A 68,050-nucleotide genomic window follows, 5' to 3' on the forward strand; every position below is an offset into this window, starting at 1 on the left:
GCGTTCTAAACAAAAGGAGCTCAAAACTTTCTGGTGCAAAAGAGGCTCTCAGGTTTGTGCTGGATGGCTGCTTACAAACAGCAGTGCATCAGGCACTCCTGTTTTTCCTTCTAGCATTTCTAGCCTTTGAGTCCCTCTGTTAACAACAGATGGGGTCCCATGGAAGCCATCATCTGCAGGTCTGTGTCCCATTGTCAGCTCTGCCCATCCCCGGCTGCCCCTTCTGCACGTGAGGAGTTCATCTGCACAGCATTCCCCCATTATAGACAGGCTGCTTCACTTCATCGTGCAACCGCACGGACACACAGCCAGAGAGAAAGAGGTACGCAAAAACGGGAAGGGAAAGGGAAAGGGAAAGGAAGGGGAAAAAAAGGCAAAGCGAAATTCAACCCGCGCCCGTGGCCGCGCGGCCGCTCTCAGCCAGGCCGGGAAAGGAGCGCGGCCTCCCGGCGCGGCGCTGCGGGTCGGGGCTCCTCCAGAAGGCGGTGAGCGCCCTCTGCTGGCAGCGCTGCTCTCTGCAGCCCGCAGCGGTGTCGGAGCTGCGCCTTCCTTCGGCAGCGAGAAAGTCCCGACTGTCGGAGCCCTACCAAGAACTGAGATAAAAGCTGATCCGACCGCCCCGAGGTGCTTGCGGGCACCTCTGTCCTGCCCGTGCCTGCCTGTGAGCGTGCACCCTCGCACCTTCCAGAGTGCACGGCCGTGATTCGGCCTCACGGGATGCAATGAAAAAACTCACACGTAGAAGGTTACGGCAGGCTGACAGCAGGAGAGGCTGTGCGGTTCCTCTGAGAGCAGCCCAGATGGATCTGGGGGCACGGCTCTCTCTTGGGGTGCCGCAGGCTCTCAGGCAGCCGATCTCGGCTATTGTAGAGTCCTGCAGGCTGTGCCCCCTGCCCTGTTGCAAGCAGGGCCTGCAGCCACCACATGCTGGGCAGCGGCTGAGAGGGATGCCTGTGAGCAGCAGAAGCCTCTCCTGTCTGGAGAAAGCATACTCTGCCTCCTGACTTGAGCCTGCAGCAGCACAAGTCAACATCCTAGAGACACCAGATGCCTTCTGAACACCTTCACAAATGTGTCAGCAGCACATCCTGACAGGCACAGGAGGGTCACAGTGTGCATGAGGTGACCATATGGAAAACCCAATTCATTTAGTGGCCATGGAGAAAAGAAACCATTCTCACTGAGTGAGGCAGAGAGACTCAGCAAACGTGGTGTGACCAGGCAGGAGAGTGAGCCATGCCTCTTTGTCCTGAGCTCTGTAAGTGGCGAGGACACCAAATCAAAGGATGTGTAATTCACAAATTGTAGAATTGTTTGAGTTGAAAAGGTTAAATGCTGTCTAGCCCAACTGTCCTGCAATGAACAGGGACACCCACAGCTACATCAGGTGCTGAGAGCCCCACACAGCCAGACTGTGGGCGCCTCCAAGGACGGGGCTTTCATTGCCTCTCTGGGCAACCTGTGCCAATGCCTCACCATCTTTATTGTAAAAAAATTCTTCCTTATGTTCAATTTAAATTAACTCAAAACTCCACTGCTCAGCTATAGCTTAGGCAATTACAGGATATTTTTGATAGAAATTAGTAGTTCTCATCCCAAAGCAGCTTCTCTCACCAGGTAAGCAACAAAGGTGCTCTGAAAAGGTGGCCTTGACCATGGAACTGGAACTAACACTGGAGAAACGTCAGCCTGATGGGGAGGAGACTTCAGCTGAACAACGGTGAGTTCCTCTGAGCACGGGGCATTTCCCTCACAGCACCTTCTCCAGTCTCACGCGGGCTCCAGGTGCATCAGAGTGTGTGCAAAGAGGGGAATTCTGCACTGCTCCCATCGCATTTCATGACCCGGATAAAAGACAGTTTTCTGATGTTTGAGGCAGGGATGGGCAGAGTGCGGGTCTGACATGCAGGGAATGTGGGAGGTGTCCCACTGGCCGTACCGCTGCGATCGGTTCACTGCTCCACACGCCAAGTGCGCGACCAGCCCATCTCAGCGGGGAGCCTCTGCGTCTGCGTGCAGGCGGGCGGTTATGTTTGGGCCTGGAGCTGGGGGCCCTCTAGCGTTGTGAATCCTCCAGCGTGCCAGAAGAGCTTGTAAAACAGATCCCCCTCTTCAGAATTCCTGCTCCTGGTAACTTCTAATACCGTACTGCTGTTCTTTATGCTTTGCACTTATAACTTATGAAGGTGATGTGACCCTGAGCGAATCATAAGGTAATTACGGTCATGACACAAAATGCTTCAAGACGTTTCTGTTAGATGATGCAAAAGCCCGAAAGGCCTCTGCCTGACCACCCCCGCAGCGTGTGGGGTGCCCTACACCCAGCCCAGCCAACCCGAACAGCAGACACCCGGACAGTGCTGTGCTCTGGGGACAGCCTTGCCGGCGCTGAGCGCTGTGTGGGGCTGAGCTGCCCCCGGGGCACCGCCACCGCTCTGAGTCTTCGGAGACACGTGGGACAGCCCCAGCGCCCGCATGAAGTGCCCCCAGCCCTCCCCCAGCACTGCACCCTCCCAGCAGCAGCACCACCACAAACCCCACAATACATGGGGACACTGACTGCCAGGGGTACTCTGTTCCCATTGCCCACCCCTGTTCTGTGCTGGATTCACGCCACCCTTGTTCTGTGCTGGATGCACTATCTGTAGATCCTTCATTTTGAGTCAGTCTGCAGAAAATAATGCCACAGATAACTTCTGCTGATGGCTTTTCTCAGTTAAACAACTTCTATCAGCTTCCCAAAGTGCTGGAGCTGACGTTAATTTGCTGGACAGTCCCAAAAGCCACAGCGCTGCTTGTGGAACAAGGAGCAGCACTGCTGGTTGCATCAGGCGCAGTGCCCCACGCAGAAGGTGATGTCACCCCCGGCCCCTGCAGAACGATCTGGGTAAGCTGTTTTCCCCCACAGAGATTGCATCACTGAGCAGCCCAAGCTGCGAGCAGTCAGATTCAGCAGCAGGGCAGCTTGGCTGATCTCATACCGAATCTGTTCGGTTATCCCAACCTGACCATCTGCCTTCTCCACCGCACAGTGGCAGTGGGGAGTTTCTGGGACCTACCCTAAGCATTTGCTGAAGAGGGAATGCCTGAACTTCAGAGAAGAGAGAGAAACAGAAAGAATGCCTCCAAAATACTAGGTTTAAACCTAATAGTGTTCAAACACACATCCTTGCGCAGAACCATCGCCAAGAGCTGCTACCCGGGCCCCTCCATGAGCAGCAGTAATGCCGTCTGCCCTCGGCCGTCCGAATCTAGGGACGACGGTGTGGTTCTGCAGCGAGTTCGGCAGATCAGAGCTTCACAGCCGAGGACGTCGGAGGCAGAGGGTACAGAACGCACAGCGCCAATGTCAGCGCTGCCGGGAGAATAAACTGAAAAAACTGCCCCCGCACGAGGCTGAGGGGTTCTGCGGCTCCACGGGGAGACGCCGTGATGGAGTGAGAACACGGCACACCGCCGCGGTGCTTCCAGACATCAGCCCCGGGCCGCCCCAGGCAGTCCGACCACGAATCATGCTCGGTGCGCCGGCGGCCGGCGGGGGCTCCACGAAAAGCGGCCCCAGCAGAGCAGTCACAGAGCCCCGAGCGCCCCGCAAAACGCCTCACGGACCGGCCGAGTCCTGTCGGGTCCCGCACCCGCCCACAGCGGAGCCCGCAAGGCGGACACGAACGGACCCGCCGCCCCGCAACCCCGCTGCCCGCGGCGCCGCCTGCCCTGCTGGGGCGGTGCGGGGCGGTGCGGGCTGCGGGCGGTGCCGTGCACGGGCCGCGGATTTACATAGCACCGCCGCATTCCCGCAGCGGCCGCCAATGGGAGGCGGCGGGGCGGGGCGGGGCGGGCGCTCTGCGGTGCCCGGGGCGTTCTTCGCTTTGCTCCACGCGGCGCGGAGAGTTCTGCCCACGGAGCGCGCGGAGTTCGGCGCGTCCTGCCCGGCGCGTCCTGCCCGCAGCTCCGCCAGCGGAGGCTGCACCGCACCACACGCCCTGCCCGCCTCTGCCCGCTTCTGCCCGCACCGGACACAGGTGAGGCGCGGGGTCCACGCGCTCTCCCTCCCACCCGCGGCGGTTCTCATCGTCCCACGGTGCCGTTGCCGCCGGTGTCGGCGCCGCGCGGGCGCCGCTGCGGACACGAGACCGAACGGCGGGAGCTGCGGGCGGATCGCGCCGCCGCGTGGGAGGGAGCGAGAGCGAAGTGAGAGCGGTGGCCCCGCGCGTGGGCCGCAGCCGGCTCCGTTAAGTTCCGAGCGCGGGGTGACCGTGCGGGAGGACGGAGGTCGGAGCCGAGGGTGCGGCCGCCGCTGCGAGCCGCCAGTACCGCCGCGGGCCGGGAGCCCTTCGCCGAGACGTGCCCGGGCATATCCCGGCGCGCTGCCGCCTTCCTGCGGCGGGGGGCGCCGGCGGGGACCGAGCTTTGTGTGCCGCGGCCGGATCGGGGTCGGGCGGCGGCGGTGCGCGTGGGCCGGGGGCGCGCCGGGGCTCGGCCTGACCGCAGCGGGGGAGGAGGGGAGCAGCGCCGCGAGTGGGTGTGAGTGACGGTGTGATGGTATGACGGTGTGATTGTATGACGGTGTGACGGTGTGATGGTATGACGGTGTGACACGTCGCTGCAAGCAGCGTTTCCCGTTCTGGCCCCGCTGGATAGTTTGAGCCCGAACTTCGCCGTCCCGGCCCCGGGAGCCCCGGCTGTGTGCGCAGGAGCGCCGTTCTCTCCTTCTCGCCTCACCCCCGCTCGAGGCTCGCTGCAGTGGGGCACAGAGCAGCGCAGGTGCCGCGTCACCCCGTGCCGGTGCCGTGAATGGGCGCTGAGCATCCCTAAGGGCGCAGTGAAGCTGTACTGAGTGAGCGCTGATGGCAAACCGTCCTGTTCGTAAATGTAATTCTAATTGCACGATAGTTGTTCCTTCCTGGTATTAATGACCGTGAGTGATTCTGACTGAACCCGTCCTTCAGTTTCATTCCCCAAATGGTCCCGCAGCCCCGGTGCCCCACGGGGCAGAGCCGCTGCTGGGGACTCAGGGACACATCCAAAGGGATCCGAGTACGGACAGCAGGGGAGGAGGCAGGGGCTGGGCACGGCCACGGGCACCGCGTGCAGTCCTGTTTTCCGGGTAACATTTCTCTTTTCCCTTCCTTTTCATCTGCAGTTGTTATTTAGGGTTTTTGTTCTCCCCGGTTCTACTTTTCAGTCTGTTCCTGCGTCCCATCTGAGGCTGTGTTGGTGGCAGCCCAGCGCTGCTGCTCCCTCAGTCTGTTCAGAGCCCGGCCCTGGGCTGCCAATGGTTGCTTTGAGGACGTTTTTGTACCAATTCATTCATTTCCTCCTCCTTTTTGTTCTCTACCAGAATCCACTTGTTGGACACAAAATAAATGTCTAAATATAGTTCCCAAACAGTTTAGTTGTCTTCAAAACTATATTTTCACAAGGAAAGGCAGATCAAAACTGTTGCAGAGGTAATTGGGCAGCAGCGTGCTGTCACTGTGCTGCAGCACTTTGGATCTCACACAGTGAAACTCATTCCCTGCCATTCATAGTTTTGCAGTCTGAGCAGCAGCAGGTGGCAAAGTTGGAAGGTTTTGCACATCTTAAGACATAGGCAGTATGTTCTGCTTCCCGTTCCTGCTGATGTTCCTCTGGCAGTCACCTGGAGGGTCCGTGTGGCTTTCAGGGAAGCAGGAGGGCTTTGTCATTTGTTTTTATTTACTCACTGCTGATGAGTAAATTGTCATAGTTATTAATTAGACTATCAGAAATTACGAGGGCAGCATTATGAGGTTTTGGAAGTATGCTTCATTTCCAAATCAAATGTCTTGATTCTGGTATTGTTAAAATAGAATAGATCCCACAGCTCTGAATTTGATGCCAGGTACTGACAAAAGATTCCGTCCCACTCACCAGTACACTGACCGAGCAGCAGCAGCGCGCTCTGTGCTGGCAGCTGTGGGGTGGCTATGGGCACAGTGCACCATGCTGTCCCAAGGCACGTGTGCCCACACTGCTGTGGGATTCCTTCTGCCTCTGTAACTTTCTCTGTCGGGGAAATTGTTCTAAGCTGAGTCTCTCTGCAGGAGATAGGCTGCAAGGGGTGCATCTGTGTCTGCAAACCCTTCGCAAGTGGAGAAGCATATGTAAATATATGAAAGGAAGAGTCTGTGCCAGCACAGGCTGTAGTTGCCAGAGAGTTTCTCCAAGAAAGATCCCTTTTCTATGCATATCCCTTCCTTGTACTTCCACCGTGCCTCAGACGGCTGGCGGCAGGCAGCCCGGAGTCCCGCCTCCCTCTGCGTGGGTGCCGGAGCCCCTGCAGGACACACGCAGCACTGAGCCCCGAGCTGGGCGCCTGCTCCTCGTCCTCCATGCAGCACATGGCGGGTCCTAACTCGGAACCTGAGTGCTCGTCCCTGACATTGGCACAGAGGTTCCTCTTCGCCACCTTCTGAGATGATGACGAATTTCCTTTATTTATTCTATAACGTCAGTAACCTTTATGCTATTAATAGGCTGTGATCGTGCCCCTCCCGAGATGCTTGCCAGATAAATTTAGCTCCCTTGGCTCCTCATCGCCCCATGTCTTCACATCCAATCCTCGCCGGCTCTCGCTGCCTCTCCTTGCAGCAAACGAGACGCTGCCGTGCGCGTGAGCAGCAGCGAGCGGTGACTCACCTTCTAAGCTTGTCCGGGGGAGACTTCATCCCTAATGAATCCCGATCTTTCCGACCTGGAGCGCGGCCAGCTGTGCGTGCAGGGGCAGCAGAGGGGGTCGGACCAGGAGCGGAGCGCCCGGAGCCGCGTGCTGCAGATCCGGTGTCCGTGCTGCCAGCAGTGCGGGGGGTGGGGGCTGCATGGGGGGCCCGTGGCCGAGCCGTCCCCTTCCCGGGAGCTTTGCGGGGACCACCTCGGCCGAGCGCTGCCCTGGGGCTGTGAGGCAGTGCCAGGCTTCCCGGGTGCTCTTAAAAAGAGCATTCCCAGTGCTTCCTGCTCCTCTCCTGGCTGCTTTGGAGAGGAGCTGAATGAAGAGTGCGGAGGGATGGATTTTATTCTGTTTCATTATGTTGAGAACACACCTAGAATATGCAGAAGAGCACCGGCAGCCCTGAAGCTGTGAGCGAGTTGGTCTGTTTCATAGCTTCAGGTTTTGTTGCTTGTGCTCAGTGACACTCCAATCCCAAGTGCTCCCACAGGCCGTACTCACTGAAGATAGAAATCCTGGCTCTGCTGAGGCTGGGGCAGCTCTGCTGTTGTTTTCAGCTGAGCCATGAATCCCCACAGAAAGGCTCTGGCTGTATTTTGCCAGGAGATGGGTGCAGTTCTGCCAGCCCTCCAATGCTGCTGTGAGTCCATTCCACAGTGAAACTTCTGCAGTGCAGGAGACAAGCAGCACTCGGGCATCCCCTGTCTGGGATGCAGCTCCATGGCTCTTGTCAGAGCTCAGCTGCCACCTCCCTGAGCTGGGGCTTCTCTCTGTCTAACGGTCTGGGATGTCCCAGGATCCAGCTGGTGTAGCAGAATACTCTGACTGACTGCCAGACTGGCTTCAGTGGTCACTGTGTCCGGCTTCATATTGGAGATGACATTTTTTCTTCCACTGTGAGTAACGCAATGTGGCAGCAAAAGCACAGCTCCTCTACAGCCTTTCCCAGAAAGCCTCTTCTCTGCTTCCTGAGCTCTCAGTGCAGACTGCTGCGTGGGTGAGATCAGGCAGCCTCACTGCTGCCAAAGTGACATTCTTGGTGCATAAGAAGTGCAGGCTGTCTGCTGGCCGGTGTAGAAGCTTTTGCCCAGAAAAGGGCACACTACTCTACCAGAGTGTTGGGACTTGTGTGAACTCTGCTTTCCCTTCCTCTCTTCAGGTACCAACACCTCCCAGACACGATGGGCTGCCAGGAGACCGAGTACCTGGACGAGCACGGGAAGTGTGTGCCTTGCAGGAGCTGCATGCCTGGGCAGGAGCTCTCCAAGGTAAATGGCCTTTGAAGAACCAGGAATCACCCAGCACCAAAGTTTTCGCAGTGCAGGGTGGATTCTTTGCTAATTCTTGTTAAGGGGACGATCTTGGATTTCTGTCTGTTGGGAGGAGCTGACACTCGATAGGAAGGGAAGGTGAAGGGTTTCACTCACCTCGGATGGAAGGGCAAGAAGGTGGAAGCAAAAACTGGGGTGGATTCCATGCTGCTGTTGTATTTGTCCTCATTCCTTTTTGCCACAGAAAATCTGTTTCCTTCCAGTCAGTGGCCCATGTATGGCTGCCTTTCTGTAGCCCTTCCCAGAAAGCTGCTCTCTCTTTCCTGAGCTCTCTGCACAAGCCAGGCTGCAGGCTGGTGGGCACGGTGAGGCACTGCTGCATGGGCCCAGCTGTGGCACCAGGCTGTGTCCTGACTCCAGCAGTCCCTCTGGGTCAGCCCTGCAGGGTGTTCCTTCCCTCTGGCATATGCTGCAGGGACCAAGGCTGCCCGTGAGCCACTGCCATCAAAGCATGGCCTCCCCACAAGACCAGGTGTGAGGCTGCCTGCTCTCGGCTTTCTCTAGAGAAGAGGTGCTGTGCTCTCAGTATCACTTTGGGTCCTGAAGCATCTCCTCACTGCCATAAACCAAACCTCGTGTCTTGCAGGACTGTGGCGATGGTGTGGGGGGGGGATGCGCAGTGCGTTGCTTGCCCTCCCAGGAAGTTTAAGGACAGCTGGGGCCATCATGGCTGCAAGCCCTGCCTGTCCTGCGCCCTCATCAACCGCATCCAGAAGTCCAACTGCACGGTGACAGCCAACGCGGTGTGCGGGGAGTGCCTGCCAGGGTGAGCGGGGCCAGGCTGGGTTCAGTGCTGGTGGCACCAAGGGGAGCATGCAGGCAGGGGTTGGCGGGGAGTCTTTGTTGGAGGGCATTTCTCTTGCGGTGCCCTCTGCGATGAGCCCTGGTGGTCCTGAGCGGCGTCTCTTTGAGGACACAGCAATCGGAGCTACCAGAAGGGAGCTGGGAGCTCCCAGCAGAGCAAAGCACTGGAAGGCTTCAGTCTGAGCTGTGGGCAGCAGGGTGGCTGGGCCCCAGGGGACGAGTGGCTGCAGACCACTGCAATTAGCGGCCTCCAAAGAAGAGGGTGGGAACCACACCCTGAGCGCAGCATAGGAGGACATTGTGGTTTCTGTGGCTGTTGACCTCAGCTGATTTTTTTAAGGAGTTTGTGAAGCCAGGACTGCTCTGTACAGACTGCCCATGAAGGACCAAAGAGCTGCAGATGGTTTGCTCGTGAGCAGTGTGGTTTGTAACAGAGGAATGTCAGAGCTCAGGATTTTGAGTTTCTTCCCAGATGGAGTTGCTGGCTGAAGTTTTTTTTGTGGTTTCGTGGAGCCATTAATCACCACCGCCTCTGTTAGCGAGACCCAGGGAGGGGGAGGGAGGCCGTCTCTGGATGATGTCACTCCTTGGCAAAACAGCTACAGAAGTGAAGAGTAGCTCTGAGCGCTGCTTAGCTGGCGTCTGAGGGAGTCGTGGTGCCTGGAGCCATCCCGGCATGCTGCAGCATGAAGGAGCTCTCGGCTGCTGCCTGCAGCAGGGCCGGCTCTGACCCTGCTGACAACCCGCTCTGCTCTCTCACAGGTTTTACCGTAAGGCACGGCTCAGTGGGCAGCTGGACTGGGAGTGCATCCCCTGTACCAAGCAGACACCCTCCTCCGAGCCCCAGTGTAGGTGGCCCTGCGAGTGCGGGAGGTGGGAGGACAGGGCAGGAAGCCACACAAAGCTGGCATGAGCATGTCAGAGCTGCTCAGGTGTGCTCCTGCACCATTGTAGAGATGCTGTTTGCTCTCTGCAACACTGAGCCCGTGTCCCACATGGACGTGCTGGAAGAAGTGTGTTCACTACATGTGAAGGGGGATGGGGCAGGGAGGGTGGTCTGAAGCATTGCACCCTCTGGTCAGGCTGTAAAGCTCAGACTGCTGTGTGCAGGTCGGTCCAGAACAAACCTGGTGAAAGTGGCAGTCCCCACCGTGCCGCCACAGGACACAGCCCTGCTTGCTCTGACCAGCAGTGCCCTGGTCATCATCGTGCTGGTGCTTCTGGCCCTCTCCATCATTTACTGCAAGCGGTTCTGGAAGAGCCAGTGCCAGCGAGGTGAGTCTGTGCATGCCACGCATGTCTCCCTTCTGCCTTTGCTGTTTGCACACGTTCCAGGCCCCTTCCTTGCTGGGTAGGGCATTGCCTCGAGCCTTGAAAGTCAACCAAACATTCCTCTGTTCACAGAGAATAAATACCTCATCCTGCTTCTTAGGAGGTTTCTCTTTTGCTTTCTTGTGTCTGCACAAGGATACTGAGGAGCCTCCCTGGCTCCTGTACCATAAGCAGCAGTAGAATGTAATTTCACTGTCAAAGCTGGCATTCTCTCTTGCTGTGGTGTCTCAAGGGCAGGTGGATGCTGAGTGGTTCTTGCAGGATGAGGGCTGGGAGGCGCTGAGGTGGGAGGGAGTGCTGCATGGCCCCACACGGGGGTGTCGGAGCGGCCGGGTGTTGGAGGTCCTCTCAGGCTGACATTCCCTGCAGCTGAGGGCATGCTGGGGCCACAAGCCAAGCCCTTGCTCACAGTGTTTCTTCTCTATGTCCAAGTCTTCCTGCGGACGCAGAACTTCTCAGGCCAGCGCGCAATGGTCCCCACCTCAGCAGTGCCCGGCAGGTTTCTATGTGAGGAGCAGATGTCCGGTCCCTGCTGCCTGGGCATGAAGAACCTCAGCCCCTGCTACAGGCAGACAGAAGGTACCATGGCTCTGTGTGCTCTGAGGGAAGGGTGGACGCGCTGGGCTCCCAGTCTCACTGTCTTAAGAAGTGCTGAGACTTTGTGAAGGAGCAAAGAGCTGGATAGTTTGGTGCTTCTCTTAAAAACCACATACAAGTTTTGTACCAGGCGCACTCAAATTGGGCTGCAGCTGCTCCCAGCCTCTGCCCAGCTGTGTCCTTGCTGTCATAGGGGGTGGCACAGACAGGACGGAGCTTTGCAGAGGGGCTTTTGAGCCTCTCTGTGCTGGGCAAAGGACTGAGGGTGCGGTTGGGAGGTGGGACGGGCAGGGCTGGGTTGTACTGAGCTGCAGTCTTTTCCAATTCCAGGCCCAGTAGAAGCGGTTCAGTTCATTTCAGAGGGAGAAGCCATCGGTCTCCAGCTGCCACCTGCCCAGCCTGAGCTGGAGCTGCCACCGGCCGTGGCGGGCAGCCCTGTGCCCAAGGGCCAGCTGGCCAGGAGCGGCCTGGAGAGCCAGCCGCTAATGCGGGGCTGTGCTGAGCGCCGGGCCACCGCCATGGCCACCTCCGACCTCAGGTCGGGCCCAGCAGAAGCCCTGGCCCCGCTCTCCTCCTGTGCCTCTGAGATGCAGCACAAGTGGCCGCACACCCCGGTGGAGTGCACCGAACTCGACCTGCAGAAATTCTCCTCCCAGATGGAGTTTGTGGGCAGTGAGCGGTCAGAGCAGGCGGGGAGCCAGGCAGCCCCCAAGGAGAGCGGCAGCGCGGCACTGGAGGCCGGCAGCGGGCTCAGCATGGGCCCGGCGAGGGACGTGTCCACTGCCATGCAGAGCCCTGCCATGCAGAGCCCTGCTGCCGAGAGCAGGGAGCGGCAGGTAAGTCAGCACCGTGAGCTGCCCTCACACAACCTGTGCCTCGGGATGGAGGTTGGTGCTCAGGGAGCGCGGGTTCATGGGAGCTGGGATCACTGCATCCGGGGTAACTGTGGTAACCACCACAGCCAATTTGCCAGCTGTTTCATGGCTTGCTTGGAGCAGGTGAGGACGCTGTCTGTGGGCCAGGCAGGAGCCCTGGAGCAGCTGGTTAGCTTGGTAACTCGCACAGGTTAGCTTGTGACGAACCCCATCATTAACATAACTGAAGTTCAGAAAATGTCTGCTTTAAAATAACATAAAAGCATTTATTGGCTATTTACTAGCCTAGCTCCCAGACTGTGCTTGTGGAAGCAGTTTGCTGCTGGGGAGCCCAGGAACATCCCTCAGAGGCTGTTAGCTCACAGGGCAGCAGTGCTGGAAGGACAAGTGCCGATCCTTCAAACCTCCATGATGGGCCTTGGAGCAGTGATGGGCATCGCTGCTGCTCTCACTGTCCCTAACCTTGGAATCTTTATCTTGCCAGGTGAATGATGCCCAGAGCCTTGTGACTCAGATCAGCAGTACAATGAAGGGTAAGTGGCTTCCAGACTCATCTTTGTTCACTATATATTGAGGTAGCAGACAGATTTCGCAAAGGAGCTCCTCCAAAAGCCCATCCTGGCTGCATGGAGGTGCCACTCACCACAGAAGTTTGGCTACCTTTCATAACCCTTAGTTTCCAGGGCAGATTTTCTGTAGTACTGCCTGAAGTGGCTTGAGGGTGGGTTGTCACTGTTACCAGCCTCTCCAGGACTGACCCAGCTCTGTGCTGTTGTGCTCTGAAAGCAATGTTGGAGGAGAAACCTGCTATGGCAGGTAGATGTTCTACCTGTTCATCAGGGATGGGGCTTGAATCTGGCTAGTGTTGATTTTTCACCCAAGCTGGATGCGCTTTCTAACCCCACTTTGCTGTATTGCCATCCCCAGGTCTCCCTGTTGCAGATCTGCCCCATTCCTTGGTACAGTCACTCGCTTTCTTGTTAGACCCTTCCTTGAACGGCGTGAAGAACTTCAGCCACGTGGCTCTGGAGCTGGGAGTCATGCCTCAGTTGCTGGGCCGGATTTCTGGATTTGAGCAGCTCGTCGCTCACCTCACCTACTCGGGAGACACCGTCACCATCCCTCGGCTGGCCCAGGCTCTGCAGCGGCTGCAGCGCTTCGACGCCCTGCTTTTGCTGTGCGACCACTTTGCTCTCAGCCAGATCCAGGGCCGCCAGTGCTAGGAGAAGTCAGGGAAGGGACAGAGGAAACTGCAAGCACTGTGTGTACTGGTACGGGAGAGGATCTGGTAGCCCTGTGGTCACGTCATCTCTCTAATGTGCATGTGGGAAGTATATGGAGATGGTCTTTGCATTGTGGAATAGAAGCATGCAAGGAGGAGCATCCTTCCTAGGTGAAGAGCAGAGGAGCTGGGGAGGTGACAGCACTGCATTCTCACAGCTCTCACTCCTGGGGAGGTTGTGCTCGGCTCCTGCAGTTCTTTTTTCTTCAGCTGTACTTACTCCCATGTCCAGCAGTATAGCAATGTCACAGTTGCTGTGCCTGTTGGTGGGTAGTAAGCCCAGTTCTTTGCAAGCTGTTGGCTTTGGGATCAGTTCTGTGAGGTCCTTGGTCATGGCAGATTGTCTTCCCAGCTCCTTCCTCTGCCTGAGCAACAAGCCATAGGGGTCTCTGGAGGCCTCAGGGTGTCTTCCACACCAACAGTGCTGATGTTTGCTGGCTTCTCCTCAGTTGTGTACTGCTCACTGACAGGGCCAACAATCACTTCTCTCCCATTCCAGTTTTTCAGAACTTTTTCCTTTGGCCCCTACTTTGTTTTTCTGGATTCCTGTTCCTACTTTGAGTTGAATCTCTGTTCTCTGTATTTTGCTCTCTGTGCACTGGAGATGCAGATCCTGGAGGAGGACCTGCATGACCATCACTGTGTGGCTGGGAGTCACACAGTCATTCTCAGTGGCACTGCAGCATTTGGCGTGTTTAAATTCATTTCCTTTACTTGAAGAGGTACGGTTTTCTTAAAGGAGTACAGTTTTCTTAAAGTACCGGAATACTTTGATGTGGGTTTGTGTTGGATGCAGCGCTGTGCTGCTCCCTGCCCAGGGCAGTGTGTTTGCTCCCCAGTCTGCTGGTGACCACCTGTGCTGTGCAGTGCATCCACCTGCTGCCCGCTCGGTGTGGCTCCAGCATTGCTGTGCGGTGCAGTGGAGTGCCAGAGGCCGGGACCCTGCACTGCCTTCTGCAGCACCGCAAGGTGCAGCTGGTGCTCGGCTGCTGCCAGGCACGTTGGGCCGGCTGTAGGCCGAAGCTCGTGACCGGGACTGCAGTGTGGGGAGTGCTGGAGTCCCTGTGCAAATCACAGCAGAGCAGGCTTGTTTTAAGTTGGTGGGGGTTTTTTGGTGGTTTTTTTTTTTCTGAGTTAATTTTCTCATTTCTGGAAGTAGCTGTTAGGGAGGGAACACCCTTCCACATTTAATTTGCTCCTGATGGATTTGTCAGGGCTTGCAGCCATTTGCCTGTGTGAGACTCCCTTTGAGTTTAGGCGCAGTGCTATGGGGCAGCTTGCAGGGCTGGTGGCTGCCCCCGTGCTCTGTACTGCCCGCATCAGGGGCTTCCAGGGAGCCTTCCAACAAGTGGGGTTTGTGTCCCACAGCGGAGTGACTTTCAGCAGGACGCCGTGCCCTGCCTCAGGCAGCAGTGCCCACACAAGTCCGTCGCTCCAGGATTTTTGTGGAGGGCAAATCCCAGCACAGCAGGTGGGGAGCGGCCCTGCGGGGGAGGACGGAATGCAGGGCCCCGTCAGCTGGGGGAGATGCCCGGCACGCGCCCAGCCCCGCCGTGGCGGGGATGCCTGTCCCAGCAGGGATGCCTGCACTGCTGAGGTCACGGCGCGGCAGCTGAGCGGTGCTGGTGGGACCTCACCTCCCTGGCTGTGCTGTCTGAGCCGTCGCTCAGCTTCTCTGAGCTGAGATCTTTGTGCTGTGCCCGGCTCCAGTAGGTGCTACGACACCAGGCTGGGAGCTGGTTGCCGCATGGTGGGCAGGAGGTGTCAGCCCAGAGTGCACTGCCAATTGCACCAGGACAACGTGGTGCTGAGCTGTCTGCTCTGCCCAAGTGTGCATGCGTGTGTCTTGGTGCCTGCACCTTGTGAGCTCGGATCTTGAGCATCTCAGTGCTTTGACCAAACCGTGCTGTGAGTTGTTAAACCCAGGGATTTGGGCAGCAAGGTGACCTTGAGGTGCTGATGGGAGGCCTTATGCTGGTGCTCACTGAGCCAGGACAGCACCCAATCCTGCTGGAGATCAGTGGGAAGTGCCTTTAGGTCAAGGTTTCTCCAGTGATATACCGGGGAAAATGAGCCTGTCTTGTTTCTCCCCTCTTTCTACACCATTTTGTGCCTGCTGAGTCCATTTCCTTGCCTGACTTTCTCCCCTTGCCCTGATCTTGCTGCTTGTACCAATTGGTTCTGGTGGACAACTCGGGCCTTTTCTGTCCTTCCTGGTGCTGCTGTCTCCTCGCAGCTGCTGCTCACAGCCAGATGGCTGTTGGTCTGAGTGCCTGTGCCCCTGGGCCTGTGGGACAAGCTTGCTGCATGCCATGTCCCTGTTGAAGGCTGCAGCTGGCTCTGAGCGCTGCGTCCCCCCCCTCTGGCTGGCTGTGCTGTCCCTGGCCGCTCCAGCGGTGCGGTGGCTGCCAGCAAGTGGCACTGTTCCACTGCCGGGGCATCCCCAGGCTCTGCTTCTTCTTATCTGACCACGGTGCTTGGAAAAAGTGCACGACTTTCTGGGAACACAGCCCTCCCTCAGTTCTGCCCAACAACAGTATTAATAGATGTTCTGGTTTGGTTTTTTCCTCCTTTTCTCTTGTTAAAGGCTGTTAAGATTTGAACGTGCTCAGGATGTGGTCAGATAACAGGAGGCATGGGCAGCTCTACTGGATGTACCATTTTGTCTCCCGCTGTTTATATCTTCCAGAGCTGTGGTTGTTTCATTGTTCTTTCTTTGTGAGAACCAGAGATGTCAGTCAGACCTGGCACCCTTTTTGGCTGAGGCTAACCAGGCTCTGGGGATGTGCTTGTTCTGTTGCAGAGCCATCAGGGAAAGCGTTTCTGGTGCAAACACAGTGCAGGGACCCGGGGCTAAACTTTTTTTCTTCATCCGAGATTCATCTACAGCAAGGATGGAGTATTGGATTAATTGCTTGACAGAATCAAATATTTAGTCTCTGTGGACGCACTTCACAACGATGAGGTCACCTGTTTGAGCAGGAGCGATCACGCGGCTGAGATATCAGCTGTGGCTCTGGAGGTGAAGCCGGGCTGGTGCCTCACACTGTGCCTCAGGAGCTCCTTTCTCTGCCCGCTGGTGGGGACCAGGCTGTGGCTGCTGCACTGCACCGCTGCCGTGAATTAGGAACAGAGCAGTTAATGAGAGCACAGCAGTGCGTGCTGCAGAGCCTCACAGGGACAGTGGCTTCTGTCCCTCATGCCCTCCTTGGGCATTTCTGCTGACGTAGGTGGGCTCTGGACAGAAAAAGATTTGTTCGTTTTTTCCTTCTTCAAAGAAATCAGCCCCATTCTCATGATAGTTTTTAAGGGGAACTTTGATATTTAGCTGTGTGATGCCTGAGCAGTATTGCTCACGTTCAGAACCTACCTCTGCCGCGGTGCTGAGGAGGCGGCACGCAGGGCCGGTCGCCGCATTTTAGCTGTTCTAACTTTATAGCTGTTCACTGTGCTCGCTGCCCCGGTCCAGCTGGGGCCCACTCAGAGCTGCTGTCACTGTGAGCCGCCGCGGGCGGTGCTCCATGTCTGCCGCAGTGCTCTGCCATAGGGCTGCCCATGGCCGCCATCAGCCTGCGCTGGCAGCGGGCTCACATCAGCCGCAGTCACGCAGGCACGTTGTCAGAGCCTGCAGGGCTGCTCCTCACTGCCCGGCTGAAGCCCTCAGAAGAGAGGGACCACAGGAGCCCAAAGATGGGGCCATGAGTCTGCAGCTTGGACGTGGGCAGATGGCAGCCATTGCTGGGCAGGTGGGCGAGCGTGGATTTCATTAGCTGGGAACCCATAGGCTTGATACTTGACTTCTGATTTTTCTCCTTAATAGTATTTTCAGCACAACAATTGGAATGTAAGGGAAACAAGTTCCCATAGCGCTGGATCTTGCGTTTCAACTTCAGGAAGCTGCTGGTGCCAAGCTGGCACGGCTCAATGAAAGTTGAAAGAAATAAAATAATTCAGCATCTGTGCAAACTTTAGTTGGAACTGAACAATGGAAACACTCTTGGGCAGTGGATTTCTGCAACGAGCAATTGTTCTGACACCAGGCTTGTCTGGAAGTCTGATCTACAGGAAGAATTTACACGATGGGTTTCAGTCCAGTGCTGTTCAGAAAGTTCCTAAGCACACTTAAAAAATAGGCATGTACATAAATCCTATTAAAGTGAACAAGTAATTAGTGCATCCTTGGGTGCTATTCCTGAGCAGGGTGCGTATGAGAATTGTACCTTCACTGTGCTGTCCCGTGAGCAGGCAGCGCTGCAGAAAGCTGTTTGATCAGCATGGGCACACTTTCAGAAGTCTGCAAGTGCTAAGGAGAGATGCACCACGGTTTGTTTAGATGACTTAACATTGCAGATTCTGGTGCTTTTCTGAAAATAAATAATGTTCTATAGCCATGGTTTACCTCTAGGAATACTTGTTAATTTTTATGGGAGGTGTTATTTCAGTTGTGAATGGGTTATTTATATTTTTGTAAATCCTACGTCATTAGCATTATAATTCTGAAGCTTAGTTGTTTCCATTGTTGGCTTTTTGGGGGATGTTGTCTGTATTCAAATGAAACAGCAGCTGAAGCTCTTAAGTTTTTGTTAAATACGGGGTGTTTGTTCCCCACATTCCACCCAGACGCAGTGCTGTGTACATGTAGTTAAATAAATCCCAGAGGTGGAGGTGCTCGGTGAGTTTTCATTGAGCTGTGCAGGGCTGGGTGAGGTGCTGTGTGGGGCTCGTGTGTCCCCAGGCGTGGGGATGGGAGGGCAGCAAACAGCCCCCAAACGCTGCCCAAAGAGCCGCGCTCTGCAGCTTCGCCGAGGAGCGGTTGTTCTTCCAGCTCCATAATTACAGCCCTCATTAAGTCTGTTCATGCCCCTGCACTTGGTCTGCTCTTTAAAATAATTACTAGAATGAAGGATATGGTTTTCTGTTTTAATTAAAGCTATTATACTTGCCCAAACTCTCTCATGCTTCATAGGTTCTTGTATGAATGTAGCTTGCTCGTGGCATAAGGAACACCCGCCCGGTCCAGCGTGCCTCACTGACTGCATCTGCACCAGCAAAGCAGTGCAGGAGGCACCAGGAATGAACACAGGCACAGTAGGAGGACAGCCTGCAGTTGCCTTGCTGGAGCATGTACCATGTGGCAGAAGCAGGCAAGGGGCAACCTGGCACCAAAGCCCTGGGGAGTGCCCAGCAAGGCAGCGAAGCCACCCATAGTGCACAGAGCAGGAGCTCTGCCAGGGTTTAACGTGGCACAGCTGCTCATTAGCACACAATGATGCCTGATTACGTGCAATTATGTGACGGTTACAAAAACTGCTCATAAATGATCAGAGTGCATTTCCCAAGCCCCTCTACTTCTGCCATCAGCGTGTCTGATTGATTCCCTATTGTCCAATGCCCTCTGTGCCATGTGGGCTGCGGTTCAGGGCAATGCCACCCCTGAGCATTAAGCCAGGCTGGGAGTGGCCCTGCACGGCCCCGTGGTTCCAGGAGGTGGCTGTGGCCATGGCTTCAACACCTGCTTTGCAGCAGGTAATGCTGCAGCACCCAACAAGGCAGCCACAGCAGGGGAGAGGAGCACTCAGAGAGAGAAGCTGAACAGAAAGCTGGTCATCAAATCAAAAGGCTGGGATGATGTGTTTATCACCGGTGCTCAGAGTCTCTTCTTCCCTTTTTGCCTTTGTCCATTTCTCCATCTGCACCATGAATCACATCATAAATGAATAAACTGCCCTCAAATTAGAAATGAATCCCCAAAGGGTAGCCAGCAATGTAGAGTGCAAAAGTTTTATTTGAGAATTCTATTTGAAGGTACAGTCCTTCAGCTCCCTGCCGGAAATATTGCACGTGGGCAGCAGGCATGCAATGAACATTGCCCATCTCAGAGTGCCAGGAGGGGGAACATGATGGTGTCTGAGGGGTTTGGCTGCTGGGGACCAAAAGACTCAGTGTTCATTAGCAACTTGCTCTCATCTATAGCTGAGATGTCTGAACAACCAATCAGTATTCATGTTTGTCAGCCAGCACCATTCAACCAAAGGACAAACGTAATATTTCCACATTACTCCCTGCAAGCTGTGAAAGACAGCAGAATATTACATTTCAGTATGTAAAAGACAATTTAACGCCATTCAGCAAGATGGTTTTTAATACAACACAAGGCAATGTTACTTTCAAACTGACTTTAACTGTGGGTTTGCTAAATTAACCCTCGAGCTTCAGAAGAATAATCTGCAGCCTGCAGCAGAAATCTGCACGTGACAGGCTGCTTTATGTGCAGCCCCTGAGGAGAGGCAGAGCAACAGCAGCTGGCGGTACCCCAGCACCTCTCTTTCCAACCAATTAGAAACACAAGCCACAGAACTTTGCAGATGCGGAGCTGTCAGTGATCACATCTTGAAAATCACTGCGCTGCTTTCAGCTCCAAGCAGCCAGCTGAGCTCCTGCCTCAGTGAAAGCCTCCCTCCCAGAACACACGAGGGTGGGTGGACGTGGTGTGGGCTGCTGTGTGGCAGGGATACCTGCAGTATGTCAGAGAGACGGGAGGAGGAGGTACAACTTACAGACACTACAGCAATACTAACAGCAAGTCAGTGAGCAGGAATTCCATTTACGTGGATGCTCCCTCTAATTGTTCCTTATGGTTTCCCACAAAGCAATAGTTTCTCTCTCCAGCAGATAAATTAGATGGCCCGTCAATCTAATTTTATAAGTCAATTTGTCTGTTCTTATGTGCCAAGGAGTTTTTTTTTTTATGTGGGCTGCGACAGGAACAAAAGAAGTCTCTCTAAGTGGCAAACACCTGTGCGGTCGGACCAGGCACTTGGTTCCTGCAGGACTCAGCCTGTTGAGTTTTCAATTTTCCTCTTCTCCCCATCACTCCAGTAGGTGACAGCCACCATTCACAGCTTGCTATGGGCAGTGGAGCACTGCAGGCTCCTGGCGGAGCCGGTAACATGAGCAACGCTTGGTTCGGGGATGCAAATCTGCATTACATGGGCTAAAATGTTATCTTAACCCCGACTGCTGGCAGCAAAGGAGAAATCACTGCCGGGGAGCGGGATGGTGGGACACAAAGCACAGCTGCTTGGTCTGTAGGGAGACCTCAGCCCCAAGGAATCTCTCCTGCAGACTCCCATGCACTGCAGTGGTCGGGAGCTGCTCCTGCCTGCCCCATCCACTATTTCAGGGCAATGGAACAGAATGGGCACTGGCACAGCTGTGGGGCTGGCAGGGAACAGTGAAGGCCTCGGGAGCACTGGGAAACGGGCCTCAGGGCAGCACAGGGACATGCACGGATCTGGGGTTACTGCCGAGGTCTGAAATTCTGAATCAAACCCAGAGCTGGCTGCGGTGTTATGCTTGGCATAAAACCCAGCCCTCATCCCTCCAGTACTCCTGCTTGGGCCTCACCCAAAGCCAGGCAGATCAGAGGCATTGCTCTCCCAACCACAGTGCAGGAGGCAATAGCTGAGGGAGATGGGCATTGGTTTTGGTCTGTGAGAGGGCAGAGCTGTGTCCTGCAGGCGCAGAGAGCCGTTCCCTGCTGCACCCTCCTGAGTTCTGTTCACCCTTTCCCAGCTATTTCTTCTGGGAGTGCCCCTGTGAGAAATCTGGGTTCTTCTCCCTCTCCTTTCTCAGCCTGAGGATGGACAAGGCTGCTGGTTTCATAGCAGTGCAGGTACAAGTGGACAGACAGCCCTGTGTTCCCACCTGCCAGGGCTTGATCTGCACCTGAGAACATTCCCATGTACTCCTTCAAACAGACTCAGAAAACTGCTGTTTTCTACCTGGAGAGCTAACTGCTAATAGTTCTGCTCTGCTTTTCCTTCCTGAGCTAATCTTATGACTCACTGTGCATTTCTTTCTGCCTTGCTTTACTAATCTGCTTGGCATTCGGCGGTTTCTTTGTTCATTGTGCAGCAAGGCCGTGTAAGGGATTTGTCTCTGGAATTCAGGTATCCTCCATGCTGTGCTGTTATCGCCTCCATCAGCAGCTCTGCTGTAGGCAGTTGGATGCATCTGGCATGAGCTAACTCAAGAAACGCAGGGCTGTGAATCACTCAGACATCGCTGCTGGATCTCTGCACGCTGCCTGCGCTCAGGCAGTTTCTGTGCGGCAGATTTCTATAAGGTGGTTCCCACCCACACACAGCGTCTGAAGGCGAAGCAATGACTGCAGCATATCAGCATCCATTTACCTGCTGCGCTGGCTCTGGCCTTGACTGGTTTTAGCCACTGCAGGAGTACTGTTGCCTGTCGCAGTCCTCAGCCAGGAGAGCCCTCCGAGTTCTGCTGCCCTCCAATTGTTGCCACAAGCCCTGTGTCTGCAGCACAGCAGACGTGACCTTCAGCCAAATAACTCCGCTCAGCCTCCTTCATATCATAGAGTCATAGAATGGTGTGGGTTGAAAAGGTCCACAGTGATCATCTAGTTTCAGTCCCCCCGCCATGTGCAGGGTCACCAACTGCCAGACCAAGCTGCCATGCATCCCGTCCTCTTCTTGCAAGCTGCTGAGTGAGTGCTGTCATGTTGGGGCATCCTCAGGTGATACGGGGCCTCTGGGCAATGGGCTGCAAGGCTCTGAATTTCAATCAGGCAGTGATAGTCACCAGCCCAGATAGCAAAGTCCTTACAGAGCTGCAGTACAGTCAGCTCCTACATTGTGCCCATTTAGGGGAGAAAAGCTCAGCAATACAGACGTGTTACAATTTACAGATCTAGGGAAAAAGGCTCAGTTACTCCTCACAGCAAGAGACAGCCATGTGCGTGGCAGGGGACTGGCAGGAGACCAAGGCATGAGCTGAGACCTGCTGCTTGGACTGAGATCTTCAGTTCCTCCAGAGAAAGATCACAAAGCCATTTAAAGAAAGGAAAGACAAAAAAAGAACACTAATAAATCTCACAGATGGACTCAGCTTCAGATCTTTCTAAGAGACTTCTGATGCCTGCATGGCTGACAGCAGTGCCAGCACCAGGCAGGGCTCTGAGGGGGCTCTGTCCGAGGGACTGCAGTCTCAGTGCTGAATATCCAATACTGAAATCCTCTGCCCATCCGCCCTGCAAAACAGCCTCAGGGTGGTATCCAGTCCCAGGGTCAGCTCATACTCCAGAATTAGTCTGCAGCACAGCAGCTTTCATTTCAGAATTACAGCGAGAGCCATAGCTTAATATTTCTCATGAAATGATCAGAGTTCCTACTGTTGCCATGGTTATTTCATCAAAGCCTGAGCTAGAAGAACGTTGAAAGAAAACATGAAAAGACAGAGCTCATCTTCTCACTGTGCACACAATGCTTTATGCACACTGGGATCAAGTTGGACATTTAGATTTGGTTTAAGGGACCTCTGCCTTGGGGCAGCACATTTCTGTGGGATTTCTTTGACCCTTCAGGGGTCAAAGCAGCGCGTAACAAACATCAGCCCATCAGCAGCAGCAGCCTGTGGGTGTATGTCTGAAATTCCTGCCTTGAGGAACACAGGATTGGAGCAGCCTTATGCTCTTACAGTGCTCTGCAGGTGTCTGGGTCCCCCCCGCCACATAGCCATGCTTTTTAAGCTCTCTGTGACCAGAACCAAAGGCAGCTTGTTTTGCTGCACGCTGGCCCAGCACCATCTCCAGGTGGGACCCAGCACCAAGCTGGCTCTGCCAGTGCCCTTGATGGCTGCAGGCTGCATTGGGAGCCTTGCATGAGCCAGTGCCAGTATGCCATTCCCATTCCAGCTCCTGTGCTGCTACAGAATGCTTTCGGGGACAGGATGTAGCTTTCCATTTTCTATTGTTTCTTTGGGAAACATTCGCTTTTGTGGGTATTTTTGGCCAGGACAATATAAACAGCCCATAAGAGATGTGCTCCTCCAGGTTGAAATTCCAGGTGAATGCCAAACTGCAATCCATAGGTGATGCCAATGGGTATCAGAATCAGCTGAACAGCCATGAGCAGCAAACAACTCTGTGGGTCACTGAGCCCTTGCCTGCTCATTACCCAATGAAGGCTGTTCTCAAGGTTCACTTAGCACCACTGCTACAGCACTAGGCACTGGGTACCTTTTCTTTTGCTTATCACCTGGCCTGAACCCCATTACCTATTGACAAATAGGGAGTAAACCTTGTTTTCTTAAGGGCTCCTGTAAGAACATACTGGAGAAGCTTAGCAGCAGCCTTCTACAGCTGAGCAACCCCTCACCCAAGCACAACCTGGAAATGTGCAGGCAGAAATGGCTCCTGCAGCCCCCATGCAGCTTCTGAGGAGCAGTGCGATGGGAAGGGGCATCATGGCCAGGCAGGAGCACTGCTTCTCAGTGCCTCTGTTTCACACTGCAAGCAAAGTCACACAGCAAATCTGGTTTCTGTCTGCTTTGATATCTTTTGTCTCTCTGTATTTTTTTCCTCTCTTTCCTTTATTGTCTTCTTTTCTCCATTTACCTCCCAAGTACAGCTAAATCAAGCTATTCTTCTCAAAACTGTAGAAAGCCTCCCCTTTAACTGTGATTCAATTCAGTTGCCTCAATGAATCTCTTCCAGAACAATTAGTAATTATCTAGAATTATTTAATTCTCCAGTTGGTGAATGCTACAGCCCTGATGAATTATTTTGTGGCCTTTAATTCAGTGCCTGTAGGTTTGTTTGCAATGTAATTTAACAGAAATTAAAATAAATTCTCAGTGAACCAAATGACATGAGGTCTGACATAGAGATGGAGCTCTACAGCCCCAATACAGTGCTCTGCTCCACCAGCACACAGCCTGGGCTGGGACCAGGGCAGGAGGAGCAGCAGGACTCAGTGTGACACCCACCGCTGACTTCCCCTTACCCTGCTGTAATGCTATAATGCAATCTTAGCAGGGTAGCAAAGACTTTGGCTGCAGCAAGCTAGGATAAGCCCAAGTGCAGCAGCCCTGGATGCAGAATCTACAGAAAAAAAGCTGTTTACCTTTACAAGGCCTCAAGTACACAGGGATCTCCAGAGAGATACCCTCACCTCCACTGCCAGCCCTTAAATGAGGTCTGGGCAGGAGTGGATCCTGGATCCATCCCTTCCACCACTCAGTGGCACTGTTTGACTTGAGCTCCCCCGGTTGGCCCTGCCTTCCCACCAGGTGCTGCATCACTTCTTCAAGCCCTGAGTTAGCATTTCTGCTACACCTGCACTCAGCTGGGAGGCTTTAGTATGAATTACCTGGGGGAATCCCTATGGATGAGGTTCACCTGCTACAAGGGTCCTTCTTTCAGACGTGTGCCAAACTCCGTCCATTGCCACCCTTGCTCACAGGTCAGTGTTGGCTGTCGGGATGAGCACAGCGGAGCAAACGCTATTTGATGAGGGCCCCTTCGTGCACCCAGCTCGCTCCCCCCAGGCCTCGCGGCAGGACGCGGCCAGGGGCGGCTGCACGGCGCTGCACGGCTGAGCTGTGTGCTGGCACATGCACAGCAGGGCTCTGAGCTCCGCACGGAAGCTCTCATTCAGCCAGCAGTAAATGAAGGGATTGTAGCAGGTGCTGCTCATAGCAAACCAGTGCAGGGCAAAGTAGAGCGAGTTGTTGGTCTTGATGCCCAGGCTGGAGATGAGCACCACGTAGCAGTTGAGGGGAAACCAGCAGACAGCGAAGACCACCACAACCAGCACCAGCATCTTGATGCTCTTCTTCTTGTTCCTGTGGTGGGCGACGTACTGCTGCGTGGTGACGTCACCGATGGCATTGCGCAGCCACAGCTTCTTGGCCAGGCGCGTGTAGGTGGCGGTGATGACGAGCAGCGGCAGCAGGTAGAGAAGCAGGAAGGTGGACAGGTCCAGGTACTTCCAGACCAGCTCTGCAGGCTCAGGGAAATCCGGGAGGCATAGGCTCCGCACGGTGGCTTCCCTTGAAAACAAGGAGGTGTGTGTGTAGCACGTGGCCGTGCGGATGGGCGCTGCTCATTTGGCAAAACGTGCTGAGGTTTTTGCAGCCCCACCGACACAGCCTATGTGGTGCCAACAGGGAAGGGGCAGATATTGCTCATCTCAACTGATAAAGGTCAATCAGAGCTGTTCCCCTGAAAACCCTCTCCTCGTGCCATCACCCTGAGGCTTATGCTCGTTTCTGCATGCTTTTGCTGCCTTCTGCCCTAAGTTATTCTGCTGTCCCAAAAAAAGAGAACCTGAGAAAGACAGTGCAGAGCTCCCCCTCGGAAGCTGCAGCAGATTTTAATTCAGTGAGGCCCTCACATCCTCTTAGAACAGCAAAAAGTTGCTCCTGAAGGCTTTTTTTTTTTTTTTTTTTTTAAACTTAAACTCTGTTTTAACTTCTGGTGACTAGATAAGACAAAACAAGGATGTTCATATCTGACAGATTAATTAAATACAACTCATCCATTCAATTCAGCACAACAGATCCGTGCTCTGTTGGCACTTCTCACTGCACCTCCACACCACGGAGAACAGGAACACTGAGTGTTCCTGCAGACATCGAAAACAAAAAAGCATTAAGAGAAAGGGACACTCACAGATCTATTTCCTGGTGATGTTTTCTCCACTTCTTTCCTTGTGTCCCTGCCTCTTTCCTCTTGTTCCACTTTGCCCTCTTCAAACCTTGTCCTCTGTCCACTTGTCTCCATCAAGCTGCACTATTTGCTGCAGTATTGATTAATACCTGTAATATCATGTTCTCAGCTTTCAGAGTTGGCTTTTGTGCCACAAATAGAAGGTTAACTGGAAATGGGCAGCACTGAAGGTGCGTGCCGCAAGAGATGACGGAGGGCAAGGCAGGGCACAGCAAACCTGAGAACACGAGGACGTGGAGGACATGGAGGACCCAAGGCCACTCTGCAGGACACGCAGCCACACATGGGCAGCACGGAGAGGCCACATGCCCACCGTGGCTCTGGGCACAGCTCTGAGCACGGCTGCAGCCTGGCTCCTGGCTAACATCCCAGGGAAGCAGCTCCTGCTGCTGTCAGCTCCCAGCCATGGGATCTATTGCTGGTGACATTACCACCAGCATTTTTACTGAATGGAAAACAGCGATGAAAATAACGTGCCCTGGAAGTCCTTATATTGCCAACTGCCCCGTGCCAGCTTGAGGCTGGGTTTCCTCTAGGCACACCGAAGGATGAGCACTGACAGGTGCAGTGAAAGAGATAGTGGCATTTGTTCATTCATAAGCAATTTGTTGGGTAATAGCCTGAGCGCAGCTGCAGAGCAGTGCGTGCACTGGAGTAACCCAGCACTCTGTTTACAAAGTCTGAGAGCTGAAGATCTCATATCCCCCTGCAAGACACCTCTTGGGCACATAAATCACAGCACGAGCAAGGAGGAGCTGTGGAAGCCCACGCTGCACTCCCGTTTGTGTAACCCATCCACAACCACTATAAAAAGCCATGCAAGGAGGTGAATGGGCCCCTACAGTGCTGATAGGAATGGCTGTGCTGCAGGAAGACATTCCAAGCCATGAGTGCCCTCAGCAGACAGCACACAGAGGGGAAGGTAAGAGTTTGGTTTTTGTTTCTTTACTTTCTTCCAGTACCTCAGAAGACTTCAGGTGGGTTTGAAGTTCCACCTCCCCTCCTCTCAATAAGTTTTAGTTGTGTTCAGCCCAGCAAGGAGCTCCCCGTGCTGCCAGGCAAGCGCAGCAGCACACCCAGACCTGCCACCCCTGTTGCAGCACTGCTCTGCTCATCAGCCCTGCACTGCAAGAAGAGAAGTAGTGTTTCTCTTCTGCTTCTCCAGCTAATGTAACACCGTGCAGGAGCAGCCTCCTGCTTTGAGGAAGGTTCCCCTGCTGCACAAATCCAGAGATAAACACTGAGGAGCCACAATGCATGAATCAGCACATGAAGTTGGGGCTCAGGCCTGGCTGACTCAGAGGCACTCCTACCCCTCCCTGCCTCTCCTGCTCTGTACAAGTGCAGATGTACTGCAGATGTTTACACATGCGGTTCACTTTCTCTTCCAAACCGCAGCACCTGCTGTTTCCTCCCTGCCTGCGCATGGGGCCACACAGACACGGTCCTTCTGGGATTACAGAGCTGACTGTGTGCTAAGGGACGAGAAATGGACCCTGGGGGAAGCCAGCCTCTGGGAGACAAACCCACCAGGCACAGAGAACCAGTGAGCGCCCCACAGCGCGGCTGTGCCTGGGTGAGGGGCTCAGCCTGATCGCCTCCTGGGAAAAGATGAAAACAAAGCGAGGTTCCACACTCCTGTGCGCTGAGAGGCTCTTCACTGCAGGCAAGCCTCTGCCATAGGAAATGAGATTTCATTGACACACAGAAATTCCACGGATGGCATCGAGTGCCGCAATGTCTCCCCACAGCTGGGACTCCTCCACCCCCACACTAAGAGCAGAAAGCTCACCTGTAGTTGTACTGGAAGAGCTTCTGGTAGATGGCATGGGGCAGGGAGAAGCAGGCAGCCAGCAGCCAGATCACAGCGATGCTCAGTGCTCCTTTTGTCAGAGACATCCTTTGCTTGAGTGGGTTCAGAATGACCTATAACACAGACTGCACGAGGCTCTTGTCTCATGGGAAAGCAAAGTCCTTCCACCAAAGCACACATATATAACACATATGTATGATTTAATGCTATTTGGAAAATAACAGCCATGATTAGGGGAAAGTCCTGCATATCAGAGCGACCTAGAAAATGGGAAACAGTTAATTTCTCAATCTGCTCAGAAGTGCTTTCAGATAGACTTTTTCCTCTATTTCTTTTCTGGGATAATCATTTTCTTTAAATTTTGTAAAAATAAGTGGAAAAAAATAATCCTGTGCAAATTTCTTCACTTCTGGGTACATCCTTTCATTCAGTATGAATTATATAATGAAGCATGGTTTGTTTGAGCTGAGCCCTCTGCCCATCTGGAGACATTAGCTTAGCCTTCATGAAGCTTCCTGAGTTAGATGAAAAGATTTCAGGAGCTTATAGAAGCTCAGCATATGAAAAATTCTGTTTTGGTAGAGGAAAGGAGAGCAAGTGCCTGATAGAAGCGCACAGCCTGGTCTACCTTCTCCTTCCTGCTTTCACAATACATGGAGCGCTCAGTGCAGCAGGCAGGTGATGCAGTCTGGCAGCAGGCAGTGATGAGCAATGTCTTCTCACAGCTCCAACATGCCCCCCAGTATTCCCACAGCAGCCCCTCACCCTGCTGCTCCCCTTCATGCTGCTCCAGCATCAGTCCTGCAGTTACACTTCACCAACTGGGATTGCTTTTTACTGATGCAGAGAGCTGAGAACCTCTGCCACCTCAAAGCACCCTGCAGCTCAGTGGTGCAGCAAACAGCCAGTGCTGTTTGAGAACAGAACAAGCAGGCAGTCAGGTCAGAATTTAAGGTCAGGATGTTAGATGTGTTTTACCGGTTTGACTTAGAAAGCTGAAAAGCTTGAAAATATCCCCTGCATAGCTGAACCACTGCTTTGCTTTTGGCAGTGGCTCTGCTGCCTTTCAAGACCCCCACTGCAAACAAAACCATCACACCTATCAGCCATGCCATGGCAGCTTGCTTTAACCACCACAAACATAAAGCTCAGCTGGCATCGAAGGGGCTTGGGAGGAGCTGTGCAAAAAGGCATGGGAGAGCAGGGCCTCACCTGGTGCCTGTCCAGGGCGATGGCTGTCAGAGTGAGCGTGGAGACGTGCAGTGAGCAGTACTGCACGAAGCGGCTGACATGGCACATCGCCTTCCCAAAGATCCAGGTGCTGTTCACAAACCGAACCTGAGGAGAAAACAAAAGCCATCAGCAACCAAACTCCCAGGGAACACCTTGGGCTGCACCTGACCTTGCTGCTGCCCTTTGGCTGCTGGGCAGCTCACCCAAAATCCACAAAGCAGCAATGTGGGATGTTGAAGCACCCTTACATAAGAGCTTATAAGTTAAAATATGGAGTTGAAATGAGTGGCGCTGTTGCAGCCCACCCAGCTTATCCATATAAATAGCATCTACAAACAGCAGTAATTACATCTTTATTATACCAATAATTACATTTGGACAAAGTGGCCATGCTCTGCTCCTGTGCCACTCCCTGCACATCTGGAGGGCTTTCACTGAAGTCTTTACCTAGCTGCTCACTGTGAGGGACTTGGCTGTTTTTCCCCCAGCTATGACCAGCAGCCACATTGCTCTGAACCCTTGGATTTAAAGTTTGACTTTGCAGTCCTGCTGCATGCATGTTATCGGTTCTGACAAACCCAGACATCCACTCTGCAATCCCCAAGCAGCTCTCCTGACCTGCGGCAGTTTGTCAGCACACCTAGAAAGACTTCAGAGTCCAATCTGGAAACAAAGTCCAACAGAGCCCAAGGGAGCCCACAGTTTGCTGGACGTTGCTTTACCTGTGCAGCAGAGCCATCCATTAGGCTTGGCTGTGTTGGCTTCACACCTCAGTTCTAGCACAGCAACCACCGGACTGCATATTTCTGGGGTGAGTGCCCCCAGCCAACAGGACTGCCCTGCATGCCACCTACCAGAGTGAAGGGCGTGTTGAGCAGTGTGATCATGATGTCAGACACAGCCAGGTTGACGATGAACAGGCTGGTGGCCGAGTGCATCCTCTTGTTCTTCAGCACCACATGGCACACCAGCACGTTCCCAAAGAGAGACATGATGATAATCACTGAGTACACCACGATCAGGAGAGCCTTCACAGTTGGTTTCTGGGATTCTGGCTCGTATCGAGCCAGCTCCGCAAACTTCTCCCACTCCACAATGCGGCTGTCTGTCCAGTTGAAGGCGGTCCTGTTGGTTGCTTGGTAGATGGACATGAGTTTGGTCAAGGAATAGTAACGGTCAAACTCCTCAAGATAAGCTATCTGTGCCTGGTGGGATGGAAGCAGCACGTGAGGCATGGTGGGTGAACCCAGGTCGTTGCTCAGCTGCCAACCGGGCTGCCGACACAGCAGTGGCCCACCAGCCACACCTGCTCAGCTCTCTGGGAAGCTGGTGAAGATGCAGCTGGCACTGTGAGCAATGCCTGTAGGTGCACAGCCTCAAAGGTGCAACGGGCTCCCAGGGAGCAGCACCAGGGAGAACTTAAAGCAGAGGCCTCTGCACAGGGCTGGTTTGGGACTGTGCACTCCCAACTCCTCCGCATACCAGGAGCTGCAATAGCTCCACAGGTGGGCTGGAGAGATCAACTCATTATTACACAGAGCACATGTAGGAATGGGCATTTGTCAGGTTGTTTTTATTCATTCTCAGATGAGTGCACTTTTCCTCCAACTTTCAGGGAAGGATGTTCTGGTGCTGCTCTCATCCCATACTTCAGAACAGTTGTTTCTTTTCTGCTGAAAGATTAAACAAGTTCATTTAGGGTGTCATTTTTGAGATCACAGCTAGCTGTTGTATGCACCTAACCCCAGCAATTACCCTGGAGTTGTTCAGAACTTGAAAAATCACATCAGAAGTTAACTTCAGTCTATCTCATACTTAAAAAAAAAAAACAACACAAAAACAGCTAAATTCTGTTCAGTTTCATTTCCAGTGAGAAAGCAACCTGCCCAGCAAAGGCAACACTCAGCAGTAAAGAGGTACACAGGTCAAAAAACACCCTCACAGCATATACAAACCAGCACAAAGCATCAGAAAACTCATCAGGCATAAAAATCACTACTTTCTCACCTCTCAACCTCCTTTTCTCGTTTTTAGGTATTTCTGGTGATTTCAGATTGATCTGTTGTTGTTAGGAACTTAAGAAGCACTCGTACCATTACATCCAGCTATGCAGCACACAGGAGGAGAAAGTTGTTTGGAAAGCATCAGGATTTCAGCAAGGAGATGCCTTGTTTTTGTGCCCCATGGCTGTGTACACAAATAGTGATCTCGTATGGAGGGCAGGATTAAGAAGCAGCATTCTTGGAGCTGCAGAAACTCACCAAGATGTCAGGAGGCCGCAATGCTCACCCAGTAATGCGAGCATCCAGAACTGCGCCCACCTGGGTGGATGCCCACCGGGGTGCTGAAGGGCCCACAGTGAGGACCCCGTGCTATCACACCAGGGAGCTGAGCCAGCCCAAAATCAAACAAGTGGTGTTCCCAGCTGCTGACCTGGTCGACCTCATGGCTTATTTCTCCCAAGAGAGGCTCAGGAACAGGAGAGCTTAAGGAGATGATGGAGCTGTGACCTGATTTTCCAGCATGGAACTCCTTAGGAATTTCTGTATCCGTCAAAAATGGCCGAAGCAATTGTTGGAGCTCGGCACTGGCTGCAGCCTCAAGCAGAGCAAAGGCGCAGCAGGGACAGCATCCTGCTTTCCTGGGGAGGTGCACGCACTCTGCACCACGGTTTAACACAACAAGCATTCAGCCTTATAACTCCAAGTAACCCGAAGGATCAGAGAAGGAAATTCCACCCAGCTCAGCCTTCCCCCGCCCTTCTGCCCCGGGTGCCTGCAGGCGGCCGCAGCACCCACGGCTCCAGCTCAGCCCTTTCTGTTGCAGAAGCGCTCACCTTTCATCACAAAGAATTTAAAGGCACCTCAGCGAAAACCATCTGTACGATCTGAACTCTAAACACAAACCAACGCTTCACCCCCCGAACCGAGCAAGCCTCTAGCGAAGAGCACGCAGGGCGCAAAGCGCGAGTTAAACGCGGTTTCCCAACAGACTCCAAATAACAGAGCGAGAAAAACTCCCCGCCCCTTACCGGCTGTGCCGCCGCCGGCAGCTCCGGCTCGGACCCCCTCGGGCTCGAAGCTCCGCCGGACCCGCGCAGCGCGGAGCCGCCGCGCCCCACACGTGCAGCCCGGGTGCAGCCCCGCGCCCCGCCGCGCTCCTCTGGCTTTAGCGGAGATCGGCGCTCGGAGGCAGAGCCCGACGGCGCGCTCCGTGCCGGGCTGTCGGAGCGGTCGGAGCACGGCGGGGAGCGCGATTCGTCCGCGGGTGTGCGTGAGGTTCATGAGAAAGCAGCGCCGCGGCTCGGGGAGCGCTCTCATGTACCGCCGCGCCGTCGGTGCGCACGTGCTTCGCGGGCAGGTCAGGCAGAGTGAAGCTTCCCGCACGGAGCGCTGTAGGAACGCTCCGCTGCGGCTCCCGCGCAGAAGGGGAGAGCGTAGGTCGCTCAGAACGTTGTGCCTCCTATTGCTACAATCAGAAAGGTTAACGTGGTGGAAAGGTGATATAGGAGTGAAACAGCAAAAGAGATTAACGCGGATGGGACGGTGTTACAAAGGGAAAGCGCTCACCCGTCTCCAAAAATCTCGGCTCACGAGGAAACTCTACAAGAGGGAATCTCCACCCAGAGATCCTTCCCCGGTGGGGGTCACCCCTTCCATGAGGTCTGTGAGAGGTGCAGCCAGGCTCCACCCTTCCGGTCACACAGCTGAATCTCCTTCACCTCCGCTCCCAGGGCTGGCCGGGTCCTTCCCCCAGGCGATCCACCAGTGGTTCAGGCCCAAACTCAACAGTTCCCATACACCTACCTATTTCCATGGAAACTCCAACAAATACAAAAGTGCAATAACGCTATTTGAGAAAGTTCTCAGTTGCAAAATACTGTTTTTCAACATAGTCACCACCGTTAAGTGTGTGTTTTCACCAGCAGTGAGCAAGAGCTGCATAACATGCTTATAAATATCTGCACCAGTGGAGGTGAGCTGCTGTCACCTGCTGAAATGCACCACCCGCTCCTCACTGTGCTCACGTGCACTGTTTGGTCTCTGTAAATGCTCAGCAAGGTGAATGGCAATTGGTGCCATCTTTTCTGCATAGCAAAATTCCATGCCGACCATTTGCTCCGTATGTACTTCTATGTCAGACACCGTTTTGTCAGACCACCTTTCTGCTGCCATGGATCACACAGCAACAAAATGTGATGGAATATCAATGGGAAGGTTCAGCTTCTGCTGCCAACTCTCACCAACGTCCACCTCTGACCAGCATAATAACATAGGAGCCATTTCTTTGGTAGCAGCCCTCATGGTCCACAAACTTCATTCTCTCATTGTAAAAGGGTGGAATAAAGCAGACAGGATGCTCAGTGCATGCAGTGAAATTGTCACATCTCTTTGGATACAAGCTGTTCACCAGTTCTTGTGAAAAAAAAAAAGAACAGGATTCTTTTCTTCTAGTTCTGAGACATTTGGATGATCTCAAAAGTCATCAGCAGGAGCAGGAAGGACATGTTGGCCACCCATTCATGTGGGCTGCCCACACACACACCCCTGATGCAGAGGATGGAAGTCTGATCTCCACAGATTAATTCCCAGAACAGCAGGTGAAGAAAGTCAGTGCCTACGGCACCTTTCTGACGGGGCAGTGCTGTGAAGGCCGGCTGGAGGCTCAGTGGAGATCTCTGTGCATTTCACGGGGCTCTGGATCCTCCCAGGTGCGTAGAGCCCTGCGGCGCCCTGTGGGCACGGAGCCCTGCAGCATCCCTGGGGCACACAGCATCTGCATGTATGGGGTAATGCAATTAACAGAGAACAAAAATCACAGCAAGCACAACAATCTCCAAGCTTGAAATCTTGAAGTGGGGCTTTTAGTGGAATTTCAGCCCTGATGGATTCTTCTTAAATAAGCACTCTTCCTGGGCCTAAATCCTTCTTGGCAGATGCAGACACAGCCTCACAAGAAACAAAGGTGATTTTGGTCTCAGACACAGACATTGGAAGATACGTGTTTGAACTGGAGATTGTAGTCATTTCAATTTCCACCATGTGCAGCTCACACCTTATTAAAAAGAAGAAAGGTTTTGGATTCTGTCCTCCTCCCATCTCCTCTGTGGCTGTGGCTCTGTCTGCAGCCACTTTCCCTCTGCACAGGGGAACCCAGCCCATGTCTCCTTCCCAGAGTGGGGTGTCCTGAGTTACCGTGTGGTTGGAGTTGGCCACAGCCACATAACCTCTCTCAAAGCACGCAGACAGTGATGGACCTTTTCACAATTGCACACTTCTGCAGTTTGGGCACCTGGTGCAGCTGGTGCTGCGTCTGCCAGAGGCTTTTGGAGAAACCAGTGTAAATCTTTGCAAATAATAATAAATAGCAGAGGCACTGCTCTGAAATGGGAATCCTCCCCATCGGAGGGGAGAGACAGCCTTGGGATGGATGTTTCCTGGGGTCTAAGTGCTGCCCACCCCAAACCTGTGACAAACCTCCGGTTGCTCTCAGCAGGAGAGGAGTGAAGTCTGTACTTACTGTACCTTCTTGCCTGAGGCACGTAAGGACATTCTGCACAGCAAGTGATCTTGTAGGCCTCTTTTTCTTTTTTTTCCTCTGAAGTCATTTCCATCTGGACTATGAGATTCCTTGCATCTGAAAAGCCATTGCCTTATTCTGTCTATAAGCCTGTGTGTGCTTCATGTCTTGCACAATGCGGTGTTGGCTTTATACTGCCAGCACGTTCAGAAATTAGAGCAATGAGCTTAATCAGATCCTCAGCAGGATCTCTTTCTTCAGATGCAAAGGATTTATTTACAGGTATGCATTAGAACCTCCTGAAACATTCAGAATGAAACTCAGTGCAGTCCCATCCCTGCATCCTATCTTCCTTTCACAGTAATCCCCACTGACCCTCAGCTGTGTTTGGTTCCTGCATGCAGACAGGTGAGCAGAGATGGAGGGCAGCCCGCTGTGCTGAAATCAGCTGAAATCAGGCTGCTTTAACACAACTCACATCAACAACAAGTGCTGTGCCGTGGCTTCCAGGCTCCCACCTGGCAGATGTGCAGCAGATCTGGGTGCTGCCCCCTGTGCCTGCATGGCAGTTCCCCCACATCCATCTCTCAACTGTCCAGGTGTGCTGGGAGAGCAGCGCCTGAGCTGTGGAAGAAAATTGTTCAGGGTTTTCTGTGTTGATTTCCTTCAGCAAAATGCAAGTTGCCCACGTGTCTGGGGAGGCTTTGCAGCTGAAGATGTTAAAGGCATTCAGTATTTTTCCTTTGGGTGTCTTTCTGTTAAATGCCAGAAGGTTAATTTGTCTCCTGAAGGGTTGGGAGCTCTCTGGAGAAATGCAGAGATGATGCACAGACATGAAACCAGAGGCACTGTAAGTTCGGAGCCACAAGAAAGCTCCTTTGCTCTCAGATATTGATATTTATTGCCATCATTATGTTTTGAGGTACAGAAGGTGAAGCCGATGCCCTGCAATACCTTCTGCCATGCATGGCACCCACAGGCACAGCTCAGTGTGTGCAGCTGCTCACCTTTCCCTCATGTGATGTGTGTAAAGCCAGCTCGAGTGCACACAGGGCAGCCAAGGTCTGAATTCATAACTTCTGAACTGCACCAGGCTGCTCCCATCAACCCCATGCCCTCAGAGCTCAGCTCTCTGCCACGGCTGTGAGCCTCCCTCCATAGAGCTGAGTGGAGCTGTGCCAACCTGGGCTAAAGATAAGGATACTATGGGATTAGGCAGTAGTGAGACAAGTTAGTTTTACCCTACTGATGAGGTGTTGCTGCTCTAGTAATGCACATCATAAGCCAGTGGGTGGAGGGATAAGATCCATAAGAATGGCTTCAATGGGAGGAACAAGAAGAAGACAACAGTGCAATTGCAATTGCGTTTTGCAATTTTTTTGGTCCTTTTTATCCGTTACAATCACACGGACTGCCATCAGCTGTGCACTCTGTCCCCACCTGACAGCTGGCCGCACGGTTTCCATGCAGAATGAAGGCAGCAGAGAGCAATGAGAGCAGCAACTCCTGCCTGCACCTTTGTGCCCGTGGCAGCTGAGGGCACAGTAGCACACCGCAGCCCTGGCGATGGGAGGAGCAGAGCCCGGCGCTTCTGACGTTTCCCTTTGCATTGGTAAAGCTGCGGCTCCCGCAGCCTCCAAGCCTTTCACAGCCCTGATTGAGTCCTTCCTCCTAACAGGCGTTGGAATACAGGATGGAAAAAGAAACCAAATCCACTTTTCCTTAACAGAAAACTCACTGCTAACAGAAATGGAAAAGGTCAGCGAATACATTTACTTCTTCATCTGCAGGAACACATTTTACTTTTTGGTGCACAGTGTGTGAAAATGCAGTAACATAAGTGAGAAACACCCGAGTCCATTGTGAGACCACGCAGCAGCACTGAGCAGCACACTTCTTCCTGCACCCACACGGAGCCCTGCTGCCTTAGTGGAAGGCTCAGAGCTCATTCCCCATTCAGTCCTGAGCACAAGCCCTGAACACAAGTCTGTCTGCAAGCACCCTGCTGGTCCGAGCCTGCAGAGCTGCAGCTGTGCAGGAAAACTTTGTTAAGGGGATCCGTCCGTCTGGATCTCCTCCTGCCCCCCAGGGCTCCTCCTGGATTAATCTGAGCACGCAGGTCTTGTCCAGCCCAGAGCTCAGGTCCCACCCATTCTCCTTCCAGTTTTCATCCCTGCCCCAGCTGAACCTGTTAGGAAACCTAACACAAATAAAGTCCCTTCTGCTTTTCTCTCTCCCATCTGATGCATTTACTATCAAGTGGCCCTGGGATCAGGTGGATTCATCTTTCAAGCATATTTTCTTTTTTATGACTATGCTGAGCCTGGAATTTAAATGCATGTTAATGTTCTGTGTTTTCTCTTGCACCAATTAGCCTGGCAAGCACAGAAGCCAAATCTTTCCTGCAGGTGCATAGATGGCCTCAGAGGAGAAACGCCATGAACCTCTCCTTACTTTGTTCTCTTTGTTAGTTTAGGAGTATGAACAATTAAAACTAAAGAGGTCTTTCCTTTTCATACGGAAAATGTATTCCAAATGCAGCGCCTGGCGAGAAATTTTCCTCATTCTATTCAGTTTGGCTGTGTTAATGAACAGAGTATAATCTAAGTGAAAAGCTGACAGCCCATCCAGGTTGCTGTGGTCACTGCTGCTGCTGAGGAGGAGGACTAGAACTTTCAGCTGCATCACTGTGAAAAACAGCCACTGCATGGTACAAATGAGAACTTATTTCCAAAGGTGTAAATCAGACTCCACTGAGCCCCAGGCTGCTCTCTTTAAGCTCCTCCTGCTATTGAAGCTCCTTAAAGAATGGGATAATTCTCCTTACTTCACGTTATGCATTGTTGACAGATTTACAGACTTCAGGCCATGAAGGACGTAATGGGTACCCAGGAACTCTTGGGTAACATGTAACCTGTCCCATTTTCTATGCCCGTGGCGAAGTGCCCTGCAGTTTCCTGCTGGAATGCTGCTAAAATAGAAGGGAAATTTTTTCCTCGTGAATCAGCACAACCGGTATCTTTTGCTTGTTTTATCTGGCTGAGTAATTTCTGCCTGGGAGGGAGAAAATTGTAGTTCTGTGAAATATCCATGGCCAAACATCAGCAGACCCCAGTGGGTGACTCTGGGTGACTTGGAAACCAAATATCGAGACCGTTGCTAACTTCCCCTTCTATCTCCCAGCTCTTGGTTAGACGTTGCTGACCGCTGAGCTGCACAGAGCATCCCTGCAGCCGCAGGGCAGCAGCGCACCGAGTGCCGCCGGTGCCACATCGCCGCCTAATCGCACCGCTGCCCTCCGTGCTGCGGCGGTTCGGTGACCGTGGGCAGAGCCCATTCCTTGCAAAGGGACGCTGCTGTTGTGTCTGCTCGGCTCCGAAGGCTCTGCGCACCGATCTGCCTGGGATCAGCAGGCCGAGGAGTGGATGGCAGCGTCGGGCCGCGGTGCGCCGGGACAGCCGGCACGGCTCGGCTCGGCTCTGGTACGGCTCCGTGCGCGGCGCTCGGCTCCGGATGGGACGGGGCCTTTCTTCTCTGCCTCTGCGGAGGATCTGGCAGGGTCTGAAGGACAGAACCGTTTGTTATCTTTCAAAGGGAGCGAAAGGAAATGTTTTCCTACAGCAGAAGGGGTAAGGTCGGCACCCGGCTGATTAACGCGATTGGAATCTCCTCCCCCGTCTGCCTCGGGAGCAGCGCTCTGTAGCGGCGGTGCGGGCTCCGCGCAGAGCTGCAGGGGCAGCGCGGCCAAAGTCCTGGCACGGCACGGCTCCGGCCGCACGCTCGGGCGGCGGTCGCTGGTGCAACACGGGGGCGCAAAGGAGAGGCCAGGCCGAGCCGTGGGGGATTGCTCAGGGTTTTCTCCATGCCGCAGAGCGGGCGGTGCTGCGCTCCGTGCTGCGCTCCCTACGGCCGAGCCGTGAACCAGTGGAGTTTGTTCCGGCTTTGCATCCAGAGCCAAAACTGGGAGAAAAGCCCAAGCGGACGTAAGAAGCGTTTTGTTACTTCTGCCGCCCTGGCGCCAGCTCGGAGGTTCGCAGGGAGTCTCACAGTGCGTGAGATCTCCGAAATCCGGTCACTCGCAGTCACTTTCACAGAGAGCTGCGGGTTCCGTGCGAAGAGGGGCCGTAACAGCCCGGCCGATGGAAGCTCGAAGTTTTCACAGCGCTGCTGCGTGCCGACACCGCGCGAAGCCGCGGACCTGCGGGGAGCAGCCCGTTCCGACCCCCCGTGCCGCTGTCACCGCCCCGTCCCTCCTGCGCAGAGCTCGATGTCCGCCCGCCCCTCCCTCCCACCGGGAGCCCCGCGGTGCCGACCGACCTCAGCCTCCCCGCGGCGTTTACGTGAAAGGTCGGCATCTGACTCATGACTCCAATGCGGTGGTATTTTTGGCTGTGTTTTAATCATTTTCCCCTCTATGTCTCATGCGCTGCCTGCGAGAACTTCTTGGCCTCCCAATTATGGTGAAAGTGGGTGATTAGCGATAGACGAACTCAGGAACTATTTTGGAATGATTGGCAAACTCCGAATGCAGTCCAACAGTACGAATTGCTCATTTATCATCTCCACTCTGGTGCTGTGTGTATCCCAACGATGGAATAAATATTGGACCAGCCGTCCCACGCTGTGGCTGGAGGGCAGAAAGCACGAGAGCTCACATTTGTCTGCTATGAATTTTTACCTTAAAGTCATGGGGCTTAATATTAAATTTGCCAACACAAAAAGAAAGGACAAATCCCACTCATCACTAGACATTAACTTGAGGACTCCTTTCCATTTACAGAGAAAGAACGAGCACTTTCCTGTACCCTGAAGACAACCCCATGCTCTTGCTGCTTCAGCTATAGGCATTCCAGTCCAGATCACATGAACTCCCACATGTCTCTGACATCTAATTCGTGTTCCCCAGTCTAGACCCATCATGCCCAGCTATTTCACTCCTGAGACCGCAGCAATTTAAAAAATGTGTTTCCTCTGCAGCACTTTTCTCTCATCCTAACATTGTCTCTTCTGCCTCGTTATTCAGCACGTGTTAGTTCATACGCAGCACTCTTGTGAAGCAGAGGCATTTCTACCATTAACTTCAGTTTACGGGAAGGGGAGAGCTGAGAAATTCAATGATTTGCTGAAGGTACAGAGGTAGAACCAGACAACAAGGGAGCATGAGCTGCAGGTCCATCCACCTGCATCCCATCCTTCTCTGAGCAGCCAATAGAGCTCCACACTGCACTGTGCTCACATCTCACCTTCTATATTTCCACACAACCTTTTAAAACAAATTCTGCGGCCATTCGAGTGTCATAACAGTAAGAGAACTCTTCCTTCCCTCCCTCTTCTGCCAGGCAGACCCACAGTAACATTTGAAGTGAAAGAAACCTTCCATCAGCTTGAAGACGCCGTTTTGTGTTCAGCCACGCTGTGGGGCTCCACCTCCCACATGTCCGGTGTGGAGCCAGCCGGTACCCGCACAGCTCTGCCCCCAGCAGGGCTTTGTGTGCCCGGGGAGCAGCTGTGAGCACTGAGCAGCACGCCGAGGTGCAGCGATAACGTCGTTCCCCAACACCAGCACGGCTCTGACATGCAGAGGCGGTATCTACCGGCTTCCCAGAAGTGAAGCTTTCTCAGCTGTTTTTATTTTTGCTGAGTGACGTGTTGGACAAATAGGAGCAGTTCGCTGTGCCCCAGCTGTCACAGGGCCGAGTCGCACAGAGCTGCCGACTGTGCTTGACGCTGGAACAAACAAGTGCTGCCTCTCTGCACTCAGCGCGTATCTGTGCTGGATGCTGCATATACTGGAAACGCGTATCAGCTCATAGAGGCCTGGATTGCCAAAAGGCAGAACCCAGGTTGAGGAGGTGTCAGTAAGGGTGTTTCTGAAGATCTGCACAAGCTCAGTCAGCAAAGAACAATAACCCTGAAAAACTGTTTGTACAGCACTTTGATTTGTACCCATAGGATGCTGTAGTCTTCAGATGCAACCAGAAGACAAAGCAGAGAGCATGCAGCAGGTTAGGGCACACACTTCTCTGATATAAACATCACATCTTATTAATTCAGACTTGAAGCGAACTGTCACATTTCACAACAAGGTCACTTCTTTCCTTCCCTGCTTTTCATTTGAGTTTGGGTGTTATTTTTCTATTGAATTTTGCACTGTTGTTTTGATGCACGTTTATTGTTCCAAGAAATGTATCAGAGCTTCCTTGCAGCACGAGGTATGACTTCATTTGATCAACTGACTGAAGGCTGAGTGGAATTCATGACACTTCTCTGATAGTCAGCACTCACTGGTGAGGAACAGGCTGGGCTGCGGTCAGTGCCTGGCCCACGTCTGGAACAGTGAGGCCCAGAAAACATCGGAGTGCTTTTCTGGGTCTCACATCTACCAACGCGGCAAAGAACTTGAGATACCTTGTAGTTAACTGAAGACCCTGAGCCGCAGTGAAAGGAAGGTCTGTGCCGGCACCTTCAGGCCACAGAGGCAGAGGGGAAGCAGAGCCTCCACCGCCCGTCCTCCCCAGCCAGGTGCGCAGACCGCAGGCTCGGTTCGGCAGCGCCCCCGCAGCGACCTCGGTGCGGCGGCCCGCAGCGTCACCTGGCGGTCATGGCGGGGAGGTGACACCGAGCGGAGGGCGAGAGGGGAGCCGGCCGCGCTCGAGTAGCGGAGCACCTGAAGATCTTCAGGATGATTTTCAGTTTCCACGAAGTAGAAAAGCATTCCTCTGGAGCGCCTGTGCCTCAGACGCGGTCTTCCTGCGTGGGTAGATGCTGAAGAACCCTCTCCAGGGAAGTGAATCACGCAGCTCCAGCCCACCGGGGTCAGAAGGAGGCCATCCCGCAGAGAACTGCCCCCCAAGTGCCAGGCGAAGGATGTAATGGCACGCTCTTGGGACAAGCAGAGGCACAAGGACGGCTCCATCTCTGCCTGCGGATACCCACGTGCCCGGTGGGATCTCACCTGACCGAGCCCCCAGCACACTCTGGTGGGAGGAAACTCCCTTTGTCCTCATTCAAGTTACCAACTTGCTAAGCACGCTGCCTCTTTGCAAAGCAAAGGGGAAAAACATGGGAGAAAGTAGCACTACTGGAAGCAACCAGAAAAGCATCTTCGATCACTGGAGTTTTTTGGGGTGTGCTCCTGCTGCCCCAGTACTCCCTCAGGATGGATGGAGGCACGTGCAGAAGGGTGGCAGGCAGTTACGCTCCTCGCCCTTTAAGCCTTGGTCTGAAATGTAATACTTCAGGAATATCATGGCTTAAACAATTTTAGTCAGTGAGTCAGTTCAGGATTAGCAGCCCACAGAGGGAGGGTAGTCACTCTCCCTCGTAAATCAGCAACCAACAAGCTCTTTCCTTTGATGAATGTTGTTTTAAAGACAACACTCTTATTAGCTCCAAGAACACTGCCCATTAATCTTGGCAAAGGAACACTGCATCCTCCTCCCCCCATAGCTTTGTTCCTGGGACTACTGACAGCCTCACCCAGAGAGAAAAGAGGGACAGGGCAGAGGAGACCAAAAGTGCTGAGGTGCCAACAGTCATGTGGAGAGGCAGAGGCCATCACAGGCAGTCACCCCAAATAATGGGATGTAGCACATAAGTGCTTGCGAGGCTTCCAGACCTAAAACGCTTAGGAGACAACCAAACCTCTGCCCGCCTTTGAGCTTGCCTGATTTTGGAAGAGGGAGTGGATCTGTGCCAAGAGTGGTTCCAAATCTGGGTAACATTTGTCCAGCTTATTGATTGTCACAGAAGTTCTGTTTTCATATGAACCACACTTCTTTTCATTGACTTTTGCTGTTTTACCAGTAATTCACTTCTTCACCACTTAACTGAGCTCTGCAGTTTGACCACAACTCTGTGCCTGCAGTGATCTCAGCAGAGATGTGCTGGGGGAGGGTGGCAGTTACATAAGCCATGGCAGCAGGCAAAGCTGCTGAGGAACAGAGAAGCTCCTTACACCTGGTTTGCATTTCATGTTTTGGAAAATTGAGAAAAAAATCTGTGATCATCCATTCTGGAGAGGGGTGATTTATTTTGGTGATGCCATTGGAGAGCCTCTGGGTCTGATTCTGAGCAGAAAAACGTCCCAGACACTCTCTGATTATTTATTCTCACTTGCAAGGCATCATGGAAGGGCGGTAACAGAAACAGCTGCCAAAATGTGATCCAATCCCATATAAGATCCTCAACCGGATTTGTTTGTGATCTAACGACTGGTCCCTGAAACCCTGGGGAAGGCCTGCCCCTCTTACACACTGTCTATGAGGGTACTGTATTTCAAATGAGGCTTGCACACCTATGCACATATAAACACAAACACACACACAGGCACACCCCCATTTTCAAGGGTGCAGGGGGGTCGGCTGTTCTCTCTAAAACCATGCTACATTTTGTGGAACCAAAGAGACCAATGCTGCTCTACGGTGGATTTGGAGCACAGGGAGGATCCCATGCTCGGGTTGGAAGCACTCAGAAGCGCCTTTCAGCCCTGCCTGGCAGCTGCTCAGCCTCCCACTGAACGACGCTGCCCAGATGTTCTGCTCCCGCTGTGATGTGAGCAGTAAAGGAACGCTGGTGACTCACAGCATCATTTCTATTTATTCCTCATGGGCTTCTTGCCACCTTAATATTGTCTCAGCTCACACGAACAAGAACGCTTATTTAGAACAACTCTGTTCCTATAAACTCTTTATTCCTTCTTCCTGGAAACCCTTTTTTTTGCCTTCTCTCCAGACGCTCTATGAGACCCTTTTCTACACTACACTTCATTAGAAAAGTGGCCAGTGAGATGCCAGAGTAGCTTTTAAAACTCACAGCCAGCGCTCATTTTTAGACTTCCCATTTACTCAGAAGGTTGAGGGCCCTGTTGACAACACAGCTTAGCGTTGCTTCAGACCGTTCCCTTATCCTTACTGAAATATAAAGATTTGTTGTAACTTGATAATATGATGGAAAGTACAGCAGTAATAGCAGGGTGGCAAAGCCTTTAGCTGCAGCAAATGAGAACAAGCCAAAATGGTACAGCTGTGGATGCAGAAACAAATGAAAAAGCTCTGCTTACCTTTGGAAGGCCTCAGATCTCCAGCAAGACACCCTCACCTCCACTGCCAACCTTTAAATGAGGTCTGTGCAGGGGTGGATCCTGGCTCCATCCCTTCCATCACTCTGTACATTGCTTGCACCTGAGCTCCCCTGTGCTGGCCCTGCCATCACTGTGCTCCATCACTGCTTCAGGCCATGACTGAGCATTGCCACCACATTTGTAAATCAGCAAAATACATTAAGAAAGGAAAAGCAAACCTGGGGCCAGAATGCCCTAATAAGAGAACGGTGGGACTCCACGTGAAAGGTGAACACTTCACTCTGCACTGACTTAGCTGGAGAGAAGCTGGAAGTATCTCCTCAGGTAGCCCCAAAGAGGCCATGATAACAAGGAGGGAGACCAGAAGGAAGAAGAAGATTCAGTTCATTTAAGAAATGTTGGGCCATGGGGAAAGTGGAACTGGCATTTATATACACACACAGTAATTACTGCGGAGCTGAGCACATCTCTGTGAGTTTCCTGGAGCGAGGATATAAGGCAGGGCACGTTGCTAGGTACTTTGCTTCAGGAGCTGCTGTTAAAGGCCAAAGAGATTCAGCGAATTAAGGAAAGGAAAAATCATACTTTGTCACAGTAGTGACCATATCAACAGTCAGACTGCAAAACTGCAAAGAGTAAAACAGATTAAAATCCTTCCAGGAAGAAACAGACATTCTGGGGCAAAGCTGAGCTTCGTTTCTCTTCTGTTCAAAGAGGAACCACAGCTGAAGTAAAAAAAAACTTTCAGTCTTAGCCATGAGCTGTGCAGGCAGGAGCCATCTCCCCATGGGAGCAGCATCCACCCCCCTCCTGCTCCAGCTTTTGTTCCCCACACCCTAGCAAGGCAAAGCAAAGGGGGAAAGGTGGCATCCTTACAACCCCCATGCTTTGCACAGTTTTGGGCACCAGAGGAGCACAGTACAGCCAACCCTGGGCACAGCTGGCATCTCCCATGGATTCTGCACCAGGGAGGTGAAAGAACAGTTCTGGGACGCGGGCAGAGCTTTTCCTTCCCATAGAGCTCTGCCTTCAGCCTCTGTGCTCTGAAGCACCACTCCGCACAATCAGAGCAGCTGGGCTGAATGGCTCGGCGCAATCTTGTTTGGCCAATACTTCATCAGAATATATCAACTTTTGATGACCTTCCTCTCTGTGTTCCTAAGTACCAACACTGCAAGTTATGTGACAGGAGCTGGCAGCGTGCATTAAAGCAGCTTTCCGGGATGTCATTTCAACTCGAGATAATGGAAAGCTCTAAGTATTTTTAATAACACCCCGTATTTTTTTTTCTTCCAGATAGAAATGATGAAGGAGGGGAGAATAAAAACAAAATACTTGAGGAATGTGTGCTTTTTTCTTACGTTACATTTCTGCTGAAAGCATAAGGCTTCTGTGCCTTATGAAATGCTGAAACTTTCTCTCTTGTGTTGATGTAACAAAGGAGCCCAACAGGTGAAGGGTGAGATCCAAACCCAAGCTGCAAACTCGGAGCAGCTGTGCTGCTCCTCTCTGCCCATCAGTACAGCATCCCACTGAGACAGAAACACATCTATGGGAGCAGAGGGAAGAGTGGATGGCACAGAAGGGCAGCATTCAGCACTTCAAACACTCCCAGAACTTTTGCAAACATGAGGTGGTTGCTCTCAATATTGAAGGTGTGTAGATGTTAGTGAGGTGTGGATGTGATTTTTGCTGTGCTGCTTCAGAGGAGTTTTACTGCAGCATTAATTCAAAGGAGACGAAATTTATGTCTTCAGCTGTCAGCTGCTAAAACAGTGGAAAATGGGGCTTTGCTGGGTGTGGTAAGGGGAGCAGGGTAAGGGTGAGTTTGTGCCCCTCATTCTGCTCCTCCTGAGGCAGCCCGGCCTCCAGCCTGCAGCATCACCCGTCCCCTCCTCTGATGAGAGACGTTGCTCTGCTTTTCATTCCACCACAGAAGTTTCTTTGAAAGGGTAGGTAACAGCAGGACAAGGGGAAATGGTTTGAAGTTGAGGGAGAGAAGATTGAGGTTGGATGTCAGGGGGAAGTTCCTCGCTATGAGAGTGGTGAGGTGCTGGAACAGCTGCCCAGAGAGGCTGTGATGCCCCGTCCATCCCTGGAGGTGTTCAAGGCCAGGTCGGATGGGGCCCTGGGCAGCCTGGGCTGCTGTGAAATGTGGAGGTTGGTGGCCCTGCGTGTGGCAGGGGGTGGGAGATTCGTGATCCTTGAGGTCCCTTCCAACCCGGGCCATTCTGTGATTCTGCGATTCTTTAGTTACCCCTTTTTTTCAGTGGTTCCCAGCAGACGAGGACCATAACTGTTCAGATCTTTTATACACAACGTTCTCAGCATCCTTTCCTATGACAGGGAACTGAGGGAAGCAAACCTTGTGTACACTGGGCTTTCCGTATGAAAAATATGGAGTCTTACGATGTTAAGCCTGATGTGGAGGACATAGAAGAAGAGTGGACAAAAGTCCATTCATGAGAAGAAATGGAGAAAAAAGATAGCACAAAGCAGCCTTCAGAGCAGCAATCAGACTTTGGCAGACACTGAAAGAGGAAAAATACGTGTGGGATTTCTGTTTGTTTTAACATCCCCAGGGCGACTGTTTTGCAATCCCTGGGTTTTGTGTATATTTGGTTGCAATATTCTTACTAGCAAATAGTCATAATCTGGAAAGGAGAGGCACCATCAGAGGACAAAGGCCGATGTTGTCAATGTTTGGATCAACTTCACTGGAGCTTTGTCACCTACCTTGTGGTTTTCTGGAAGGGCCCAAAGGTTTGGATTCAATGAATCAGTGTTCCTTGGCTCTGAGCTTTGGCTGAGCACTGCAACTGAGACGTCAGGTCTATTTTTAGCTGTATGAATAGCGAAGAACCCTTTTGGAGTGGGTCCTAAAATGCCCTGAGACTCAACAAGAATGCGACAGTGGTGCTCAGCAGAGCTTGCTTGCAAGAGGTTTGTTTGTTCATTTGCACAGTACCTTTTTATCCCAGTATTTGCACTGAGTCACATTTCCTCTGCCCACTGTTTCCTTGTAAAATGTAGTATAATAATGAGGTACTCTTTTGCTAACTTAGCATTCAGCGCAGGTCCAGGAAGTTAAGCCTTTCTATTGATTGTTTTCTATGGTCAGGAGCACAAAAGGCTCTGCCGAAGTCTGCCTGCCAGCCCAGCTCGCTGAGATCCATCAGCGAAGTGTGTTTGGAACGTAATTGCTTCACTTCCTTTGCAGACCCGCGCTATCGCTGCTGAGAGCTCGGGTCCCATTGTAGTTATCTGGCTGGGTGCATTAGGAGCTCGCAGCCAGGATACCTTATCTTATTTATTTTAATGCGTCCTTTTAACTTCGATACGGAACTCCTCACACACGCTTTATGTCTGAGGCCCCGCAGATCAGTGCCAGGGCAGCGCTGCAGAGCCACAGCCCCGGCGTTAAGGAGCGATCGGAGCCGAGCGCAGCACGGACGCGGACACGGCTGCCACGGCGCCGTGGGTTCCGAGCGGCGTCCGAGCTCATGCCGCACTTCTGAAGCCTAATCACGTTCCGACGTGATTTTTTAAATTCTCTGAGAAGTCCTTCACTCATCCTATTACAGAGGTACAGAAAAAGCGGCACTCGATAAAGATGTCTGGGTGCACGACAGCCTCATCGCTTCCCGTTCGCAGCAGCCCGCACTGACCGCACCCCCGGGCCGCGGGTCGGGGCTGCGCGGCGCTGCGCCCGTGGGAGGGGAGCGCGCGGACGGAGCCGCTCCGCTGAGGGGGGAAAGCGGCTCTGCGCCCAGCCCACACGCGGTGTCACGGCGCCCTCTAGTGGCCGCGCGCGGCAGTGCGATGTGGCGGCGCCCCCTGGCGGCCACGCACGGCGCCGTCCCGCCGCTCCCCGCAGCGCCCGATGCGCGTGGATTTCTGCGGTGTATTTTCTTTGCTCTGCTCCTGCTCTTTTCCTCCCGTGGAAAACAAGAGGACTGACAACCAATATCGCGTCCTGATAAGAGAAAATATGTTGATTTTGAGTACAACTCTTTCAACAAGATAGCTCACAGTGCAGGGCGCTGGGACTGATCAGATGAGCCAGTTTGGATTTAGCCAACAGCGTTTGCAGCAGAGCAATACTGAGCTCTGCCAGCTCCTAGGCAGCTCAGCCTTCCCATGTTAGCTGAGAAAGAGCAGAAAAATCATGGAATCACAGAACCATTAAGGTTGAAAAAGCCTTCTCAGATCACCAAGCCCAAGCCACCCGCCCCTGCCCACTAACCGTGTCCCCATTTGCCACATTCCACAATTTTGGAACACCTCCAGGGACAGCGAGTGACTCCACCACTCCTTGGACAGTCTGTTCCTGTGCCTCATCACTCTTTCAGAGAAGAAATGTTTCCTAATACCCAACCTTGCACAGTGTGAGCCATTGTCTCTCATTGTAAAGCAAGAAAGCAGGAGCTGAAGGGTAGCTCACTTTGTTGTGAGCCGGCGAAGGCAGGAAATTGATATAGCCTAGACCAACACCTTATTTTAGAGATGTGAAATGGGATGAGCCACATTACTTCCATCTGCTGCCAGGCATCCTGCTGTCAGGTCTAGGCAGCTTTTGACAGCCTGCTGGACAGACCACAGGCCAGGGTGGGTGCTTGGGCTGCTCAGAACCCATCAGGAGACAGCAACCACCTGTCCTCATCACCTGAAAAGATATCGCAGGGTAAAGCCATGGCAGCTGCATAAGCCACACTCTCTGAGCTCATTAGGAGGTATTTGAAATGCTGATGTGGGAAAATGGCCCTTACAGGGGGCACTGACCCGAAGGAAAGGCTGGGAGTGTTGCAGAGCACCTGCAGAAGTGCTTTCTGGGCCGTGAGAGATGCAGCAAATGCTATACTAACAGCATTGAATGGTAACTGAAAACAGCATTTAGGACACGTGCAGTGCTGCACAAAGAGCTTTGACTGTCAGAATACTCTCTAATTGGGTTTTGGTTCTCAAGAACACACATCTTTGGATTTTGCATTAAAGGATAATGGTGGAGGAAGCAGTTCCAACACGCACTGAGATGAGGTCAGAAGGACAAGTTACACGGAGAGCCGAGCCCAGCTCATCCTTCCTGGGTACCTCATTCAGGAGACACAGAAGAGCCTTCCTGACCCCACCTGGGTAATTTCCTACAAGCCCATTAAAGCAGGAGGGAAGCCAGTGCAAAACAAAAGCTCTGTAAAAAGGAGGAGAGTTCACTTCTCACTCCGCTTTCACTGAAAGAGTGAGAAAGTTTCTTCTTGAGATGCTTTTAGAATGGGAGACAAAAGTCCTTCCAATCACTGCAGATCTGTTTAAACACTTACAAAGATGTTGACCTGATATTAGGTGAGTTCCTCTGGGCCGAGGCTCTGCCAGTAAGTGCACACAGGTTTCCCTGGGAACACTTGTTGTCGCTGCTTGATGCTGGCTGTTGTGTTTCTCGGTGGCTGTGATTCAGAACAACTCATTAATTCTTAGTTTCTCAGCTCTGTTTTTTATGGAATTTTTCACATAGATGAGACCTGCTTAATTTTCAGTATTTAATGTAATACTTCCCTTGGGGATTAAGGTGCAAAGTGAGATTTGAATTAGCAAAACATAGGAAAGTTTCTTGAAGCCACAGACCATTCAGTAACGTTTGAATTGGCAGCTACACACACTGGGCAAACAGTTTTTCTCCCTTGAAACATCTGCTCTATACCTCATCAAAATGTTCTGGGATAAATCAAATAAAACCACAGAGGTTTCAGGATTTTAGCAAATGGACGGAGGCACGAGCTGAAAGAGTGGAGTGCAGTTATAAGGTAAAATAACTGAGCATTGCTGGCAGTGCTGATCTTACAGAGAATTTGGTGATGCCAAGACATTGGTGTGACACGTTCCAGCTGGAACATAGGCTCCAGAACCTTTGGATTCAGAGTGGGTGTGAGGTGACACACCAAAGCGTGCCTTGTGTGCCACCCTCCAGGTCTGCAGAGCTTCCCAGCACATCAGAGGTCCCCCAGTCCCATCTCCTACCCTTCAATCTCCATCTCTGATGAGACCCTTGTCCATCCCCATTTGTGGTGGCACACAGAGCTGTCAGTGCACAACCTGTGGGATTTTAGGCCACCCATGGGGCAGCTTTACACCAGATTTCTGTGACATGGATGTCAGTAGAAAACCCGTTTACCCCTGGGCCACTTTTCAACAAGAGAATATTAAAAATGAAAAAGGGGCAGTTTAAGAGTCAGCACACACTGTGGAGGATGATTCTCCATTCCATAAAGCCAAATCATCTTTTTCTCAGAAAGAAAATAATGGGTTCTCATTCTGTCACGTAAAGCATTGGGTTCATCCTCACCTTACCAGACACTGACATCTGTGCAAATAATGGCTTTGTGACAGATCGGCCTTGCTGTAGAAGTAGGATAAGATCAGGGAACAATTCTCAGGTCTGAGTCAGTGACCAAAAATTCAAAAAATGAACAAAATCTGCAGTGAAGGAAGGGCACTGTTAGCTTTAGCTTAATAGTTACACAATCAGCTAATCTCTACTCCAGAAGCAAACTCATCTCCTGCACAATTAGTTCTGGATCACTTAACCATAGCAGCAATCCAAAGCTGAGCCCGAATTCAGGTTACCAGCCCGACAGCAGCACGCAGGAGAGGAAGCTGGCAGCCTCTGCAGTGAGCCCACAGATCTCTTTTTTTCACAGTTAAAATGAGAATCACCCTCCAGAGGTGAACACCTCCCCCCTCCCCTCGTGTTTACACACAGCTCTCTGTGCATCCCTCTGTTTCTCAACATGAAGGCCTGGGGTCCATACCAGGCACAGAGCCACAGCCCTGAGCACAGCACTGCCTGAGGTTGGTGAGGCTCCTGCTTGTGAGGATTCTAAGCCAGGTTACACAGAAGGTATGTTATTATCTAGGGGAGGGCATGAAGCTTTACAAACAAACCCTGTGCCAACTTTTCCAGCTTCAGATTTTAAAAACCGTTTATCCTAGTGTTACAGTGCAGGCTTTACCCAAAGTGCAGCATCCTGCTGAGCGGCTGCCACACCGTTATCACTGCTGACCGGCAGATCAGTTTCCCAAAGTGGGACAGACTGCATGCTGCCCGGCCACCAGACAGGGGTCAGTGCTCTGCCACAATTGGCCGAACACTGGATATGTCTGTCTTGGCAGAATTCCTTTGGGATGATGCCGTTTTCTGGCAGGTGCTGCCTCTCTTGCACTGGCAGCTCTCGAGCCAAGCGGGCCTGAATGGAGGGGAGATGGACTGCAGGGCATGGCTCTGTGCTGCACTCCTCCGCTGGCATGCACACAGCAGGGACTTCAGCTCAGACCTGAAATTCTCATTCAGCCAACAGTAAATGAAGGGATTGTAGCAAGTGCTGCTCATGGCAAACCAGTGGAAAGCAAAGTACAGAGCATTGCTGCTGTGGATGGCCCTGCAGGAGATCAGCACCACGTAGCAGTTCAGGGGAAACCAGCAGACTGCAAACACAATCACCACCACCATCAGCATCTTCAGTGTCATCTTCTTCTTCCTCTGATGGGCGTAGTACTGCTCCATAGTGATGTCCCCAATGGCATTTCTCAGCCAGAGCTTCTTAGCCACGATGGTATAGGTAATGGAGATCACAAGCAAGGGCAGAACATACAGGAGAACAAATGTAGTCAAGTCCAAATACTTCCAGAAAAGGTCAGCAGGAGGAGGAAAGCTGGGGAGGCAAACCGTTCGTATTGTTCTGTTCCTGGGATCAGAGGGAGAGAGCTGTCAGTCCCACAGCACATCTCACAACACATGCAGGACACACTTATGCATCTCAGTAAAGGTACAGGCAGTGGAACTCATTCAGTAACGTGGATGAGGGCTTCTTTGGAGAATTCTACGTTAAGCCTGAGCTTTGGCCTCAGTGGAAATATTTTAAACGTATCCTCAGAAAATATAAATGCTCTAATGCTGAAGAGCATCTCTCTTCTGTGCCTGACTCAAATGACAGCGATGAATCTCTGAGTCAACATCAACCAACAACAAGCCTGAAAGCAATTTCATTGATTTTCATTATCCATTTGAGAGAAAGTCACCGTTGACTCAAAGCTAAGGAGACTTCTCTGCTTCCCCATGCTTCACATTTCAGTAACTCAGACGGAGAAACATGCATTAGAATCTGTGTGACCTTGACTAAATTGAGTATGTCCTACAAAGGAGCACCGTGCAAATGTCTTACCCGATGTAAAACCTTGTCAAGGTCTGATAGATGGCATGAGGCAGTGAGAAGCAGCTGGCCATAACCCAGATGATAATGATGCAAATCCCTCCTTTCACCATGGACATGCGCGGCTTGAGAGGGTGCATGATAACCTGCAGAGAACAACCAGTTCAGTGGATGTAAAGTGCCCTCAACTGATAAAAATGACAAAAATCTACTAATTAAAATACAACATTATCAGAATTTTCTTTCAGGAGCTGCAGTATCTGTAGAATGAGCAGACTACCAAACTCCTTGGATGGGAATGGGCGATCTGTGCTCCAACACCAGATGGAGCACAACCCAGGCAATCGGAGTGCCATCAGTTACTGTTTTAAACTTAATTTCTCTGTGTCATTTGTTGTGCTTATCAGTAACAGCCATTACTGCAGGCTCCAGCACTGCAAGAAAGCATACCTTGCAGGCTGCCCTGGGCTGCCTCCAGTTGGGTTTGGGATATCTCCAAGGATGGGAACTCCACAACCTCTCTAATTGGACCACCATTACCACAAGGAAGCAGGTTTTTGTCCAGCAGCATGAAAACCAGAATCCCTCAGCCCAGTTCCTTCATTCTCAAGACGCCGCAGGGTTTCAGGAACTGGAACTTGAAACCTAATGCATGTAGCTCCCTACCTCCCAACAAACACAGCTGCTAGGTGCATCACGTACCTGGTGACGATCCAGAGCGATGGCAGCGAGGGTCAGTACAGACACATGGACAGAACAGTACTGCACAAACCGGCTGATGTGACACATCAGCTTTCCAAAGACCCACGTGCTGCTTACAAACCGCACCTGGAGAGGAGAAACAATGGATTGGAACTGTGCACTGTCTGAAGGGCTGCAAATAGGCTTCCCAGGAGCACTGTAAGGAAGAAGTGCCATGATAAAGTTGCCACAGGTTCAAAACTCAGAGATGAATTCATGGAAGAACTCATGGATGGGTTGGAAAGGAGCTGGTGCTCTGCATTGGGAGCATCTCCGGAAGCTCGTGGCCACTCAGCAGTGAATGGGGATGGCAGCCTCAACTCCACACTGATCTCTGAGGCTGGCTCCCTCTTATCACACTGTTAGAGATACATCAACAGCAATTTCATAGGTGTCAGCTAGCTTAGACAAACAGAAGAAAAAATTTCCCTCCAGTTGAGAAAGCAACTAACACTTTACCAGGAAATGAGCCCTCCTCATCGATCTGACCTCTGGTGCCCATGTTATCCCCACCAGGCATGAAATCCCACTGCTGCTGGGGGGAGCATGTGGAGTCTGAAGCCAGAGCACAGCAGAAAGGCTCGTGCCATTCCGTACGGATTCCCGGAAGGCGCTGCTTCTTGTGCCTTTCCTACAGAGGCAATTATTCCAAGTATCTGCTGTTGTTTTGCTCCCTGCACACACGTTGTTCAAGTGCTAAGTAAGTGTTCCTCACTGCACAGCATTTGGTATAACTCATTCTGGAGGGAGATTAAGCTAATTTGAAATAAGGCACATTTACTGCAGCACATATGTTCACACAGAAGATTAGTCAAGACTAGCTAATGCTTTCAATTAACCTACCATTTTAATTCTAATTATACTCCCAGAGACAACTCAGTAACAACGAAACCGTAGCAATTTTCTTTTTCTCTAAAGTTGATGCAAAGCTCTTTTCTAAGAGGGATTGCAGTTTCTTAATTACCTATGCCCAATATGTAACTGCTGTGCCAACGCTCACATTGTTCTCTCCCAGAACAATCCCAAAAGAGCAAAGCAGAGAAACCCCACCAAAGACATAGGATTGGCTTGAGAAAAGGAGAATTCAAGTCAGCAATGCAGGGAGTGCTTCTGGAAGGTGGAAGGGAGCTGTGGGCAGCTATGGCCAGGGTGCACAATAGGAGCACTCGGGATGCTCAGGATCCAGAGGACTCTGCCAAACTCAGCTACACTGACAGTCCTGCACTGCATCACTTGTAGGCAATGCAGCAGCCTATTCATCCCACCTCACTCTGTTTTTCTCTTTATGGCCACCATTATTTAGTGCCTGGGAGCAAACAAAGGACTCCCAGCTCTGGTTAGAGGCACACAGAGCTGCATGGCACAGCACAGACCTCACAGTCTTCACAAGCAGCGACTGCTTGTGTTTCTATAGCAAATTGACAGCTAATTGTGCCTTCAAGTGCTAAACATATCCCAGCTCCCTTCCCCACTAAAGCACAAGCAGGACACCCCAGTATTGTCCGCATCCTGGAGAGGGAACAGTACCGGGAGGGGAGGCCTCCTGGTGGGCTCTGGGACACGGAGGCAAGTGGCCCCATCTCTGCACCAAGCCCATATCTGCACAGGGGAAGCTGTGCACAGCACACAGCCCACCCAGGAGATAAGAGCAGGGGGAGAGAGCTGCTAGAAAATTCTGTATGCCAGCAGGTTGTTGATGTGTGCATGCACACAGCTCCCTGCTCCACATCCCACCACCCCACCAAGCCTTGCCCAAGTCCTACCAGCGTGAAGGGGGTGTTGAGGACAGTGATCATCACATCGGCCACGGCCAGGTTGATGATGAAGAGGCTGGTGGCAGAGTGCATCCTCTTGTTCTTGATCACCACATGGCACACCAGGGTGTTTCCAAAGAGTGAGATGCAGATGATCACTGAGTAAGCTATGATCAGCAGCGCCTGCACCGTCCTGCTCTGGGATTCGCCCTCGTATTTCGTCCCACTGTCAAAGTCTCCCAAGTCCTCCAGGTCCAAATCACTGTGGAAGAAGGACTGATTTGGGAAGCTGTACCGTGTGGAGAGGAAGCTGGTGCCGGTGTGATTCTCTGCTCTCCAGAAGGGCTTGGAGATGTACTGCAGAGGGAACCACGTGTGCCTGCTCATGGCTCAGGAAGTGCTGCCGCGGGGCCAGCAGCAAGTTTCCCTGCCCTCCTCCTTCCTGGGAGCTCAGGTGCTACAGTCAGTGGTTGCAGAGAGGAACATGCATGCTTGCATTATAAAAATATGCTCTGCAGATGCAAACCGCATAAAGGAGTTGATAAATGGGTCCTCCTTCCTGTGCTGATTGTGCATCAGCTGCGTTCCAGGACTCTCCAGGTACTGCTCTTCTTTTTCAGTCCCATACGTCCTGTATACAGGAGATGATTCAGATGCTGAAATATCCCCAAACACTTCCTCTATGTAGGAAGAAATCCTACGAAATATTTACTTTCAGGTACTGTTCTTCTCTCTCACAACTTCTCCTTGGAAAAGTGCTTTATTGCTATTCCACACAGTCCTTCATCAATCAGCACTCCATTTCCCAACAGTTTTCAGAGCTTATCAGAACAACAACAACAACAAAAAAAAAAAAAGCAGGGGAAGCCTTTCCCGTTTCTTTCCATCCTCAGAGTATCTCTGAGCTATTCACTGGAAGCAGCTTTGCTCAGAGACTGAGTGGTCCCCGCTTTCCTCACTATATGTACAGCCTGCCAGATGACACACTGCATGTGAAATAGCCAATGGTGTATCTCCTCCTGGCTCACCCTGAGATGGATTGCAGCCCCACAGACAGGTGATTGGAGTATCTGACAACTACAGATTCTAGCAGAGCAGCAAAATACAGAGAGATGGATGTGCCCTTATTTTCCCTCTTTCCCGTCTTCTCTCCCTCCTTTCTGTATACCCAGCACAAAAGCTTGGTGGAGTACAGCCTTTTTACTAAATTTCAACATCTTTTTTCTGCTTTTCACAAACAGAGAGTATCTGAAGAGTTCTGCCTCTGGTGAGCTCCCCACTTTGTGCCTGGCACTGTCCCCTTTGCAACCCCCCAGTGATGCAGAGCACATCATAAAAACTGAAATGCAATATTGAAATGAGAGCAGAAGTTCCAGGATGCTGTTGGATGTCCACAGTGACTCTATCACAGCTTGGCCAGCTGGACATCGAGGCAGGGTGGGAGAGCAGGAGCAGAAGGGCAGGAATCCTTCATCTTCTTCGCTTCCTCTCCAACTCCAGACAAATCCACCCGCAGAGCAGCGCTGCCCCTGACTCAGAGCCCTGTGGTCAGCAGGGGGGCTGCTGCAGCACCAACAGTCAGGTTTCATCCTGTGTTGGAGATAAAGGCAGCTTCACCTTTCTGGCAGACTCAGCATCTCAGCACTGCCTTGGCAATTCATAACACCTTTGGCCATTCAGAATGTCTTTTGCCATAAGTGTTTTTGCCATATGTCCCATCACTGGGACTGAGCCCAGCGTGCAGCTGGTTCAGGGCATGAGCATCAGGGGGCTGCTGCAGCTTTTTCCTCTTCTCTTCTGCTCTGTAGGGGCACAAATCCGCCCGGCCAGGATGAGGTCAGCTGTCACAGGCACATCACTGCCTGCCTTAGTTCCAGGATACCTTCTGTGTGCCTGCAGGACTTTTCCCCATCTCAGAAATAAAAGCCAGATAATTCAGCAATCAGCTTCACTGTAAGTTCTGTAGAAGTGCGCAGGGTCAAGAATGCTCACTCCTGCACATTCATTTAAGCTAATTTTAAAGAAAGGGTTTCAAAAGACACAATTCATCTTCATTACCAGACAGCGTAGAACTACATGCCAAAAGCTGATAGTTATGTAGTCTTTCTTCCCAGGTCCTGTTATCACAGTCTTAGCAGTGTGCATTTTTAAGTGCTTGTTCCTGCCTGCTCCTGTGAAGATTTAAAGAAAAAAAAAATTAAGATGGCTTCATTTTCCTTTTTTTTTTTTCCAGTAGAAGGATGTAGATACTTGAATTCAGAGAGGAGTAAAACAGATGCAATTCTAGAGTAAACAGATGTGTAAAAGAGATCTCTTCTTTACCCTGTTGTGCTTTGGGGTGAAATAAAACTAATCACAAATAACTGCCTGGAATAGGAGAGGCCAGAGCCAGCTACATTCACTTTGTACACTCACAAACCAGCACTGTCCATCATCAAGGATGGCCCCAAGTGCTGGACATCATTAGTTTCGTGATCAATCGATTTCATTAACAAATATCTATCTTCCAGTGGATAATTCTGGGCTTCATCTTGTAATTAGCCCTGCTTGTTTAATCAAGAGGAGTAGGCAGTTCAAGAGACAATTTAAAAAGCTATTTTTGAGACTTGTTCAAAGAAAGCCCAGCAGCAGCCAGGGCATCACCTGGCAGATCCATCACACTGCCCTCACCGGTACTGCAGGTACGTTCCATTGGCAGAGCACTGCCAGGACCACAGCCAGGGACGTCGGTTGTGATGGAGGCCCAAAGTGAAACGAGTTCTTGTGCTTGAGCTGGGAGGGTTCTCCTACGCTTGGGTGATGCCAGTGGGAGCAGTCACATCATTTACACAGATGTGGGTCTGCAGCTGAATTGTTCAGGGCAACTAAAGTCCCAGATAGCGATATCTTCATTCTTTTCTCAGTATCAAAAATATTTTAATATACATAATCCATTTATGATTTTCACATCAGCTGTCGGGATTGTGCTTGGCTGACAAAGTCAGAATTCAGTGGCAAAAGTGCCATTGTGTAACAAGATCAGCGGAGTGAAAATGCTTCCATTACCCGCATAATGAGCTTGAAAAGCTGAATAATATTGTCCCTACAGGTTCCTACAAGTTATTCCATATTTATGAGGTACATAAATACTTTATATGATGATATGAGAGTGATGCTGAATATACAAGGTCACTGCATTAGACAGTTTGCCAGTCCCAAAGTTCCTACCATGCTCAAGAGGTGCATTTCTCTGCTTCCCAGCAGTGCACCCACCTGCTTCTCAGCAAGCACAGTTACTGGTGCTGGGTAGGGGCCTCCCGCAGCCCTTGAAAGGTCATGAGAGCTGCCCCTGGTAAAGCTGCTCACACATTCACAATCTGAGCCATTTCCCCCTACCTTAGGAATGCAATGGAGAGCAGCAGAGAACCACAGGGGGTGGGCAGCATCCTCAAGGCACTGTGCAACATCTTCAGGGCACAGCAGTGCTGGGTGTGAGCCCGCGTGGTGCAAAAGCCGATTTTGGACTTCTGGTTTGAAAGAGAAAATGACTGAGCTTTGCCATTTGGAGCTGAAAGCAGCTGGGGAAGATGCAATATTTCATTGCTTGAGTGTGGACAAGAGGTTACATTTTCTAAGTCTAAATATTCCCATCAATGTACCAATTGCATCAGAGAGCACACTGGAAGTTCTCCAGAGAAGCCAGCAGTTTGTACTTTTATTTTAAATACACAGTTCGGTGAAGGAGCAGAAGCAATTTGAGCTGCATACCAATCTCCTGGCGCCCCCCGAGCACCGCCCCTTTTTTTTTTTCCCCCTTTACTCAGTAGCTATGTTACGAATAAAAGTTTGAACAGTCCTTGAAAGCTCTGATCTGGGATTCTTACCTTTTATATTTGCTTTAATGCCCTGAGGATGCTTGCTGCGTTCCTCTTCATTTGCAGTGAGCAGTCAGTACTGCGTCTGTGAGTGAGAAATGCAGGATTAGCAGGCACAGATATTGTGCAGGAAACTACATGGATGTGATAAAGGGTTTCACAGACCCCCAAGGACTGATGATAATGGAGTGACTGTGAATTAAAGAACACAGCTCTGAAATTCAGACATGCTGACAATTCAAAACCTCCACTATTTTTACTTAGAGATGCAGAACTGCTCCACACAAAGGCAGCAGTGCCATAAGCCACACAGTACAGAGCCATGCAGTGCCCAGCAGTTCCGTGTGAGGTGCTCAGCACCCAAAGCTCTGCGTGCTGCATGGGGCACCTGGGGCTCAGTCTGCAGTGTTTGGCAACATCAGTTCTGGACCGCATATCCCTTCACCCCCACAGACACTGGGCAGTTTTCCTCTTGTGTTCCTTCCTGATAACTGAGATCCACTGCAGATACAATCAGGCTGTTACGTAATTTTTAATTTACCGAGAGCAGACTTGTAGGCAAAACCATAAAATTTGCCACACTGAAATAATAACAGCTGCTAACATTTAAATTGGAAACACTCTCTGACAACTAATTCCTTCTATTTCTGCTGATGGCAATAACATCGGTGCGTTCGGTGCAGACAGTGCTTATTTAGGAACTAATAATTCTGCAGTCTGATCTCAGCTCTGAGAACTCTGCCATGACTCAGTGCAGCACCCAAATGTGTGCCCCTTCCACTGCAGCACTCTGTACCCTTGTCAAAGTGATTCATCTCCGACCCAGACAAGACCCTACCACTGAGACCAGAAATGATTCCTTCCCAACGCTAGCTGACTCAGCTCAGCATCCAATTAATGTCACCTTCAACGATGCAGGCACAAAACTGAAGCTCTTCACCCATTTAGCATCGGCTGAGGAAGCTGCCAGCGATGCCTTTGGCTTTCAGGACTGAGGTCAGCCTGGAGCTGAGCCCCATCCTTCAGAAGGCCAAAGCTGGGGGACAGTCACAGAGCCGGGCTGAGGGGAACTCAGCAGAAGGGAAAGAAATCAGGCACAGAGGCCATGAAGAACGTTCAGCTCCTGTGGCTGCTGTTGCCTGTGGTAACATGCTATCACCCAGCACAGCACCATGCCCAGCGCTGTCACTGACCTGCCAGCGTCCAACTGTCACAGCACGAGTGGCTTTGTGCTCAGACCTGAAGTCTGCTGTAAAGGAGAGCAGATGTCCGTGCATTTCATGCAGAATGGCTTGAGTTATTTCTGCTTTGTTTCAGCTTCTGTCAGCTCCAAATTTCAACGAAACCAAATGCAGTGCTGTTCTCCCTCTTCTCTTTTCATGCTCCCACACTCAGAGTGACTGCTGGATTCAGTGAGACCCCAGCACAGCCCGAGGAGTTGACATGCAGTGTCAGTCTGTGAATGCTCTCACCCGTAGTATAAGTCCGTGTGCATCACAGTTTGCTGCCCACTGTAGATCTGAAGCTGCACTAGATTAAAAACTGCTTTCAAGTTTCTGAAATAACAGAAAACCTGCTTGATTTTACTAAGAACTACAAATATTCAGAAGAAAAAACACCACCACATTCCTTTACTAAGTGATGCAGAAGACAGAAATTGAAAGGAAGCATGAAGTGAGAAGCTCTGAAATACTTCTGAGGGCTCCCTGGAGGCAGCGCAGCTCAGCCTCACCCAACTGAGACCCCTCTGCTTTACAGATCCTCCTACATCTCTTCAGCCCAAACATCTCCCACTGGCATCCTTTAGTCCTTCTAATACTCCCAGCATCTTTCAATGGCTTTTACTCTGAGATTATTTCTCTCCTTCTTGAAATATTTGTGTTTCTGGGGTTAATTTTTGAAACATCAGTGGTTGTTCCCACTGATATTAGTTTGAATTCATATTGCAGAAAAAATATCCTTGTCCGCAGTATCTTCTCATTTTCATCTGCATTTCGTTCATTTCTCCTGCAATAATCATAACAAATCCAGAATTGCCCAGTGCATTGCTTTCTTTCCTTAACTTTATTGTCACATCCATTGTGCTCACTAACATTCCAAGCTTTCAAGAACAAAATCCACACTATTACTTGCAAGGGCAAATTCAGATGCTCAAATCATGTTCCTGAATGATCTACAATCCTCGTATCTCCAAAAGCAGGGATAGAGGCACCACACACACTGCATAAGGCAGGAAGTGTAAAATGTTGATAATGGCATCATCAGCAGGCTGAGACCTACTCCAAAATAGCTGTCTGTGCTCCAAATGGCTCGACTGGCAAACAGCATAGTTCACTTTGGTGCTCTGAAACCAGGCACCAGCAAGGGTCTGTTGGCTGGAAGCAGCCCAGCAGCATGCCTGCACCTCACGCTTGTCCCTGCAGAGCTGTGTGCGCACCTGGCTGCTGGCACTTGGAGGTGGTTGCAAGAGGCTCGACCACTCAAGCTGGACCTGTACATCTCCTTACAGAGGGGTCTGGATGAATGCCGCTGCTGTGCCTCATTAAGGATTTTTTAATGACCCCCATCTCCTGCTGATCCATTTCGAAGTACAGCCAAATTGTAGCTACAGCAGCAGCACAAAAAGATGTGCTACGATACAAGAATGAGCAAAAACCTCCTAGAATTGCTTTGTTATGCAAAATTACACAGCTGCTGCCTTCTCTGTCCAACATCCAAACTTCCTGTTGTTGCTTTCAGGGATGCTGCTGCCTTTTTCTCCTTTGTTTTGTGGGGAGGAGGAAGCCAGACAGCTTACATTAGGTCCAACTCTCAGCTGTGCCAGCTGCACATCCATGAAAGCAGTCTCTTGAAGCCCACTTGGGAAACTGCCCTTTTTCTAAGGAGTTACACAGATTTTCTCCTGGCTACCCAGCTGATGCATTGCCAACAACATCATACTACCTAACACCATCACAAAAACAAATTACACCTCTTGTACGTGCCTTGGGACCGACGACAGGCAGCCATCCTCCAGACCTTGTTGGGTTGAGCAGCGAGGACCCATCAACCACTACATCTACAGTTTGGATTTGCTGTCCTCCACCTCCCTCAATTCAAGCCTTCCCCAGAAAGTCACTTTGCTCCTCAAAACCTCTCAGGAAGTGTAAATTCCTAGTAACATTTACTTGGACATTCTTAGAGGTACTGTAAATTACTGGTGATCAGCAGAGCAGAAACATTTTGGTTTTGTTTTTCTGCCCAGCATGCCAGTATTCAATATCAGTGGCTTGTGAGTGAGCGAAGGAATAATAGGTAAGCATTGTGCTTCCCTACATCCCTCCAGCATGACTTACAAATGGGAGTGCAAAAAGTCCCATACCTCCTCCAACCAATGTAAGAGACTAGAAGAACTTCTAAACATGAAATTTGCTGTGAATCAGTAGGGAGACTGCTCAAGAGCCATTCTGAGCCCTGAACTGCACACTGTACTGGAAGCACCTAACATGATAAAGACAAAAATGCTCTTAAAAATTAGATGAAGTCATTCTTCTCTTTTCCTTTTTGCTGGGCTGCTTGAAAAACTAAGGATTGAATCCGTGACAACAAGGCCCATTGATGTGGGGAGGCATGTATTAAGGAAGAAAAAATAACTGAGTCAAACTGTCCTGAAGGTTTCACTTTACAATGCGGCTTGACAAGAACTCGTGTGCCTTCAGAAAAAGAATGAAGTTATTATAGTGTAATTCATTTCTTTAAAACCTGTGAATTTCACATGGGAATGATGCTACTGGGCGGCAATCACCATGATAAGTAATTTTGTATAAGAGCTACAATTGTGTCTAGAAATTTAGAATGCTCTCAGCTTGGAAGAGCTGCTTGAAAGTAAGGAACTGCAGGATAGGAGAAAGAAATTAAGTCTGATATTGCATTACATCTTCCCCAGCTCTCAGAATTTGTAGAGACACAAGATCTCTGTGAAAGCTCCTGGATGGAAGGTTTCCAGTGCAGATGACAGCTTCCTACATTTTCTCTCTTCTGCTCTGCATTGTCGTGGGTCATTTGGACTATGGAACTGCCCCTCAGATTGGAAGGATTCAATATTTAAACAAACAAGTTCTTTTTTCTCCTTGTTCCATAGATCACACAGCCATGGCAACTGTCCTGAAGCCCACGAGGAAAAAAAAAAACAGTTCTCAGGAGTCAAAGACAACCTAAAAGTTTGAGATTCTTCTCCCCCAGAGGACAGGAAAACCCAAAGCAAGAAGCAGAGCAGAACCAGCAGCAGCCACTCACCTCCCAGAGAGCAGAGCAGTACGGAGCTGCCGACCACGCGCAGCACCTGCCCACCTCCAGAGCTCCTCAGGCTGCTGAAAGAGAGGAGTTAGCTTTACAAAGAGCAGCCCTATGATGAACTGTGACACAGCCTCTCCTGCAGCCCAAACGCTAGAGGAGCTACTGATCTTAACGCAACAGTACCTTAGTTACCATCTCCATGTGACAAGCACCCTGGTCTTTGTTGAGTGTTTCAGAATGAGAACAGCTGTGATTATACTGACAACAGCACAAGAGGCAGTCCTAGGAAAATAAATACATAATAAAACAAAATTAGAATAAAATACAGACTGTGCTGCTTCAGTACTTCTCTGTGCTGGCACCAGGAGATGGTTAATGGAAGAGCAGCAATCTGCTGGAGGACCACAGTCAATGTACTCCCTGTTCTAAGTCACTTTCCTTTAGTTCAGCTGAGATGAAGGCTTTGTTGGAAGCACAGATGTAGCTTATGTGGCATCCAGGAGCTAGAACGATGCTGAGCAGAGACTAAGCTGAAATTTAGGGCAACACCCTGAATTTCTCAAAAAAATCTTGAGCTGAAAAAGGCTATTCCTGTCTTTAGTCCTAATTCTGATCTCTCTGAAGTGAATGGCAGTCTTATTGTCTGTGCTTTCCTGGAGTTTCCCAGAGTTTAGCCCTATGAAAGATCAAAAGTAAAAATCGTGTTGGGAACAGGATGTCTCATTTCATACTTTGAAAACAACAGCACTCCTAACGCTGCCAAAGAAGGTATTATGTAGCTCGCTACCAGTGCTGCTCTGTTGCACACAAATCTTGCCTTCAGGAGGTACTAGGAATTTTTAATTATAAACAATCTGAAGCAAAGTAGCCCTGGATCACATCCAAACTTCTCCCAAGCTGGGCAGAGGGTTCTGTTCCTGATACTTTTTTCTGATGCCCCTTCAGCCAGCTTAGCAGAGTAATGCTGAAACTACCCTGAGATTCTTGAATGAGGGTGGCTTTAAGGGCAAAGTTATTGTTATCAGCTGCACCATCTTAAGTTGCTGAACCTCAGATGCTTGCACAGAATGTCTCCATAATTAAATATTGGCTCTTTCTGAGTCACTTCGGAACATTTGCTGTGAGTCAACCCGAAAGAAAACAACAAGGCTCAGGAGCCTGCAAACAAAGGATGTCTTTTTCATCCCTGACCTGCAGTTGTGCCTTGATATGTGATGGAGAGTGCACCTCTAAAGCAAATGCTGACCGCTGGAGCTGCTGGGAGGTAAAGCAGCAATAATGCTGCCCCAAACAGCTGGCCATGGTTTCAAGAAGATTACAGGTTTCCTGTGTGTATGGAAAAAAATAATCAAGGGCAGTAATTCTGCACAAACATTTGGCTTAGGAAATTTAATTGTTTTTAGTGCCATTTCTGTTACAGCGGATAAGCAATCCAAGTGGCTGCAAAACCAGCCCTGAATTTTCAGGCTCCAGCTTGGCCAGTCTGTTACTAATTAGCAGCTTAGAGAATAGTGAACTTTTCTTCCCTCTGTTTTCTACACACCAGCTTCAGAGCTGAAACACAGGACACAGAAGGAATGCTGATGCCTGTTCTGAACTCTTTGACAGTAAAGAAAAACATGTGTTGGAGTGTTTGTGAGGAGCGTTGGTGCAAAGCCAGACACTTTGATAGTGTTTTGGGGGATCATCCAGGGATATTGCAGTGGTTGGACCCAAAGCTCTGGGCTGAGGCGATCTGCTACAAACTTCTGCAACAGGAGTGGAGGTCGATGCTTCCAGGGCAGCAGGCGATGGCTTGGAGTCTGGGTGCAGATGAGATTGAAGGGATTTTGTGGACAAGTGGACAGAGTAGGGGCAGCTCCTCCTGCCCAGGATGGAGTCTGCTTGGCAGTCACAGTGTGGACCAGAATCATCTGTGACAGATGCCACTGGATGATTTTCCCTAAGTGTTATTTGGAAGGTCAGTAACTACTGTGAATGCTATACAGTCTGGTTGATTGCGCGCAGTGAACTGCAATTTGCTTTATTTTGTGTGTGCTGGCTGCTTGAGTAAAATAATGTATTTAATGTTTATTTACTTATGAAACCAAAGCTATATTGAAAGAATGGATCTGATCAGCAATTTTAATTGATGGTGCTCAGATGAAAAAGAGTATTTCCTCTGTGCTACCCCAGCTCTGACACTACCAGCCTTGTGGGCTTTCCTGTGACCTTGGTCACCACATACACGGCTCAGTGCCCATCATGCCAGCCCGCAGCTGTAAGCATGAGGCACTCAGAACAGCCCCTCACCAGAGGCATGCTGAGAGGGCCATGCTGGTGGAGAGGCAGAATATGAGACCTCTTATCTCTGCCAGACTTGATTTTCATTATTAGAGAAGACATGAAGGAAGAGGATGAAACAGCCATCTGTGAGACTGTGGAATACATAAGGTTTGCAGCTTATCTGAGTTTTTCTTCTTCCATTCAGTGTGATGTGGCGGATCAGTGCTCAGGTTTCACTCAGTGCCACAGGAAGAGCGAGTCAGGGAATGCAGCAGATTCCCTTATCTCTGCTCTGACATGTTTGCCTGGAGCTCAGAAATAGGATAAAACAGTTTTATTCTAGAGCACATTCCTCAATATTCCAGTTAATACAATGCTAAATTTTATCCCTTTCCTTGATAACTGGGAACTAAGCATATGATGGCACATTTCGACCAGCTGCAAGAATCTGTAAGATCATCTTCCCCAAAGCACAATCTCACTTAAGTAGAAACAGTTTACACTTAGTAAGCGTAATGAATGCTCCCTACCTGCCAGACCTACAGGACTCCTCAGGTTGAATGCTGAGCCATGATGGTTGGTGAGGGATTGACTTTCCCAAGCCATTCACCCTGTCTGACCACTTTCAAGGAGTCTTATGGTAGTTTTGAAGGGGATGATTCTCTGCATGCATGGTTTGTCTTGGGTACATGCATGAGATAAATTAAAATCACCGCCTAAGAGATACCTAATTGAAAATTGGGATGAACTGCAATTCAGGTCTCTTACTGTGGATCCTCCCTGCCCTGCAGGCTTTCATTCAGGTAATTCTCTGCTGCCTCTCTGAACTGTGCTCTGCAGACGATGCTAACCATGTTTCGTGGTGAGCAGTTGAGCAATGCTGTAATTCTTCAGTAGGGAATTAACAGGGAGGATCTCCATCACTGCTGATGTGATGAAGTCCCTCCCATCCCCATCCAGTTTAATAACTTATCTTTAGCCTGCAGAAAGCTGGGTAATTGCCTTCATCTTGTGGTTGAAGGATAGACCTCAGAGAGGTGCAAATGAGCATGTACAAACCCTCGGGACTTCATCAGACTTTAAAAAGCCTTGTTTCCTTCTCCCTGAATGGTATTTTAAAGCATAACCTCCTGAGTGATGTTACAATTAACTCATTTTGAGTCGAGCACTTATACCCACAGCTGGTCTCACAGGGGGTCCTCACAGGCTGTTTTGTGCAAGTTAGATGCGTCCAGATAGAATTTAGCATTATGATCATTTTTAGTGCAATGGAATAGAAAATTCCAACTCCATGGTTACCTTTTTATGGCAAGTATTTTGTACACTTATGGTTTTACACACAGGCAGTGTGAAATTTCAGCTGCTATCAGACTCTGTTCAGCGCTTGTCAGAGCATGAGCCTTGCAATCACAGCGCAATCATGCAGCCACAGCACTGGAGATGCCATGGGCTGAGCAGGCAGCAGAAGCCATTGCTTTCTGAACCTCTAAAAGATTCTTAACAGCAAAGAAAGCTCATCTCTTGTTGCATAGCTCTTAGCAATAGGATTTATTTTTGACATGCTCCTTTACAGAGTCACTCTTGGGCTGAAAGGACTGAGAGCAATCTGCAGGTTCTCAGGCTTTGCTGAGCATTTATAAATGATGGTGGTTTCTGCATGGAGGGAAAGTGCTGTAAAAGCAACCGCCAGAATACGTCTGTATCGCTTCCAGATGAGATGGTAAAGGCTCACACGGCCTGCAAAGCAGTGAGAAACATGGGAATAAATGACTAATTTTCCTCACTGTACTGTGGGAGAGAGATAAAAATGGGTGAGCAAATGAAACTGCAGCTTTGGCAATCCAATCTCGATTTAAGACTTTCAACTCAAGTAATAGCTAATAGCTAATAGCCAGGTATGGACTCAGTACTTATCCGTGAAGAGGTGGCAAATTGCCTACTTTGCAGATACGGGAAGGGGACTCTGTATCAGCAGTTGTTGGGCAGTTGGTAGAAGAGCTGGAGTTCTGCTGCAGAGCAGGATGGCAGAGCAAAGCACAGCCTGCCTGGGTGTGCAAGAACCAAGGAATGTCAGAAGGGCACTGGTAGATCTTTAGATAGAAAGGACTTAATTAAATGTTATCACTTGAAAAATCAGCAAATGCTACCACAGCTCTCTGCAGGAACGCAGGAAGGCTGATGCTATTCCTGGCAATGCAGGGCTCACGTGAGTGTGTAACACACACACACTGCTGTTGGACAAATCTGAGAGTGGGGCAGAGTACTCAAAAGCACTCCTGGAGGGAAACCCTGGTCACAGCAGCACTGAAGGGCAGGCAGTATAGCACTGTGCACGAGGAGCTGGAGAAAGGACAGAGGCCGCAGATCATCTGAAGGGACTGCATGGGGCATTTGGGGATGTAATTATTACTGGTGGGAAAACATGAGAAAATGCTTGGTCTGATTCTCTGCATGCCAACTGGAATTTTGAAAATGTTGGAATTAAGAGCAAAAGCACTGTGCATAACTCCAAGAAAAAGCAACATCTCCTATTTTTATTTACATTCTTAGAAAATCATAAAGCTAGCCTTGTGTAATCTCTCAAAATCTGCTTCATTACAGTCCCTTAGGTTATAGCACGCAGTAATTAACATTATTTTAACTCAGCTGGTGCTTTTGGGTGTTTCTGCTCATTGTATTTCTTTGGCTGAGTTGAATAATGCCAGGCTCCTTTCCTCACAGTCCGTCTGATTTTACTGTGAGCCTTCCAACCTGCCTTAACACGGTGCTTCAACACAGCTCAGCACGATGACTTCCCTTCACAGAGATTTATCTGAGTTTCCCAAACAGGTGCATTACGCAGCCACAGACCACAGCCAGAATCCTTGCTGGTGGTGATTGGATGCTGTGATGGATGATGGCCTCCTGGGAACGTGCTGCCTAATGAAACACGGCCATCAGTTTCATCAGACCTCTGTACAGCCTCGCCCTCGGGAAATCGCATAACTCAGCCGTGACAGCAGCAGCAGAGTTCTCAGAGGGCTGCTCATAAAACAACAGTTAAACCTGATATTTACTGCATCTACAATTTGCAGTTTCACACAGAACTCTTCAGCTTGTGGAACGCTTCCGTTCTTGGAAAAGAAGAGAACCCATGACGAAGCCATTTCAGAACTGCGCACCTACAGCATCCCTGAAAGCAGGAGAGTCGTGACTGCAGGACCGGGAGGTGGCTGTGTAGGTTGGACACGAGCACAAGGGGCCCTGGCTGGGACCTGCAAGATGAGGGCTTCTACCAGCTGCAGAGAGAGCCAAGAGCTATGAGCTGTTCCACGAAACAAAGCTTGCAGTCAAATCTTTGGGCAGAGTATAGAAATACAGAGGAGTCAGAGGGGTTTGAGCTTGGGAGGAAGTGGAAGCTGCTGTGCTATGGTCAAACTTTGCTTCCAAGCACTCCTTGGCACTTTTTGGAAGGTGCCTTGATTGAGAACCAATGGCTGCAAGAGGAGGGACCAACCCAAAGCCAGGCATGTGGTGGCTGTCCCAGCCCAGGTAGCTGCTCTTCGAGCTGCAGCAGGTCAGGCCCTCTTCCTCAGGTAATCTTCGGGTACGAGGACAGACAGCTGCTTTTCTCCCACCTTGTGCCTTATTGTGGTCACTATCATTTTATAACACATGTGCTTTCTCTGTAAGTTACAGATGATGAGAAATTGGATAAGTCTCCTGAAATGTATGAGCGAGAAACAGTGGGAAGAACTTGCACGAGTTTTTACTGATGGCTATTTCTTGAAACATCGGGTTCAGTCATACCTTGTAAAAATAAATGAAACATTTCAGTAGCACCAGAACATCTTTGGAGACTGAAGGTATGAGTTCAATTTCCCATTGT

General features: G+C 51.1%; 3 protein-coding genes and 1 long non-coding RNA gene across 12 annotated transcripts; 1 reads left to right on the forward strand and 3 right to left on the reverse strand.

The window, feature by feature from the left end:
* The first annotated feature begins 3,942 nt into the window (after positions 1-3,942).
* On the forward strand, positions 3,943-17,857 carry EDA2R (ectodysplasin A2 receptor). Its single transcript, XM_042886463.1, is given in 10 exon segments — positions 3,943-4,022; positions 7,848-7,956; positions 8,606-8,623; positions 8,625-8,785; positions 9,586-9,671; positions 9,934-10,098; positions 10,588-10,734; positions 11,083-11,588; positions 12,112-12,160; positions 12,555-17,857. Coding segments are annotated over 9 exon segments (1,515 nt in total). The 5' UTR covers positions 3,943-4,022; positions 7,848-7,869; the 3' UTR covers positions 12,851-17,857.
* Positions 17,858-21,650: 3,793 nt separating this feature from the next.
* On the reverse strand, positions 21,651-32,127 carry LOC122188279 (probable G-protein coupled receptor 83). Of its 9 annotated transcripts, none has more exons than XR_006181540.1 (5): positions 29,345-31,511; positions 28,470-28,595; positions 27,237-27,370; positions 24,084-24,765; positions 21,651-22,136 (listed from the first exon to the last, which is right to left on the reverse strand). XR_006181540.1 is itself a non-coding variant. In XM_042886450.1 (5 exons), the coding sequence occupies exons 2-5, from the start codon at positions 29,723-29,725 to the stop codon at positions 24,171-24,173; spliced, it is 1,236 nt and encodes a 411-aa protein (XP_042742384.1). In that variant the 5' UTR covers positions 29,726-30,163; positions 32,060-32,127; the 3' UTR covers positions 21,651-24,170. The 9 variants fall into 9 exon arrangements, 6 of the variants coding, with proteins under 6 accessions (XP_042742384.1, XP_042742386.1, XP_042742382.1 ...); XM_042886450.1 differs by adding an exon at positions 32,060-32,127 and having other exon boundaries at positions 21,651-24,765; positions 29,345-30,163; XM_042886452.1 differs by adding an exon at positions 32,060-32,126 and having other exon boundaries at positions 21,651-24,765; positions 29,345-29,695.
* Positions 32,128-50,134: 18,007 nt separating this feature from the next.
* LOC122188289 (probable G-protein coupled receptor 83) lies at positions 50,135-54,175 on the reverse strand. The gene is made up of 4 exons (XM_042886464.1): positions 53,798-54,175; positions 51,996-52,121; positions 51,306-51,439; positions 50,135-50,828 (listed from the first exon to the last, which is right to left on the reverse strand). The coding sequence occupies exons 1-4, from the start codon at positions 54,173-54,175 to the stop codon at positions 50,207-50,209; spliced, it is 1,260 nt and encodes a 419-aa protein (XP_042742398.1). The 3' UTR covers positions 50,135-50,206.
* A 1,752-nt stretch (positions 54,176-55,927) lies between these two features.
* LOC122188312 lies at positions 55,928-58,997 on the reverse strand. The gene is made up of 4 exons (XR_006181548.1): positions 58,836-58,997; positions 57,652-57,727; positions 57,164-57,294; positions 55,928-55,959 (listed from the first exon to the last, which is right to left on the reverse strand). It is a non-coding gene; the product is annotated as an uncharacterized LOC122188312 (long non-coding RNA).
* Positions 58,998-68,050: the final 9,053 nt, after the last annotated feature.

Source organism: Lagopus leucura, unplaced genomic scaffold (assembly GCF_019238085.1).
Source record: "Lagopus leucura isolate 7727_CA_CO unplaced genomic scaffold, USGS_WTPT01 Super-Scaffold_100057, whole genome shotgun sequence".
Taxonomy (NCBI): Eukaryota; Metazoa; Chordata; class Aves; order Galliformes; family Phasianidae; genus Lagopus; species Lagopus leucura.

Excerpts from the sequence above, each read along its gene's own strand:
- LOC122188279 (XM_042886450.1), bottom strand. The coding sequence starts at position 29,725 with ATGCCTCACGTGCTGCTTCCATCCCACCAGGCACAGATAGCTTATCTT. Across the intron at positions 28,596-29,344 it reads TCAACACGCCCTTCACTCTG|GTTCGGTTTGTGAACAGCAC; the intron begins GTAGGTGGCATG and ends TTTTCTCCTCAG. Across the intron at positions 24,766-27,236 it reads CTCTTCCAGTACAACTACAG|GGAAGCCACCGTGCGGAGCC; the intron begins GTGAGCTTTCTG and ends CTTGTTTTCAAG.
- LOC122188289 (XM_042886464.1), bottom strand. The coding sequence starts at position 54,175 with ATGAGCAGGCACACGTGGTTCCCTCTGCAGTACATCTCCAAGCCCTTC. Across the intron at positions 52,122-53,797 it reads TCAACACCCCCTTCACGCTG|GTGCGGTTTGTAAGCAGCAC; the intron begins GTAGGACTTGGG and ends TCTCCTCTCCAG. Across the intron at positions 51,440-51,995 it reads TCGCTCTGGATCGTCACCAG|GTTATCATGCACCCTCTCAA; the intron begins GTACGTGATGCA and ends TGTTCTCTGCAG.